This window comes from Arachis hypogaea, chromosome 10 (assembly GCF_003086295.3).
Source record: "Arachis hypogaea cultivar Tifrunner chromosome 10, arahy.Tifrunner.gnm2.J5K5, whole genome shotgun sequence".
Classification (NCBI taxonomy): domain Eukaryota; kingdom Viridiplantae; phylum Streptophyta; class Magnoliopsida; order Fabales; family Fabaceae; genus Arachis; species Arachis hypogaea.
The window spans coordinates 55,124,212-55,196,300 of NC_092045.1; the positions used below are offsets into that span (position 1 = coordinate 55,124,212).

A 72,089-nucleotide genomic window follows, 5' to 3' on the forward strand; every position below is an offset into this window, starting at 1 on the left:
ATCTCTCCCATGCATCATAAAGGGATTCATTATCTCCTTGTTTGAAGCCTTGGATGCTTAGCCTTAGCTGTGTCATCCGTTTGGGAGGGAAATAGTGATTCAGGAATTTTTCTGACAGCTGTTTCCATGTTTTTATGCTGTTCTTAGGCTGGTTATTTAACCACCTCTTAGCTTGATCTTTTACAGCAAATGGAAACAGTAGTAATCTGTAGACATCCTGATCCACTTCCTTATCATGTACTGTATCAGCAATTTGCAGAAATTGTGCCAGAAACTCTGTAGGTTCTTCATGTGGAAGACCAGAATACTGGCAGTTTTGCTGCACCATGATAATGAGCTGAGGATTCAGCTCAAAGCTACTAACTCCAATGGAGGGTATACAGATACTACTCCCATATGAAGCAGTAGTGGGGTCAGCATATGACCCCAGAGTCCTCTTGGACTGATCATTCCCTCTTAATTCCATAATGGAATAAAGGAGATGGTATGTATGTTGCTATTGTCTAAAAAAAAAATAATTTTTATAAAGTAGAAATAAAATTAAAAACGAAACAAATAAAAGAAAGTGGAAATATTTTGAAATTGAAAATTGAATTTTTATAAAAAGATTTTCGGAAAAAAAAATTGTTCAAAATTAGTTAGAAAAATAAAAATTTTTGAATTTTGAATTTTATGATGAAAGAGAAAAACACACAAAAGACACAAGACTTAAAATTTTTAGATCTAATGCTCCTTAATTTTCGAAAATTTTTGGAGGGAAAACACCAAGGAACACCAAACTTAAAAATTTTAAGATCAAGACACAAGAAAAACTCAAGAACACTTTGAAGATTCACAAGAACACCAAGAACACAAGGAAGAACACCAAACTTAAAATTTTTAGAAAACTTTAAGAAAATTTTCGAAAATTATAAAAAGATTAACAATAAAACACCAAACTTAAAGTTTGGCACAAGATTCAATCCAAGAAAGATTATTTTTTGAAGAAGGTTCCAAAGGGTATAACCAATTATCAAGAACAACTTAAAGATCAAGGAAGAACCAAGAACACTACATGAAATTTTCAAAGAACATATAAAACATGCAATCAACACCAAACTTAGAACACGATACTAAACTCACGAAAATTAACAATAAATTAAGAAAAATAATTTTTGAAAAGAAAATTTTTTTTTTGAAAAGAACTATCCTATCAAAATTTAATGACTCTATAAAAACAAATTATTCCTAATCTAAGAAATAAAATAAACCTTCAATTGTCCAAACTCAATAATCCCCGGCAACGGCGCCAAAAACTTGGTGGACGAAATTGTGATCTTTAATTAATGGCTCCTTGGCATGTGCCAAGGAGAACTAATTTAACTAACTGATTACTTGCTCAGAGCACAATTCCGTTCAACTAACCAGCAAGTGTAATGGGTCGTCCAAGTAATACCTTATGTGAGTAAGGGTCGAATCCACAGAGATTATTGGTTTGAAGCAATCAATATTTATTTTATTAGTCTTAGTTAGGATGTCAACAAGGATTATTTGGATTAAAAGTGAAATTACTGGATTTGATAAAAGAGGGAACAATGTTACTTTGATTTGCAGCACTGGGAAATATGTTGGAGTTTTGGAGATGCTTTGTCCTCTGACTTCAACTCTTCCTTGAGATCCTCTTCTCACACGCAGGTTCCTTCCATGGCAAGCTCTATGTAGGGTGTCACCGTTGTCAGTGGCTACTTCCCATCCTCGCAGTGAAAACTATGCTCACGCACTCTGTCACAGTACGGCTAATCACCGGTTGGTTCCCGCTCCTACTGGAATAGAATCACTCTTTTGCGTCTGTCACTAACGCCCAGCAGGTTAAAGTTTGAAGCACGTCACAGTCATTCAATCCCGGAATCCTACTCGGAATACCATAGACAAGGTTTAGACTTTCCGGATTCTCATGAATGCCGCCATCAATCCGGCTTATACCACGAAGATTCTGTTGGGGAATCTAAGAGATATTCATTCAATCTGATGTAGAACGGAGGTGGTTGTCAGGCACACGTTCATGGGTTGAGGAAGGTGATGAGTGTCACGAATCATCACCTTCTCCACAGTTAAGCGCGAATAAACATCTTAGATAAGAACAAGCGTGTTTGAATGGAAAACAAAGGAATTGTATTAAATCATCGAGACGCTGCAGAGCTCCTCACCCCCAACAATGGAGTTTAGAGACTCATGCCGTCACAAAGTATGTAATTCAGATCTGAAAATGTCATGAGGTACAAGAAATGTCTGTAAAGGTTGTTTAAATAGTAAACTAGTAACCTAGGGTTACAGAAAATGAATAAACTAAGATAATTGGTGCAGAAATCCACTTCTGGGGCCCACTTGGTGTGTGCTGGGGCTGAGACTAAAGCTTTCCACGTGCAGAGGCCTTTCTTGGCGTCAAACTTCAGGTTATGACGTGTTTTGGGCGTTCAACTCCGGATAATGACGTTTTTCTGGCGTTTAACTCCAGACAGCAGCATGAACTTGGCGTTTAACGCCAAGTTACGTCGTCTATCCTCGCGCAAAGTATGGACTATTATATATTGCTGGAAAGCCCTGGATGTCTACTTTCCAACGCCGTTGAGAGCGCGCCAATTGACCTCCTGTAGCTCCAGAAAATCCATTTCGAGTGCAGGGAGGTCAGGATCCAACAACATCAGCAGTCCTTTTTCAGCCTAAGTCAGATTTTTGCTCAGCTCCCTCAATTTCAGCCAGAAAATACCTGAAATCACAGAAAAACATACAAACTCATAGTAAAGTCCAGAAATATGATTTTTGCCTAAAAACTAATATTATTTTACTAAAAACTAACTGAAACATGCTAAAATCTACATGAAATTACCCCCAAAAAGCGTACAAAATATCCGCTCATCAGTTGGCTTGTGCGCAAGGCACGCTTCCAGCACCACTCCGGCCCAACTCTCAGGTCACTTCCTTGGTGGTGCAAACTCACACATGATGCGCACGCATTAGGGACGCTTGCGTGTCGAACACCCCTTTTTTTTAAGCAGAATGCAGAATGCAGAATGCAGATGAATATGCAAAAATTATGAATGAATACTGATAAAAACAAAATAAAATAAAGCTAAGAATGAAAGGGAACAATCATACCATGGTGGGTTGTCTCCCACCTAGCACTTTTAGTTATTGTCCTTAAGTTGGACATTTGGTGAGCTCCTTGTCATGGTGGCTTGTGCTTGAACTCCTCTAGAAATCTCCACCAATGTTTGCAATTCCAATAGCCTCCGGGATCCCAAACTAGGCGCATATAGCCTTCAAGCAAGTTAAAGCAAGTTACAAGGCCCCAAGAGTGTTAATTGCTAGAATGAATTTCGGGGTCCCAAACCTTACTTTTGCACCCGTCTTTGTGTTAATCACCATTGTTCCAACTGGGTGGCAAGCAATCTGAATTCTCACTAAAGCGGCCAAACAACTTCCTAGACCTATTCAATCGAGCTCTACACCAACCTTTGCATTTCAACTTAGAGCATACAACTATATTGAACCTTGCATGACAACTCCTACCACTAACCATCTCCTTCTTACTCTTGAGGCCACAAAGAGCTCTAAGTTGACCATCCGTCTCAAGAAAACCATATTCAGTGGGAAAGTAAAGGTGAAGGATAAGAATTTTACCCACTTGAATGTTGTATTGGATGGTAATGCCTTCGGGAGAGGTATCTCCAGTGGCAGCCGTGCCAATGTATGCTTCACTATCTTGGGCTCCTTTTTTATGGTCTCCACCTCTTGACAAGCTTCTGCAACAGTAACCTGTTCCTCCAGTTCAATGGGAGAGGGTTTAATTGTAGGTAGAAACTCATTAACTATTGAACTCATCTCATGATCAACCGCTTCTAAGTCTCCAACCATGATATGCCTCGGAGGTTGTACACCCTCTTCAACATCAAATTCAAACGTCTTGGAAGGAGGTTCTATGATTTGAACTTTTCATGGAGGTTTCGCATCTCCTAAGTCTTCAACCACTTCCTCTTCTTCTATAGTTTTTGCTTTCTCCACTTGCTCTAATACAAAATTAGATTATTCCTTGATGTCTTCCTTCACTAATTCTTCAACCACTCCTTCGCCTTCAAGGATCTCTACTACCTCCACCTTTAGGGCCTCTCTAGATTCTTATGAAGTATGAATTCACGAAGACGATCCCTTCTCTCTTGTTCAATGTCAATAGCATAATTGGGATCATCTTGCTTTTGGATTGATGGATATGGGTATTCTTGCATGGAGGGTGGTTGTGCACTAAAGCTTGAGGGTTGAATATTGGAGGTAGAGGGTTGGTTCCTGTGGGATATAAGATATTGGAGTTTAGAGGTGAGACCAATGAGATTAGAGATAAGTATGTTGTTATCCAACAGAGGTTGGGGTGGATAGGAGGGTTCATTTATTGGGAGAAAGGGCTCATAATACGGATGTGGTTCTTCTTGATAAGGATATAGAGATGGTGTATATTGAGGTGGTGGTTCTTGGGAGTAATTCTGTTGGGATTGGGGTGGTTCTAAGTATGGCTCATAAGGTTCTTGGTATGGTGGGCAAGGATTAGGATCATAGAAGGGTGTTTGGTAGTGGGTGGCTTGTGAGTATGGTGGTTCAAAGTTATGTTAAGGAGGGGGCTCATAGGTATAGTGTGGTGGGGGTTGATTGTCACGGAAAGGTCCACCATAGCCATTGCCTTGATATGCATCACAGAATGGTTGTTGCTTGTAACACATCGGAGGAGTTTGTTGCCAAGAGGGTTGATCAAAAGATTGAGGCTCCTCTCACCTTTGATTGTCCCATCCCTGATGCATGTTCTTATTGTAATCTCCTCTTCTTGCAACATAATTGTAACCAAACTCATAGCCAAAAGGGTGAGAATTCATGGTAGCTAAAGAAAATAAAAACAAAAACTAGTAAAAATAAGCAGCTAATTCCTAAACTAACAAAAACTAGCAAACAAGCAAAAAGCAAATATGGGAAGCAAATATTTACAATAACCAATAATAAGGCACACGTTTGTAATTCCCCGGAAACAGCGCCATTTTGACGAACGAATCCTTGCCTGGTCTAGAATTCACAAATAAGTTCTTTGAAAGTATAGCTTCTAAACCAACAAGAATCCTTTCATACAAAAGTTTGGTTGTCACAAGTAACAAACCCCTAATAAAATTGGTAACCGAAGTACTTAAACATCAGGTCGTCTCTCAAGAAATTGCAAGGAAGTGTGCTTTGGGGTTTTGGATAGGAAATGAGAATTATAAATTGCAAAAGGAATAAACTAATAACTAGAAAAGCTCTTGGCAAGGTATGAGAACTGGAGGTCCTATCCTAGCTATCCTTATCAATTGTGTGAGAATTGTTCACTGCTTCCACTTAGTTAACCCTCTAATTTTGAAGGAAAGTCAAGTGGACAAATCAATTTGGTTCCTTAAGTCCTAGTCAACTCCTAAGGAAAGAATAGCTTTAGTGGAATCCAAATCAATCAGCAACTTTCAATTATCAATCAACAAAGGAGTTTGATAACTCAAGTGTCAACAATTACTCAACCAAGGCCAAAACGATAAAAATCTACTCTAACATTCTTTCAAGCATTTTGTCAAACACTTGGTAGGCACAACACAAAAGTATAGAAAAGCAATGAGAAATAATAAAATTCAAACAACCAATTGAAAGCATCAATATCACAAATTGAAGAAAGCAATCATAAATATAAAATACCTCAAATTGCATTAAATAGAAAATAAAATCTAACATGAGAATTCATAAACTAAATTGGAAAAATAGAGAAATCAATAAGAAGAATATATTAACTAAAATACTAGAATAAATAAAAGTAAAAGAGAAACTAAATTAAAGGAACATTGAACTTAAAATTGGGAAGAAATAAACCTAAACCTAAGAGAAATCCTAAAACCTAGAGAGAGGAGCCTCTCTATCTAGAAAACTACATCTAAAACCTAAAATTATGTGAATGAAAAAGTGTCTCTGATTCCTCCACTCTGCAGCTTCTAATCTGTGTTTTCTGGGCCGAGAACTGGGTCAAAAATAACCCAGAAATCTCTGGGGGCGAATTCTAATACGCTGAATTTTCACAGATGCATACGTGCACGTCACTTATCTGCAATGAAACTATGGCAAATTATATATCATTTCGAAGTCCCGAATGTTAGCTTTCCAACGCAACTGAAACCGCCACATTTGGATCTCTATAGCTCAAGTTATGATCGATTGAGTGCGAAGAGGTCAGAGTTGACAGCTTTGCAATTCCTTCAGCTTCTTGTATTCCTTCCACTTTTGCATGCTTCCTTTCTATCCTTTAAGCCATTCCTGCCCTATAATCTCTGAAAACACTTAACACACATATCATGGCATTGAATGGTAATAAGAGAGGATTAAAATTAGCTAAATTAAGACCAAAGAAACATGTTTTCAATCATAGCACAAAATCAGGAAGGAAAATGTAAAACATGCAATTTACATGAATATAAGTGTGAGAATAGTGGATAAAATTCACTCAATTAAGCACAAGATGTTCTACAAAATAGAGGGTGCATCAAGACATAATCGTTACTTTTCATTTCGTATATTCGGGAAAAGGATAAGAATATTGTTCAGATTATTACAATTTGCAAAGCCTATTATTCACTCATTAACTTGAGTGTCAGAGTGTCTTTTACAGATACTTACCCCCTTGTTCTTTTACTGCCGAAGTATAACTCATCTCGACAAAAAGCTCCTAGTTATTGATGAGCGGATAATATATACGCTTTTTGGCATTGTTTTTAGTATGTTTTTAGTATGTTTTAGTTTGTTTTTAGTATATTTTTATTAGTTTTTAGTTAAAATTCACTTTTCTGGACTTTACTATGAGTTTGTGTGTTTTTCTGTGATTTCAGGTATTTTCTGGCTGAAATTGAGGGACCTGAGCAAAAATCTGATTCAGAAGCTGAAAAGGACTGCAGATGCTGTTGGATTCTGACCTCCCTGCACTCGAAGTGGATTTTCAGGAGCTACAGAAGCCCAATTGGCGCGCTCTCAACGGAGTTGGAAAGTAGACATCCTAGGCTCGAAACTGGCACAAAAGCCGGCGTTTAACTCCAAGAAAAGTCTCTACACATGAAAGCTTCAATTCTCAGCCCAAGAACACACCAAGTGGGCTCGAAAGTGGATTTTTATGTCATTTACTCATTTCTGTAAACCCTAAGCTACAAGTTCTCTACAAATAGGACCTTTTGCTATTGTATTTTCATCTTTGGACATTTAGTTCTTAGATCAGATCTTTAGATCTTTGAATCTTTTGATCATTTTAGATCTTTTGATCATGTTTTTATGATTGAACCCTCTTTGGGAGGCTGGCCATTCGACCATGCCTAGACCTTGTTCTTATGTATTCTCAACGGTGGAGTTTCTACACACCATAGATTAAGGTGTGGAGCTCTGCTGTACCTCGAGTATTAATGCAATTACTATTGTTCTTCTATTCAATTCAACTTGTTCTTATTCCAAGATATTCACTCGCACTCAAGAACTTGATGAATGTGATGATTATGTGACACTCATCAGTATTCTCACTTATGAATGCGTGCCTGACAACCACTCCCGTTCTACAAGCAAACAAGGCTTGAATGGATATCTCTTGGATTCCTTAATCGGAATCTTCGTGGTATAAGCTAGAATTGATGACGGCATTCAAGAGAATCTGGAAGGTCTAAACCTTGTCTGTGGTATTCTGAGTAGGATTCAATGATTGAATGACTGTGACGAGCTTCAAACTCCTGAAGGCTGGGCATTAGTGACAGACGCAAAAGAATCAATGGATTCTATTCAAACCTGATTGAGAACCGACAGATGATTAGCCGTGCCGTGACAGGGTGCGTTGAATATTTTCACTGAGAGGACAGGACTGTAGCCACTGACAACGGTGATGCCCAACATACAGTTTGCCATGGAAAGGAGTAAGAAGGATTGGATGAAGACAGTTGGAAAGCAGAGAGACAGAAGGGACAAAGCATCTCCATACGCTTATCTGAAGTTCTCACCAATGAATTACATAAGTATCTCTATCTTTATTTTATGCTTTATTCATATATCATCCATAACCATTTGAATTTGCCTGACTGAGATTTACAAGATGACCATAGCTTGCTTCATACCAGCAATCTCTGTGGGATCGACCCTTACTCGCGTAAGGTTTATTACTTGGATGACCCAGTGCACTTGCTGGTTAGTTGTGTGAAGTTGTGATAAAGAGTTGAGATTGCAATTGAGCGTACCATGTTGATGGCGCCATTGATGATCACAATTTCGTGCACCAAGTTTTTGGCGCCATTGCCGGGGAATTAAATGTCCTAACTATAGTTTCGCATTTGTTCCCTGCAATAACAGTGCCAAGTTTTGATCCGGCAACAACACCAAGTTTTTGGCACCGTTGCCGGGGATTGTTGAGTTTGGACAACTGACGGTTCATCTTGTTGCTTAGATTAGGTATTTATCTTCAGAGTTCTTAAGAATGAATTCTAGTGTTTCAAGGTGATGTTATTATCATCACCAAAGCTGATTGATTCTCATCAATTTAGCTCTTGAATGCAATGTCCTGCTGAAGCTTGGCTAGCCATGTCTAATTCCTTTAGACTAAAGCTTTAGACTAACATTGCATGATTTCTGGAATTCTCATTAAAAATTTTGATATCTTTATTTTCTCTTCCACTTAATTTTTGAAAAATCCAAAAAAAATTACAAAATCATAAAAACCAAAAATATTTTATGTTTCTTGTTGAGTCTAGTGTCTCATGTTAAGTTTGGTGTCAATTGCATGTTTCTGTTCTTCTTGCATTCATTCATGTGTCTTAAGTGATCTTCAAGATGTTCTTGATGATTTCATTGCTCTGATCTTTGAATTCTCTTAACTTGAGTGTTTTGTTGTTTCTCATATGCATTCTCATTTTGTTAGTGTCAGTAGTATACAAATTGCTAAGTTTGGTGTCTTGCATGCATTGTTATTTGATTTTAGTTGCATTTTGATTGTTCCTCATTATTAAAAATCAAAAAAACATTTTTAATTTGTGTCTTTTCAAGTCAATAATACAGAGAATTGAAGATTCAGAACATACAGCAGAGGAATTACACAGAAAAAGCTGGGCGTTCAAAACGCCCAGTGAAGAAGGGCAAACTGGCGTTTAAACGCCAGCCAGGGTTTTGGGCAGTGTTTTGGGCGTTAAACGCCAGAATGTGCACCATTCTAGGCGTTTAACGCCAGGATGGCACAAGAGGGAAGATTTTGTTTTTAATTCAAATTTTTTTTCAAGTTTTCAAAATTTTTCAAAATCAAATCTTTTTCAAATCATATCTTTTCAATCATATGTTTTCAAAATCAATTTCTTTCCATTTTCAAAGATACTTGCTAACAATTAATAATTTGATTCAACATTTCAAGTATGTTGCCTTTTCTGTTGAGAAAGGTTTAATGTTTGAATCATATCTTTTCTTGTTATCCAAGTCATTAATTTTCAAAATCAAAATCTTTTTAAATTGTTTTTCAAATCATATCTTCTCAATCACATCTTTTTAAAACCATAACTTTTCAATCATATCTTCTTAATCAAATCTTTTTCAAAATAGTTTTCAAATCATATCTTTTTAATTTCCAATTTCAAAATTTTTTTCAAAAATCACTTGATTTCTTTCCCACTTTTAGTTTTCGAAAATCAATTAAAGTTTTTTCAAAATGTTTTTAAAATCTTTTTAATTTATTTTCAAAAATTTCTTCCCCTCTTCTCACATCCTTCTATTTATGGACTAACACTCCTCCTTAATGCACAATTTGAACTCCATCTCTCTTGATAAGTTCGAATTCTTTCACTTCTTCCTTCTATTTTTCTTTTCCTTTGACACCTCAAGGAATCTCTATACTGTGACATAGAGGATTCCATATTTTCTTGTTCTCTTCTCTTTCATATGAGCAGGAGCAAAGACAAAAGCATTCTTGTTGAGGCTGACCCTGAACCTGAAAGGACCTTGAAGCGAAAGCTAAGAGAAGCTAAGGCATAAATCTCTATAGAGGATCTAACAGAAATCTTCAAAGAAGAAGACATGGCAGCCGAAAACAACAACAATGCCAACAATGCAAGGAAGGTGCTGGGTGACTTTACTGCACCTACTCCCGAATTCTATGGGAGAAGCATCTCTATCCCTGCCGTTGGAGCAAACAACTTTGAGCTTAAGCCTCAATTAGTTTCTCTAATGCAACAGAATTGCATGTTCCTTGGACTTCCATTGGAAGATCCTCATCAGTTTTTAGCTGAATTCTTGCAAATCTGTGACACTGTCAAGACTAATGGGGTTGACCCTGAGGTCTACAGACTTATGCTATTCCCTTTTGCTGTAAGAGACAGAGCTAGGATATGGTTGGACTCACAACCTAAAGAAAGCATGAACTCTTGGGAAAAGCTAGTCAATGCCTTCTTGGCAAAGTTCTTTCCACCTCAAAAATTGAGTAAGCTTAGAGTGGAAGTCCAAACCTTCAGACAGAAGGAAGGAGAATCCCTCTATGAAGCTTGGGAAAGATACAAACAATTGATCAGAAAGTGTCCCTCTGACATGCTTTCTGAATGGAGCATCATAGGTATCTTCTATGATGGTCCGTCTGAACTGTCCAAGATGTCATTGGATAGTTCTGCTGGAGGATCTCTTCATCTAAAGAAGACGCCTACAGAAGCTCAAGAGCTAATTGAAATGGTTGCAAATAACCAATTCATGTACACTTCTGAAAGGAATCCTGTGAGCAATGGGACGAATCAGAAGAAAGGAGTTCTTGAGATTGATACTCTGAATGCCATATTGGCTCAAAACAAAATATTGACTCAGCAAGTCAATTTGATTTCTCAAAGTCTGTCTGGAATGCAAGCTGCACCAGGCAGTACTAAGGACGCTTCATCTGAAGAAGAAGCTTATGATCCTGAGAACCCTTCAATGGAAGAGGTGAATTACATGGGAGAACCCTATGGAAACACCTATAATTCTTCATGGAGAAATCATCCAAATCTCTCATGGAAGGATCAACAGAGACCTCAACAAGGTTTCAACAACAATAATGGTGGAAGAAACAGGTTTAGCAATGGCAAGCCTTTTCCATCATCTTCTCAGCAACAGACAGAGAATTCTAAGCAGAACCACTCTGACTTAGCAACCATGGTCTCTGATCTAATCAAAACCACTCAAAGTTTCATGACTAAAACAAGGTCCTCCATTAGAAACTTGGAGGCACAAGTGGGACAGCTGAGCAAGAAAATTACTGAACTTCCTCCTAGTACTCTTCCAAGCAATACAGAATAGAATCCAAAGGGAGAGTGCAAGGCCATTAACATGATCAACATGGCCAAAGTAGGAGAGGAGGAAGAGGTAGTGAACGCCACTGAGGAAGACCTCAATGGGTGCCCACTGGCCTCCAATGAGTTCCCCAATGAGGAACCATGGGAATCTGAGGCTCACATTGAGACCATAGAGATTCCATTAGATTTACTTCTGCCATTCATGAGCTCTGATGAGTATTCTTCCTCTGAAGAGGATGAGTATGTCACTGAAGAGCAAGTTGCTAAATACCTTGGAGCAATCATGAAGCTAAATGACAAGTTATTTGGTAATGAGACTTGGGAAGATGAACCCCCTTTGCTCACCAAGGAACTGGATGACTTGTCTAGGCAGAAATTACCTCAAAAGAGACAAGACCCTGGGAAGTTTTCAATACCTTTTACCATAGGCACCATGACCTTTAAGAAGGCCCTATTTGACCTAGGGTCAAGTATAAACCTCATGCCTCTCTCTGTAATGGAGAAGCTAGGGATCTTTGAGGTGCAAGCTGCAAGAATCTCACTAGAGATGGCAGACAATTCAAGAAAACAAGCTTATAGACTTGTAGAGGATGTTCTGGTAAAGATTGAAGACCATTACATCCCTGCTGATTTCATAGTCCTAGAGACTGGGAAGTGCATGGATGAATCCAAATGAATTTAAGTTTGGTGTTGTCATGAGCGGATAATTTATACGCTTTTTGGCATTATTTTTAGTATGTTTTTAGTATGTTTTAGTTAGTTTTTAGTATATTTTTATTAGTTTTTAGTTAAAATTCACTTTTTTGGACTTTACTATGAGTTTGTGTGTTTTTCTGTGATTTCAGGTATTTTCTGGCTGAAATTGAGGGACCTGAGCAAAAATCTGATTCAGAGGCTGAAAAGGACTGCAGATGCTGTTGGATTCTGACCTCCCTGCACTCGAAGTGGATTTTCTGGAGCTACAGAAGCCCAATTGGCGCGCTCTTAAGGCCGTTGGAAAGTACACATCCTGGGCTTTCCAGAAATGTATAATAGTCCATACTTTGCCCGAGATTTGATGGCCCAAACTGGCGTTCCAAATCAGCTCAAGAATGCCCGGCGTTAAACGCCGGAACTGGCACAAGAATGGGAGTTAAATGCCCAAACTGGTACAAAAGCTGGCGTTTAAGTCCAAGAAAAGTCTCTACATATGAAAGCTTCAATGCTCAGTCCAAGCACACACCAAGTGGGCCCGGAAGTGGATTTTTATGTCATTTACTCATTTCTGTAAACCCTAAGCTACTAGTTCTCTACAAATAGGACCTTTTGCTATTGTATTTTCATCTTTGGACATTTAGTTCTTAGATCAGATCTTTAGATCTTTGAATCTTTTGATCATTTTAGATCTTTTGATCATGTTTTTATGATTGAACCCTCTTTGGGAGGCTGGCCATTCAGCCATGCCTAGACCTTGTTCTTATGTATTTTCAACGGTGGAGTTTCTACACACCATAGATTAAGGTGTGGAGCTCTGTTGTACCTCGAGTATTAATGCAATTACTATTGTTCTTCTATTCAATTCAGCTTGTTCTTATTCCAAGATATTCATTCGCACTCAAGAACTTGATGAATGTGATGATTATGTGACGCTCATCAGTATTCTCACTTATGAACGCGTGCCTGACAACCACTCCCGTTCTACAAGCAAACAAGGCTTGAGTGGATATCTCTTGGATTCCTTAATCGGAATCTTCTTGGTATAAGCTAGAATTGATGGCGGCATTCAAGAGAATCTGGAAGGTCTAAACCTTGTCTGTGGTATTCTGAGTAGGATTCAATGATTGAATGACTGTGACGAGCTTCAAACTCCTGAAGGCTGGGCGTTAGTGGACAGACGCAAAAGAATCAATGGATTCTATTCCAACCTGATTGAGAACCGACAGATGATTAGCCATGCCGTGACAGGGTGTGTTGAACATTTTCACTGAGAGGACGGGACTGTAGCCACTGACAACAGTGATGCCCAACATACAGCTTGTCATGGAAAGGAGTAAGAAGGATTGGATGAAGACAGTAGGAAAGCAGAGAGACGGAAGGGACAAAGCATCTCCATACGCTTATCTGAAGTTCTCACCAATGAATTACATAAGTATCTCTATCTTTATTTTATGCTTTATTCATATATCATCCATAACCATTTGAATTCGCCTGACTGAGATTTACAAGGTGACCATAGCTTGCTTCATACCAACAATCTCCGTGGGATCGACCCTTACTCGCGTAAGGTTTATTACTTGGATGACCCAGTGCACTTGCTGGTTAGTTGTGCGAAGTTGTGATAAAGAGTTGAGATTGCAATTGAGCGTACCATGATGATGGAGCCATTGATGATCACAATTTTGTGCACCAGTTATACACCGGCGAACGAGCTATACAGCGGTCAACTTTCACAAGAACACATAATTTTAGAGGTGCTTTTGGAGGAGATGAAAGTTTATTCAATATGAATTTTCACTATCAAGGTGAATAATCTTAAGACAAGGGCAACTGATCATCGATTTAAGTTTACATTCTATCTACGTATAGTGGTTGAAGTTGTCCTTGACCCTGACTTTCCAAAACCCACTTTTCATATTTTAAAAAATTAATAATTTCCTTGTTAAAAAATACTTTTAATATGATGGGTAAAGTATACTTTTTGTTCTTAGTATTTTTGAAATTCTTCAAGATTACCCCTACCGTTTAATTCGATTCAATTTTGTCCTTAATGCTTGAAATAAATTTTAATTTTATCCTTACTGTTAAATTTTAAATAGTCAACTAATTAGTCAACTTTTTTTCCAATTTTACCCCCTTTTTATGGTAATTATAGAACTTGAAAAGGGGGTTGAATCAAGTTAATTTCAAAACTAAAGATCTTTATCTCTATTTGCACAAAAGCAGATTATGCTGGAGATTTTTTGCTTTTTGTTTCTAAAACCAGAATACAATAGAGTAGGGAAGAAGAGAATCAGGCAAGCATGTACCCTAGTTCGGTTTTCTTGTGCCATGAAACCTACATCCAGTCTTTACCACGAATATGGTAGAATTTTTTCTATAATCAAACTAATTACATACACTAATACCAATGAATTATAACCTAATTCATCTAGTATCAACCACTAAGCTTCTAACCAAGCCTAGCCACCACCAAGTACTGTCCCAACTTGGCAAAGGAGAACCCACTGGTTCAACAGCCACCAAGTGCTATCCCAACTTGGCAAGGAGAACTAATCCTAGTTCAACAATAACCAAATACACAAAAAATTTCTTTTGACTTTTCAATGTATCTTTCCTGTCTCATTTCTCTCGGTTTTTTTCATTTTTTTACCTCACATGATTTGCCTTTTTTTCAATTACAGAAAGATTAACGTCAAATAGCCATAACAAAGAAAACCTAAAATGAAGCTCAAGAAGAAGGAAGATAATTCTGCATGTATGAGATGATGCTCTGAATTTTTCTTCACTCTATTTCCTTATTTTCAAAAGTTGTTAAGAGTCAACTATATAGTGAGAAGCTTGCTGCTTTAAATTTTTTCACTGCCTCTTTATTTTTCTTGCTGATTCTGCCCATTGTCCTTGTCTTCCTTAGCATGCATTCCTTTTTTATTTTGCTCCAGTACCTTTGTTGTCTGAGCTGTTGTCCTCCTTGGTATGCATTCTTTTTTTATTTTGCTTCACTACCCTCTGCTGTCTTTGAGGTTGCAATTGCAATCCATTTTGCTCCTTTACTGTCCTTATTGTGTTGTTGGTATCCCGGTGTCCTAGTTGTCACTTATTCATCATAAAATGTTGCCAAATGTTCATTTCTCTCTTAGCAAATGCAGAACCTTCTCTCTCTTTATATGCATTAAATTGATGCTTTGATTTAGTTAAAGCAACATAAACTAGGCTGAGATGAATCTATTGGGCCTGCATCACTAATACACACATTAACCACACTTTGGGCTTTCAACCCAATATAATGTTTGTCATCATTTTATCATACCAAAATTAATTCTAACTCAACACTTTTTTACTATCATCGCTCATCTTCTCCTCAATCTCTCAAACATAGAAACACTTTTTACTCTCCTCTGTAAATCTTCTCCATCATATCTCCGCCGCCCCTCTTCCTCTCCACTCCCATTTTCGAGCATCGTTGCTGATCCTCTTCCTCTCTCTTCTTCTCTGCCCCTCTGACCGGGTCTCCACCTTATGTCACCTCCTGGATCTGTCTCGCATTGCCACCTCTGGCAGTAGTTCTAACAAGTAGAGGCATGGTTGAGTAGGAATAAAACTCGCAGTGGAGGGTGATGAGCGGATAATTTATACGCTTTTTGGCATTGTTTTTAGGTAGTTTTTAGTAAGTTCAAGCTACTTTTAGGGATGTTTTCATTAGTTTTTATGTTAAATTCACATTTCTGGACTTTACTATGAGTTTGTGTGTTTTTTTGTGATTTCAGGTAAATTCTGGCTGAAATTGAGGGATTTGAGCAAAACTCTGAAAAAGGCTGACAAAAGGACTGCTGATGCTGTTGGAATCTGACCTCCCTGCACTCGAAATAAATTTTCTGGAGCTACAGAACTTCAATTGGCGCGCTCTCAACGGCATTGGAAAGTAGACATCCAGAGCTATCCAGCAATATATAATAGTTCATATTTTATTCGGAAATTGACGACGTAACTTGGCGTTGAACGCCAAGTACATGCTGCTGTCTGGAGTTAAACGCCAGAAAAACGTCATAATCCGGAGTTGAACGCCCAAAACACGTTATAACTTGGAGTTCAACTCCAAGAGAAGCCTCAGCTCGTGGATAGATCAGGCTCAGCCCAAGCATACACTAAGTGGGCCCCGGAAGTGGATTTATACATCAATTACTTACTCATGTAAACCCTAGTAGCTAGTCAAGTATAAATAGGATAAGTTACTATTGTATTTGACATCTTTTGACAGTTTAATCTTTTGACTATTCGGTCACTTGATCATTCAGGGGGCTGGCTATTCGGCCATGCCTGAACCTTTTACTTATGTGTTTTCAACAGTGGAGTTTCTGCACACCATAGATTAAGGGTGTGGAGCTCTGCTGTACCTCAAGTTTCAATACAATTGTTATTACTTTCTATTCAATTCTCTTCTATCCTTATTCCAAGATATACGTTACACTTAACTTTGATGAATGTGATGATCCGTGACACTCATCATCATTCTCACCTATGAATGTACGTGATTGACAACCACTTCCGTTCTACCTTAGGCCGGGCGCATATCTCTTAGATTCTCCAATAGAATCTTCATGGTATAAGCTAGATAGATGGCGGCATTCATGAGGATCCAGAAAGTCTAAACCTTGTCTGTGGTATTCTGAGTAGGATTCTGGGATTGAATGACTGTGACGAGCTTCATTGAGGTACAACCTGCCTTGTTCTCATTACAATTGGCAGACAAGTCATTGAGACAAGCTTATGGAATAGTGGAGGACATGCTAGTAAAGGTTGAAGGCCTCTACATCCCTGCTGATTTCATAATCTTAGACACTAGGAAGGAAGAAGATGAATGCATCATCCTTGGAAGACCTTTCCTAGCCACAGCAGGAGCTGTGATAGATGTCAACAGAGGTGAATTAGTCCTTCAATTGAATGGGGACTACCTTGTGTTTAAGGCACATGGCCATCCCTCTGTGACAAAAGAGAGTAAGCATGAAGAGCTTCTCTCAGTTCAGAGTCAAGAAGAGCCCCTACAGTCAAACTCTAAGTTTGGTGTTGTGAGGCCACAACCAAACTCTAAGTTTGGTGTTAAGATCCCATACCCAAACTCTAAGTTTGGTGTTGGGACTATACAACATTGACCTGATCACCTTGTGGCTCCATGAGAGCCACTATCAAGCTATTGACATTAAAGAAGCGCTTGTTGGGAGGCAACCCAATTTTATTTATCTAATTTTTATTTTATTGTTATTTTATGTTTTATTAGGTACATGATCATGAGGAGTCACGAAAAAATCATAAAAATTAAAAACAGAATCAAAAACAGCAGAAGAAAAAATTCACACCCTGGAGGACGCACAGGCTGGCGTTCAACGCCAGTAAGATGCATCTGGCCGGCGTTCAACGCCAGAACAGAGCATCATTCTGGCCCTGAACGCCAGAAACAAGCTACATTCTGGCGCTAAACGCCAGGAATGTGCCTAGAGAAGAAAAGCTGGCGCTGAACGCCAGTAACAAGCATGAAACTGGCATTCAACGCCAGAAACATGCTTTACATGGGCGTTGAACGCCCAGAACGTGCACCAATGGGCGTTTAAACGCCAGAATGGTGTGCAAAGGCATTTTACATGCCTATTTGGTGCAGGAATGGAATTCCTTGACACCTCAGGATCTGTGGACCCCACAGGATCACCTCATGATCTGTGGACCCCACAGGATCCCCACCTACCTTCCAAAATTCAAAACCATTTTCCCACTCATTCCCACCCTAAATGGCCGAACATACACTCCCCCCTCTCCCTATATATACCCTTCCATTCTACTTCATTTTCACACAACACAACCCCCTCTTCTTTACCTTGGCCGAACCCACATCTCTCCCTCTCTACCATATTCTCTTCTTCTTCTTCTTCTCTTCTTTCTTCTATTGCTCGAGGACGAGCAATATTTTAAGTTTGGTGTGGTCAAAGCACAATCTTTTTTGTTTTTCACTACCATCAATGGCACCTAAGGCCGAAAAAGGAAAAGGGAAGACAAAAGCTTCCACCTCCGAGTCATGGGAGATGGAAAGATTCATCTCCAAGAGCCATCAAGACCACTTATATGATGTCGTGGCAAAGAAGAAGGTGATCCCTGAGGTCCCTTTCAAGCTCAAGAAAAATGAGTATCCGGAGATCCGACATGAGATCCGAAGAAGAGGTTGGGAAGTCTTAACCAACCCCATGCAACAAGTCAGAATCTTAATGGTTCAAGAGTTCTATGCCAATGCATGGATCACTAGGAACCATGATCAAAGTATGAACCCAAATCCAAAGAATTATCTCACAATGGTTCGGGGGAAATACTTAGATTTTAGTCCGGAAAATGTGAGGTTGGCGTTTCACTTGCCCATGATGCAAGGAGATGAACGCCCCTACACTAGAAGGGTCAACTTTAATCAAAGGTTGGACCAAGTCCTAATGGACATATGTGTGGAAGGAGCTCAATGGAAGAGAGACTTCAAAGGCAAGCTAGTTCAACTAAGAAGACTGGACCTCATGCCTGTGGCTAGAGGATGGTTGAAGTTCATTCAACACTCCATCATTCCTACTAGCAACCGATCTGAAGTTACTGTGGATCGGGCCATCATGATTCATAGCATCATGATTGGAGAGGAAGTAGAAGTTCATGAGGTCATCTCCAATGAAATCTACAAAATAGCCGACAAGCCCTCCACCATGGCAAGGCTAGCTTTTCCTCACCTTATTTGCCATCTATGTTACTCAGCTGGAGTTATCATAGAAGGAGACATCTCCATTGAAGAGGATAAGCCCATCACCAAGAAGAGGATGGAGCAAGCAAGAGAGACCCTTCACGGTTCTCAAGAGATGCATGAGGAAGCTCATCATCAAGAAATCCCTGAGATGCCTCAAGGGATACACTTTCCTCCTAACAACTATTGGGAGCAACTCAACACCTCCTTAGAAGATTTGAGCCACAATGTGGAACAATTAAGGGTGGAACATCATGAGCACTCCATCATTCTCCATGAAATAAGGGACGATCAAAGAGCAATGAGGGAGGAGCAACAAAGGCAAGGAAGGGACATAGAAGAGCTTAAGGACATTGTTGGTCCTTCAAGAAGAAGACGCCACTAAGGTGGATTCATTCCTTGTTTTTATTTCTTTCTGTTTTCGGTTTTTAATGTTATGTTTATCTATGTTTTGTGTCTCTACTTCATGATCATTAATATGTAGTAACCATGTCTTAAAGCTATGAATAAATTCCATTAATCCTTCACCTCTCTTAAATGAAAAATGTTTTAAATCAAAAGAACAAGAAGTACATGAATTTCGAATTTATCCTTGAAATTAGTTTAATTATATTGATGTGGTGACAATACTTTTTGTTTTCTGAATGAATGCTTGAACAGTGCATATTTTTGATCTTGTTGTTTATAAGTGTTAAAATTTTTGGCTCTTGAAAGAATGATGAACAAAGAGAAATGTTATTGATGATCTAAAAAATCATGAAATTGATTATTGAAGCAAGAAAAAGCAGTGAAAAAAAATGGCGAAAAAAATAGAAAGAAAAAGAAAAAGCAAGCAGAAAAAGCCAATAGCCCTTAAAACCAAAAGGCAAGGGAAAAAAGGATCCAAGGCTTTGAGCATCAATGGATAGGAGGGCCCAAGGAAATCAAATCCAGGCCTAAGCGGCTAAATCAAGTTGTCCCTAACCATGTGCTTGTGTCATGAAGGTCCAAGTGAAAAGCTTGAGACTGAGTGGTTAAAGTCGTGATCCAAAGCAAAAAGAGTGTGCTTAAGAGCTCTGGACACCTCTAACTGGGGACTCTAGCAAAGCTGAGTCACAATCTGAAAAGGTTCACCCAGTCATGTGTCTGTGGCATTTATGTATCTGGTGGTAATACTGGAAAACAAAATGCTTAGGGCCACGGCCAAGACTCATAAGTAGCTGTGTTCAAGAATCAACATGCTTAACTAGGAAAGTCAATAACACTATCCAAAATTCTAAGTTCCTAGAGAAGCCAATCATTCTAAACTTCAAAGGAAAAAGTGAGATGCCAAAACTGTTCAGAAGCAAAAAGCTACAAGTCCCGCTCATCTAATTAGAATTAATATTCATTGATATTCTGAAATTTATAGTATATTCTCTTCTTTTTATCCTAATTGATTTTCAGTTGCTTGGGGACAAGCAACAATTTAAGTTTGGTGTTGTGATGAGCGGATAATTTATACGCTTTTTGGCATTGTTTTTAGGTAGTTTTTAGTAAGTTCAAGCTACTTTTAGGGATGTTTTCATTAGTTTTTATGTTAAATTCACATTTCTGGACTTTACTATGAGTTTGTGTGTTTTTCTGTGATTTCAGGTAATTTCTGGCTGAAATTGAGGGATTTGAGCACAACTCTGAAAAAGGCTGACAAAAGGACTGCTGATGCTGTTGGAATCTGACCTCCCTGCACTCGAAATGGAATTTCTGGAGCTACAGAACTTCGATTGACGCGCTCTCAATGGCTTTGGAAAGTAGACATCCAGAGCTTTCCAGCAATATATAATAGTCCATACTTTATTTGGAAATTGACGACGTAACTTGGCGTTGAACGCCAAGTACATGCTGCTGTCTGGAGTTAAACGCCAGAAAAACGTCATGATCCGGAGTTGAACGCCCAAAACACGTTATAACTTGGAGTTCAACTCCAAGAAAAGCCTCAGCTCGTGGATAGATCAAGCTCAGCCTAGACATACACCAAGTGGGCCCCGGAAGTGAATTTATGCATCAAATACTTACTCATGTAAACCCTAGTAGCTAGTCTGGTATAAATAGGATAAGTTACTATTGTATTAGACATCTTTGGTCTCAGTTTTGTTTTATTCTTCATCTTAGGAGGCTATTGATCACATTCAGGGGGCTGGCCATTCGGCCATGCCTGAACCATTCACTTATGTATTTTCAACGGTAGAGTTTCTACACACCATAGATTAAGGGTGTGGAGCTCTGCTGTACCTCAAGTTTCAATACAATTATTATTACTTTCTATTCAATTCTCTTCTATTCTTATTCCAAGATATACGTTATACTTAACTTTGATGAATGTGATGATCCGTGACACTCATCATCATTCTCAAGATTTTTGAAAAGAGAATTACCTAATCTGAGCAACAAGATGAACCGTCAGTTGTTCAAACTCAACGATCCCCGGCAACGGCGCCAAAAACTTGGTGGACGAAATTGTGATTCCTTTGTTATTGTATTTTGTAAAATTCATTGCTTTTTCAACTATGTGTGGACACAACTCCGTTCAACTTAACCAGCAAGTGTACTGGGTCATCCAAGTAATACCTTATGTGAGTAAGGGTCGATCCCACAGAGATTGTTGGTATGAAGCAAGCTATGGTCACCTTGTAAATCTCAGTTAGGCAGATTAAATGGTTATGGGGTTCGAAAATTAATAAGTAAATAGAAAATAAAATAAGATAGAAATACTTATGTAAAGCAATGGTAGGAATTTCAGATAGGTGTGTGGAGATGCTGTGCTCCTCTCGTATCTCTATTTTCTTATTACATTCATCCAATCCTTCCAACTCCCTTCCATGGCAAGCTGTATGTAGGGCATCACCGTTGTTAATGGCTACATCCCATCCTCTCAGTGAAAACGTTCCTATGCTCTGTCACAGCACGGCTAATCATCTGTCGGTTCTCAATCAGGTTAGAATAGAATCCCTTGATTCTTTTGCGTTTGTCATCACGCCCAGCCTTCAGGAGTTTGAAACTCGTCACAGTTATTCAATCCCAGAATCCTACTTGGAATACCATAGACAAGGTTTAGACTTTCCGGATCCTCATGAATGCCGCCATCTATCTAGCTTATACCACGAAGATTCTGTTGGGGAATCTAAGAGATATGCGCCCGGCCTAAGGTAGAACGGAAGTGGTTGTCAGTCACGCGCGTTCATAGGTGAGAATGATGATGAGTGTCACGGATCATCACATTCATCAAAGTTAAGTATAACGTATATCTTGGAATAAGAATAGAAGAGAATTGAATAGAAAGTAATAATAATTGTATTGAAACTTGAGGTACAGCAGAGCTCCACACCCTTAATCTATGGTGTGTAAAAACGCTACCGTTGAAAATACATAAGTGAATGGTTCAGGCATGGCCGAATGGCCAGCCCCCTGAATGTGATCAATAGCCTCCTAAGATGAAGAATAAAACAAAACTGAGACCAAAGATGTCTAATACAATAGTAACTTATCCTATTTATACTAGACTAGTTACTAGGGTTTACATGAGTAAGTAATTGATGCATAAATCCACTTCTGGGGCCCACTTGGTGTATGTTTGGGCTGAGCTTGATCTATCCACGAGCTGAGGCATTTATTGGAGTTGAACTCCAAGTTATAACGTGTTTTGGGTGTTCAACTCCGGATCATGACGTGTTTCTGGCGTTTAACTCCAGACAGCAGCATGTACTTGGCGTTCAACGCCAAGTTACGTCGTCAATTTCCGAATAAAGTATGGACTATTATATATTGCTGGAAAGCTCTGGATGTCTACTTTCCAACACTATTGAGAGCGTGCCATTTGGAGTTCTGTAGCTCCAGAAAATCTATTTCGAGTGCAGGGAGGTCAGATTCTAACAGCATCAGCAGTCCTTTTGTCAGCCTTTTTCAGAGTTTTGCTCAAGTCCCTCAATTTCAACCAGAAATTACCTGAAATCACAGAAAAACACACAAACTCATAGTAAAGTCCAGAAATGTGAATTTAACATAAAAACTAATGAAAACATCCCTAAAAGTAGCTTGAACTTACTAACAACTACCTAAAACAATGCCAAAAAGCGTATAAATTATCCGCTCATCACTACTCTTTGTGTGTGTTGCCGCTTCGTGTTTGGAGTCTCTGTACTTTGATCTCTCTTATTTTTGTAACTAATTTTGATTTTAATTTTGTTATTTTGTTGCTGTTAGTGGTGCTAATGTTGATGTTGTTGCAATTGTGTTTGTAGGATGAGTGATGGTAGTGGGGTTGGATAGGAAAGCGGCCGTGGACGTGAATGAAGGAGGTGTTGGTGAGGTGATTGTAGACAACCAATGAGAAAGAGAAAAGAAATAGAGGTTTGCGTGAGAAAGGATGGTGATGATAATGATGATGATGATGATGATGATGATGATAGGGGTGGTGAGGTGTTGGGATGGCAATATTGAAGGGTGCAACAATGGGGTTGGGGTGTCGGGTTTGGTGGAGTCGGGGATGGAAGATGAAACTATTGAGGTTGAAGGGTATTGTATTGGGAAAACTGGATTAGGAAATAGGAATAAATTTAAAAGGATAAAATTGGTAAAGAAAATATTAGATTAAAGTTAACTGTTAAAAAATTGACGGTAAGGCTAAAATTGAAGCTTTTTTAAACATTAAGGATAAAATTGAATTAAATTAAACGTTAGGGATATTTTTGAAGAATTTTCAAAATGTTAAAGAAAAAAAACATATTTTACTCTAGTTTTAATTTATATACCATTTTTTTAGAAAGTAAAAGTCTTTTTGAAAGCAAATCCAAAATTACTCCAAATATTATTTGATAGATAAGAGAATGGAAGGAAATAAAATAGAGAGGACAAATAGATTGATTAAAAAATATTCATTTATTTGTTTTGATAGAAAATATGAAATAAAGAAAAAACAAACGTAAACTAATTTAGAAATGAAAACTAAAATAGTGTTGTATGTGTATATGGGAAATAGGGATGTTGAACAATGAATATGGAAAAATTAGCTTCTCACACAGTGTGAGCTGCTGACACAACCCTCTCGCGCATCGTGAGATGCCTTAAAGTTGTTGCATGTCCTACTAACGGGATTGTTTGGACAAGGTTGTACCAACTAATTTGCATGTTCTGTAACAGGTTTTTTGCACGCTACAAAATGGCTTTGTGGTTGACACGTGTCTTACATGTAAAGCGTTGTTTAACTATTATAAAATATGGGTTGTTAAAGCGTTGAAGCTCAACAAGAGCCTCGTACCATTTTCAATGAGAGAGAAAGAGAAAGATAAGTTTCATCAAGAAGAATTGAAAAAATATTTAAATAAAAAGTAGTTATTATTGAAGTGCTAGAAGGGACTATTTTAAATTTATAGTTTATAATCGCTTGAGATGTTACCAAATCATAAGAACATATTTGTAGACATCTCAATAAATAGAATTTGTAAGTATTTAGTATGTATTATTTTTATATTTGATTGCTAAAATAACAAAAACTATTTGTGATAAATGACAAATTATTAGTATTGTTGTTATATTTGATGTTGTATTTAAATATTATTTTTAAATAAAAATAACAAAAAAATAAAAATATAAAAACTCATTTGATTCATACTGCTGATAATAAAGATAAAATTGAGAAATGAAACATTTTCTATCTTTTAAATAAAATAATGCATGTATTTTGTTATACTTTTTAAAAATGTGAAAATATAAGTCATGCAGTTTCAAGATTTAGGACATGGATGAAAGATGACACATCAAAAGAATTTATCGACCATATTTATTGTTTGAAACTGCACTATCCTACCAAAAACTAACATCAGATCTATATAAAATACTTATTACTCATGTTAAAATATGACTTTGTATGTTATGGTATAGCAAAGTTTGTAGTTTTGCAAATGACATATTGTAAAAAATAATAAAAGAAACATGATTTTTCCACAAAATTTTCACACCTTTATTTAGATATGTTATTATTTCATAATGTATTAATAAATTTACACAAACTTTTATTTTTTCTCTCAAAACTCATAAAATTTACTATCCAAATCAAAATTTCACACACGAAAATTGAAGAAGAAACATGTAGGATATAAATTTTTGAAAGAGAAATATATTGAAGAAGGTTGATCTACGAATGAGTCATTCACTCGTTGTTGTAATGAATTTATAGACAAAAACCTTAGTTTTTTTTTAATCTTTGTTAACCCCTTTAATAGTAAATTTAGTGTTATTTCGCCTGTTGCAAAAAATTGAAAAAGTCATGTCATGGTTTTCTCACAAACTGAGAGAAGACTGAAAAATATTTTTTCTTGTTCTTGCACCAGGTGAGTTACTATTTTTAAAATTAAAAAATATTACACATACATCTCTTTTTTTGCGAGAGCTTAAAAAAATAAAAAAGACAAATAAAATTTGAGACATTACACCTTTTAACATTCCATAATAATTTTTTTTAGTCGAAAACATAACAAATAAACAGAAATTAATTAATATATATAGGAAGGATCCTGTGATATGCATAAACATGGGAACAAGAAGTGTTTCGTGAACATACAATGTTAGTAAATCAGATCAACCAATTTGTTTTGTCACATTTAAAATAAAGAACAAATTGCACATTTAAATAAATTAGAAGTCAAATTATCCAAATACAATATTTTCAAAGTGATTACATTCTGGTCCTATAACCAATTTTTATAAACTGCTACAGTCGGAGAGTTTTCAAAATTTACACATAAACTACTGGAAGAGTGTCAAGATGATTTAAGGCGGTGAAACAGAGAGCTGATGTCCTTGGAAATCGAGTTAGTTTGTAATGCAAAGAGAGAGTGCAGAGAGAGTGAAATGAAACTTAATTAGCGTTATTGTTGTAACTTAAAACTTTTCTCTATATATTTGTGTTCTATTTATACTAGTTAAGACTACTAGCCTATGTTGTTACTTGTATTACTCATTTACTCTCCACACCCTCCAATACTCAACTCCTCTTGCTCCTCTTCTTCCTCCGTAGGGTCTTGAGAAAGATCTTGAATTTACAAGTTGAAACTGTGCCAAATTTACTTAGCCAATTGACATCAAAAACTGTTTTAATTTTTCTATTATATTCTCATGAGAAATTAGCAAATTTTCTACTTCACCAATAGTGAATAGCTCAGCTTTAGCTTGTACCAGTATTATACAACTAGAGAAATCTTTAGGTAAATCCTTACAAATAGCTTCTATATGATCTTCATTGGTAATTGAGTATCCAATTGCATCTAATTGATCCACAATCTTGATTTGAGACAAGTATTCTGTGATCTTGAGGTTCTTTTTCTTGATCATCTTTAATTGATTCCATATTTGTTTAATCTTGGTTTTGAAAATTTCAGCAAATTAAATTTGTAATTTCTGTTAGATTTCTAAGGCAGTAATATAGTGAGCAATCTGAATTTTAAATGTAGAATCAACAGAGACCATCAATCAAGAACAAATGCTGTAATCTTGTTGTATCCATTAAGTATATTTTATTGATATTTTTCAGTAGCTTGAGTTTCATATGAATCAAATTGAGAATGAACTTTGTCTTTTTGAAGATGATTTTCAAGATTGTAACCTATAATGGTAAAGAGTGTTTACTACTGCCACATGACATAATTGACTTCGTCGAGTTTATCCAAAATTAGGGAAAAGAAAGTTCTTCTGATTAATTTTAAATGCCATAGATCGACCATGCTCTTGATACCATGCATTCAAGATGAAATAGAAAGCTACTGCCTTTGAATTTGAGTTATTTTGTAATGCAAAGAAAGAGTAAATAGAAAATGAAATGAAGTTATATTAGCGTTATTGTTGTAACCTAAAACTTTTTTCTATATAACAGTATCTTATTTATATTAAAGGACAGAGATTTATATGAAAATTGATTTGCGGTCGGTTTATATAGATTGGTTATAAGAGAAAATGTAACTATTTTAAAATATTATATTTAGATAATTTTGACTTCTACTTTATTTAAATGTGTAGTTTATCCTAAAATAAATGTAGAATATTAATAATTAGACCATCTAATTTAGGTTTTTAATTAAAAAAGATAAAATAAAAAATTAAACTCTCCCATTTGTAACTTATAAATTTTTTAAAATCATATTTTTTGAAATTGGACCAACTGATTTTTTTCTTTTCAAAATTTTTAATCACAAAAAAATATAAAATTACACTATGCAATTTGTTTAATTATAATTAAAAAAACAAACCTCATATCAAAGAAAAAAAATTTAAAGCTGACAATATTATTGGATTACACACGTTTGCAATCCATAATAAAAAAAATTAACCATAAATAAAACATATGAATTTTTTTTATGCTAGCATAAAGCTATACCAAGAAAAAACCTTGCACCTAAAGTTGTTAAAATAAGTTAAATTTGTTGAATGAGCCTGTTTATTGGTTCAAATAGGTAAATTTTTATTTCTAAAATTAGACTTATTTAAATTTTGGATTAAATAAATTGAGTTCAATTAATTGAAAAAATAACTAGTTAAATTAGTTAAATTGTGAGCTAAACCAGCTCATTTAAAATTTTTATATTTCTATAAATATATTAGCATTTTTTTATTAATATTTTTTTTATTCGACTCGAAAATCCGAGTGAAAAAAATTATTTGTTTAAAATTTTTTACCAAAAATAATTTTGTTTAAATATATTTTTAAAGAAACAAAACAATCCATTTAACCCGTTGAATCAACTATAAAGATCCGAATTAAAAATTTATGGTTCATAAATAAAATAAATTTTAATGAACCAATAGTCCAATACCATATAACTCATAGGCATACGCAAACTAAATCTAAATAGCCACGTGTTTAATAAGCATGCTTGCATGAGTAAATCATGTTATCATATATTATTATAAAAGTTAAAAACTTTGATGTGATGAACTTTTTTTATTTTTTATTATGACAATTAGTTTTTTACTTTTTTTTCTTCTCTTTTTTTCATTTTCGTTTTTTTTAAAGGATAAATAGGTCTTGTCCTTTTAAGACGCGGACATTTCCATCCTTTAAAATTGAAAAATATATTTCGATCCCTCACTATATAAATTTTGTGACAATTAAATTCTTCCGTAAAATTAATGCTCGAAATGATAACGAAGATTGCTGAGATGGAGAGGTGGAGAGTGCTGAAGTGGAGGGGTAGAGAGTGATGTATACATTATGGTTGCTGAAGTAGATAGAGAACAAATTGTTGAAGAACAAATTGGTCCTTAATGACCAAAACAACGCCGTATGCATCCCACTTTTATGCCCATCATCTCAGATCTCTTTTTCTTCTTCTTCTTGCATGGCAGTTTCATCGCGCCCTTTCTTCCTCTCTCTTCTCACAGAAGAAGAGCCTTACAAGCAACGAATCCCTCAACCCATTGACTCAACTGAATCTTTCTAATTAAAATACTTCACTGAACTTTCCCATTTTTTCCGGAACGAGAAGAAGATTCTCATGCTACCTTTTTCATTAATTTAAAAGGTATAATTACTACTATTGTTATTAATTTATTGTTTTTCGTGCTAAATTTTTCTACTATTTAAAGCTTTTAATAGCAGCTAAGATAGTTTCTTTTGCTAGAAATATAATAGAGTTAAATTAAATATGTATGCAGTTAAAGTTGAAATCTTTATATGATGATTATAAAAATTTTTGTTGAATTTCTACTGAGTTCACTTGCTATGGCTTGTTAGTGCAGATTTAAATTTTTGGATATGAAATTTTTTTGTTATAGTTCCACACCATGCTGCCAAGTGGTGTAGACAAAGTGGAAATTGATTGAAAAGAACTTTAATTCACGCCAATCAAGATTTCCAAACTTTGTAAATCATGAAATTTCTTGTTCTAACACCATATTCAGAAGTGATTCCATGAGATTTCATCATAGGTCACTAAGTGTTCCAGAAGAGTCTAAAAGATTAGAGTTTCATAGTTTATATTGGAACTTCTGATGGCTATGTGATTGGTAGTGAAGATGAAATTGCAAGAATTGATGAACATGCTGCTTCTAAGATTCTAGTTCTAGGGTTACTAGATGGTTCAAATGGTAAATTTAGTGTTTCTATAAGTAGTTGTTTCTGGCAATGGAAATCTAAATTTAATGTACACTATGAGAAAGCTGGTTGTGAAAACATTGGTTTACCAAATATTTTTTTTCTTCCTGATTTTGGTGTTGGTTCTTTTCATTATGAGAAACAGCTTAAAGATTTGGAGCGTGATAATAAAGTTCCGCAATATCATTTGCTTCAATCATCGTTTGCTGCCATGGAAAAGAGGTCTGGGATGATGGGCATGAAAGTGGAGATGCATACAGTATCGTTTTGGTCATTAAAGACCAATTTATCCTCCAATAATTTGTTTTCCATCCACTTCACCAACCGTAACGGACACATCACTCTCCACCTCTCCACCTCAATAATTTTCGTTACCGTTTCGAGCACCAATTCTACGGAAAGATTTAATTGTCACGAAATTTACATAATGAAAAATCAAAATGTATTTTCAATCTTGATGAACGAAAATATCCGCATTTTAAAAAGTTTGGGACTTATTTATTCTTTACCCTTTTTTTTTATTTTTCTGTTCTTAACCAAATAAAGCGTGAGTGATTAAAGAAAACAAAAGTTTGCCGGCCTAATGCCTTGTAAACAGAAAAATAATAAAATAATAAAATTAATTTTAAACGTTGATGTGTTTACACGTTTAATAAACAAGAGGATAACATTCTTTAAAAATTATCAAATACTAAATAAAATAAAATATTATAAATTTTAATTTTTTTATTTAAAAAATATAGTACTCGTAGTCCCAGGCTCCCAGCTTCACAGCGAGTGTTTAAAGAGTAACCTATCTGAGAAGAGATTGATCAATTCCTCACGTTGTGTAATTTTGTTCTTTTCTGTTTATATTTTATTTATTTTATCTATACCTATCATTCAACGGTAGCGAGTCTAGTGCTGAGTTCTCACTCGTCACTCATTCCCAGGCAAGTAGTCGTAAAAAACAACACTCAAAAATTGTATATTCAGTATTTCATCTTTCGTTGTAGCCAAATCACAGCACCGAACAACGGTAATGGAGATCAAACCTGGCTTATCGGCGCTCGTCACCGGAGGTGCCTCTGGAATCGGTAACTCATGCGTCTTTTCCTCTCTTGTTTGACTTTCTTTTATTTGTGTTGTGCTCTTATTGCTGTGGAATTTGCGTGGTGGAATTGAAGATAAGCTTCAACCGAAGAACTGTGATTTTTAGCTGTGGAATTTTGATATTTGATAATTCCTTGTGTTAATCAATGAATCCTATGTTCTTCAATTGATGAATTGATCTTATTAGACTAGTGGAAGCATGGTAACTTTCTCTATTATTTGGATTAATTTAATTTAATTTAGTTAACCATTTTTGTTTAGGAGATAGCGGTGACTGTGTGCTTGATTCGAAATCTTTATTTATTTATTTATTTTTATAGCATCTATGATTTCCTTGTGATGTTGTAGTCTGATTGTATTGTATTTGTTTTATACAGGCAAAGGTCTAGTCCTAGCTCTTGCAGAGAAGGGTGTATTTATTACAATTGTCGATTACTCTGAAGAAAGGGGAAAAGAAGTTGCTTCCCTTGTTGAGAAAATCCACACCAAGTTTCACTCTAAGTTAGAGTTTCCATCAGTCATGTTCATGAAATGCGATGTCAGTAACTCAAGTAAGTGGACTTAGTGTCAATTATGAAGAAAATACAGCTGGACTTCGACAAGCTCCACAATTCTAGAAGTTCGAATTGTTTGCTTGTTTTCCTTCTTTTGTCTCTTAGTTTCAGAGTATATCTTGTTTGTTAATTGATCACCTGCAGATGTTCAATCTCTAAACCTCGCTATTCTGATGCCCAAATTCATAAGTCTGATGCCTTGTGATCTTGTCTCCGGTCTTCCATTTCTAATTTAACATGATATAGTTCATAGTTCTAGAGATTTGCATGGAAGAAAGTAAACAATTGAAGTTTCATAATATATAGAATGCATCTTGTCTTGTTCCAACTATCATGATTGAACTTGTAGATAAAGGGATGTGCTGTTTTAGTCTGTAGACCATTGTACTAATTCAGAACCATCAACAGGGGATCTAGCTGCAGCATTTGAGAAGCATTTTTTGACATATGGCGGACTAGACATTTGTATCACCTCCGCAGGGATTGGTAATCCTGTACCATTCAGTAAGGATCAAACAGATGGCACTCGTAGTTGGAGACACACTATTAATGTCAACCTGATTGCTGTTATTGACAGCACTCGTCTTGCGGTAAGCTAACAGTAGGATGTGGTTATCCTAATAAGAAATTAGCCTTCATTCTTAGCCTGGAGAAACTATTGAATTTGCTCATTTGAAATCACGGTATCTATTACATACATTTATTCACCCTTTTATGTTTAGACTAATGTAAAAACCATTGGTTGCCACTTGCCAGTGACATTTATTATCTATATTTTAATAGATTAAAACCATGGAAGCTGCAAAAAGGCCTGGTGTGATTATCAATTTGGGTTCTGCTTCTGGTCTTTATCCAATGTACGCCGATCCTATCTATTCTGGCTCCAAAGGTTTGTTAATTACCTACTTTAATTTGGGGAATACTGATTGAAAATTTTCTGCTGAGAAATAATAAGCATGGCGCAAACAAGTAAACGGTTTGCTAAAACTTAAAAAAGTGAAACTGTTATTTACAAGCATTCATTTGAATGGATTGGGCTTGAAGTGGGGGTAGGACAAATTCTCCAATTCTACTTTCTTTTGTTATTCACCACTGTTTTCTTACAGAGCACATTGTTTCCTATAACAATCATAGCTCCCCAATTCTACTCCCCCCCCCCCCCCCAAAAATTATTGACACAGTTTTTGCTTACAGAGCATATTGTTTGGCTATGACAATAATGCTAAGATAGATAGGTAAATAAACAAATAACAAATAAATAAAATAACAAATAAATGAATAACTAAATAAAAATGACTGACTAGCAATTGTGTAATGGACTTACTATAGCTTCCTAACTCATTAGATTATGCTTCTGCAGGTGGTGTTGTTATGTTTTCTAGATCACTTCGTCTATACAAACGTCAGGGAATTCGAATCAATGTTCTTTCTCCTGAGGTAGGAGTTGTATTTCAAGGATAGATATCTTTTGTTATATTATTAATCTTTAATATTATGTTGAAATTGATTACAATCATTTAGTTTTTCCCCAATGCTATGAAGTCAACTACTGTCTTTCTTTAGTTTATACTTTGTTTATATACTGATTTTCAAAGGAAGATTTTTGTAATAATCTATAACAATTTACTGAAAATTTTATGCAGTTTGTTGAAACTGAGATGGGTTTAAAGATTGATCCCGATTTTATCCGTCTTATGGGGGGATTTGTACCTATGCAAATGGTTGTAAAAGGTATGTATACATTTCCTTGCTGTATAAGGAGGCTTGGCCAAATGAGGTTGGGGTTCTGCTTGTACCATGTAGCTTGCCAAATCACAATGCTTTCTACTTTATATAGTGACTACTAAAGAAGCTTCATATTATGCGTATGTCCTAAATTAGTTTAAGATGCTAAGCTGAACCTTGCATCATCGCTTCATTGATTGAAAATGTAAACTGAGTTGTTGATTATGATTCTGTTAATCTTTAATACACATTGTGACAATGTTAATGATCACTGAGTATTTTAAACGTACGATAAAATTGACATGAAAGTATTTTGACCTTTGAAGGTGCTTTTGAGCTCATTACGGATGAGGATAAAGCTGGTCATTGCCTATGGATTACAAATCGTCGAGGTATGGAGTACTGGCCAACCCCAGCAGAAGAAGCAAAGTACTTGGCACGCTCCTCACGTTTGAGGAGAAGATCTGATTTCAAAGCACCAGCAATTACACTTCCTGAGAGTTTTGAAAAAATGTGTGCATCTGAACACTCTTTCTCTGTGTTCACTTTGTATTTATTGCTGTATATGGGTGTGATTTTTTTCTCCAAAATTTCTGATCTATTGACTGTTTGTTCTCATAACTTTTCAATTGAATTATGTTTTATTTATTGGCCTTTGATAGCTGCTTACCCTTTGCAGAGTTGTTCACACCTTAACTCACGACTTTCGGAAAGCTACCAGAATAGTGAGGACACCACTGAGATTACCAGTCAAACCAAATCATGTTCTTGTGAAGATAATTTCTGCTGGTGTAAATGCTAGTGATGTAAGTTGCTAAATTTTCTGAGAGGTTCGTGCGTGCATATTATCGAGTCTTTTGTTTCTTTTTTTTTTTTCTGTTCTTCATTAATACTAGAGATAGCCTCAATTGTGGGAAATAGATAAAACTTGTTTTGTTTGTTAACTAATTGACCAGAAGAATCAATCAGTTACTCAATAGATAAATGTTCAAGTCAGAAAACAGCATGACTTATACATCTCATCTTATATACTCATTACTCGAACATTCTGTATACAAGGAACATCATAGTTTTGTAAGAAAACCATCTTTTCTATTTACCCTTGAGAGAAAAATGCATTCTCAATTTGATTATTAAAAAGGTCAATTTCATCAGTTGAGTCAATATATATATATATATATATATATCAGATCCCTCCTTGAATGTGAGGTGTCGTTGAGCATTCATAAAGCTCATGTACAATGTAAAATGTGTAGAGTAGGATTATATTGTACATGAGCTTTATGAATGCTCGGCACCTCGCATTCAACGAGGGATTTGATTGAGATGGTTTAAAATTCATTGGATTCAGTTTACAGAGTTAAAACTTTTGGTGACCAAGATGAGTAAGCATGAATCATTTAGGGCCCATAAATGTGTCTTCCTCTTTAAACTTTGTAGAAAATATGCTAATTGTACATATGAAATATATAAGACAGTTTTTAAACTTCTACTATTTACTTGTATAAATTATTAGTTAAAGAGCAAGACTGTCTTCAGAATCTGTTATTATGACAAAGAAGACAATATATTAATAACTGAACCTGTCAGATGAATTTGGAGACTTCAACTTACAAATTGTTTGCTTAAAGGGACCCAATGGTCAATATAGCATCATCTCTCATGCTTTTAATATTTGATTATAACTCAGGCATGACAGGACTGCTCAAGATAAACAAGTGTTATTTGTCTCTAGAATGAAAACAATTAGGATGTAATATTAATTTCAGATGGATGTGGTCATGTATAAAACTAATGAAGTCTCGCGAGATCAGTTCCTCTCTTTTTATTATTTATTAATACACAGTTGCGACCCACATTATCTCTGAATCTTTCACTTGTGATATCCTTATTAATTTAGAACGTGTTTATGTCAAGAATTCTAACAAGAATCAGTAATGATAGGTAAATTTTAGCTCAGGCAGGTATTTCGGTGGCAAAACCAGTGATGTTGCTTCTCGTCTTCCATTTGATGCTGGATTTGAGGTATAGATATACCCCCAGGAGTAAACTTCTTGATATTAAATCTACCACGGGATGCAGTATACCACTACTCTCATCTGTACTTACTGTTTGTGATATATCTAGGCTGTAGGAATAATTGCAGCAGTTGGGGATTCTGTCAGTGACTTGAAAGTTGGAATGCCTTGTGGGTTCATGACTTTTGGAGGTTATGCTGAATTCATAATGGTGAGAACCAGTTAACATATTCTCAGAGTCTTACTTTCATATTTATGGTGTAGTTGTTGGAGTTCTATCTACCACTTATTTAATAAATAATATGTTGTGATTTTTGAATATGAACCTGATGTGGCTAAGTGTTGATTTGTCCTGTTGCTTTTGATAGATTCCTGCAAAGCATGCGCTTCCGGTGGTAAGACCAGATCCAGAAGTTGTTGCAATGCTTACATCAGGATTAACAGCTTCAATTGCTCTAGAAAAGGTTGACTAATATAAGATTATCTCCTTGCTTCAGAACTATCTGAATTTGCTATATGTGAAACTCTATCTCATGTATCGATGTAACAGAAGAATTTTTTTTTTGTTTTGCAACCATTTTCCTTACACGAGTGGTTATTATTTTTTTTAAAATATCTTTGTACATACTGCATAGGCAGGGCAAATGGAATCTGGAAAAGTGGTGCTTGTTACTGCTGCAGCAGGTGGAACAGGGCAATTTGCTGTTCAGGTGCATAAATCCCATGCTCTTTCTCAACCTTATGCATGCGTATATGTTTCTAGGAAATACTTGTTTAAACCAATTCCATACTGCTGCTTATTCTGTAGTGTGGTAAGTAGAAGCTGGACAGACTAACATAATGCTTCTAGATAAATTCAACATACTATTATCATCTTTGTTTATCTTATCCATATACCATGTAAAATATTTACTGGTTATACTATTTTTGTCCATACAAATCCCTTTGCTTGACCAAGTAATGATTTGGTTTATTTCTGCAGCTTGCTAAATTAGCTGGAAACACAGTGGTTGCAACTTGTGGAGGTGCAGCAAAGGCTAAGCTTCTGAAAGAATTGGGCGTTGATAGAGTCATCGACTATCATAGTGAAGATATAAAATCTGTATATTTCATAACCCCCTAATTCTTGTTAGGGTATGATAAGTGAATGATCCTATTTACAGAAACGAACCACTTGCAACACTATTAGCTATTCAGTTGTTTGATGGCTTCTTATAAGTGAATAAGTCCTCCTTGTGTCATGGATAGTAATTCTAATTTTACTGTGTGGAGATTTTAACATTTTTGGCATATTAAAAGAATTCAAAGTTCAAACATGCGTAAATCTAGACACTAGACCAGCACAAACTGAAATTGACATATGCACATCATGACATTATCTTGCAAATTGCTTCCTGTTAACCGGTTGATTTGTGCTTACTTTTTCAGGTCCTAATGAAAGAGTTCCCGAAAGGTATTGACATCATCTATGAGTCCGTTGGTGGTGACATGTTAAACTTGTGTTTGCAAGCTTTGGCAGTCCATGGGAGACTCATTATTATTGGCATGATTTCTCAGGTAAACCCCTCCCCCCCCTTTCTTTTCTGTTCTCTTCTTCTCCCTTCCTCCCCCTTTTCATTTCATGATTTATTAAACAGAAGGACTAACAAAAGTTTCTTTGTATCTATGAACACTTGGAAACTCTACAAAGAAACTTTTGTTACTCACTTAGTCCTACTCTCAAGTTCTTGGATTTGAAAACTTTATACTAAATCATGCAGTGCTTCGAAATTGACTTGTACCATATATTTTATCTTTTATCTTTTATCCTCTATTCTAATGTAAACTGAACTATAGTCGTTGTGTGATTCACCTTGTATGGAACATGGAATTCTATTCACCTTGTACCATATATTTTATCTTTTATCTTTTTTACCTATCTGAATGAATAAGAATGATTTAATAATACTGTGTTTCCATTTCACTCAGTATCAAGGAGAAAAAGGTTGGACGCCATCAAACTACCCTGGACTGTGTGACAGGCTCTTGGCAAAGAGCCAAACAGTGGTATGTAGCAATAGAAGAGTGCCGCACTTGTTGGCTGCTATTAATTATTGTTGTTTATTATTTTTAATTTTCTTATCTCACTTTATTTGTGAAACACACGAGATTTAATGAAGTTCATAGATTGACCTCCTATAAGATTTATACAATAATACACCGAATACCCTTATTTTGTAAAATATCAAATATAACTCTATACATCCCTGTAAATATAACACTCCTCCGATACGAAGTTTGATGTATTTATATGTTTCCTAAGTTGTTCATCTTATGGTTATACATAATTCCCATTTTTAGGCTGGCTTTTTCCTGGTGCAATATAGTCACTTGTGGCAGGAACATCTTGATAAGCTATTTAATTTCTACTCTAAGGGAAATTTGAAGGTAATTTTTGTTATACCTTTTTATATATGAATTTAATTTTGATGCATTGTTAGTGTAAAACAGTTTTATACGTGCATCCAATTATGTAATGTTACGTCACAAAGAAATAATTACCTTTTACATTGACCGCGTGAACAGTCATCCAAAAAAACGGATGTGATTGGACAATTGTGTAAAATATTTTACATTGTTAGTGCATTAAACTCTTCACATATATAACATTATTTCATCTTGGATTTTCTAGTTACCCTTCCAGCAAGAGATGCTTAACTTTTCTGATTTTTTTCACATAGGTTTCTATTGATCCAAAGAGATTTCTAGGCGTGCATTCTGTTGTAGATGCTGTGGAGTATCTCCACTCAGGCAAAAGTGTTGGGAAGGTATTTATTTACTTTATTAAGAAACTTTTTTTTTCCTATTCTATAACATTCTAACGATACAAGTTATCTAGGTGGTTGTGTGTGTGGACCCAACCTTCCAGAAGCAAGTGGCCAAATTATGAGTACACATTTTAAGTGACGTCTCTCATAGTAGGGATATTCAGCAGTTTTCAATGCATAAAGGAGAGCTCGAGTTTGCAGCTCCTGTTAACATTATAGTGGAATGTTATTGAAATAGTTCAAATAAAAAAGATTTTGGTGATTACAGTTTTCACTGTTTACTATTTTTCGAGTCAATTACAATGTTAAAGATGGAATGTTACTAATGATGTGACATATATGACAAGTTTAAAGTGCTCTAAATGAATTGATGTATAAGAACTTTAGAAGACTAAATGGGTCTTAAAGTAATTTTTTTTTGAATGACTGTTTTTTGGAAGGTCGATTGATCAAATTTGCCTGTTAAATACAAGTCGTTTTAATACCAAATATATATATAAAAGTTGCTTGTCAATTATATATATATATTTTTTAATTTTTATCATATTTTTAAATTATTCGTAAACTTATTTGTCATTTGTATTTTTTTATGCATCACTTTGTATCATAGCAAAATTATTAAGAGCATTATAAAAAATATTTTATTAAAGATTATTGAAAAAATAATTTTTTTCACATATTTTATATATTGAAAGCATAAAATTTTTTATAAATTTTTTTATTAAAATGTTATTTTATCATACCGGTGGTGCTTATAGTGCTATCTAAATATCTCATATGAATATTAAAATGACGAGATGTAATGGGGGAAGATCAAGATTAAATAAGCCCCTATAGCTCAGTGGTAGAGCGTCAGTCTTGTAAACTGAAGGTCTGTAGTTCGATCCTGCATGGGGGCATACTTTTAACAATGGTTGTCTCATTTAAACATATTGTATTTCCACTCTTTTCAAAAGTAACAATTATACTTTTTTTTTTAAGTTTTAGGCATCGAATAGATGAACTTAAAGATCTTATTTTATTAAAAACATAAAAAAATTAAAATTTTTAATATATTTATTTTATATTTATTAAATAAAAATTTTTAAAATTCACTATTAATAATAAACTTATCATATAAACAGATGTTAGATTATTTTATCGTTGTCTCATTTAAACATAAATTTAGCTCAAATTATTTTTTTAAATATAAAAAATTTAAATTTGTAATATATTTATTTTATATTTATTAAATAAAAATATTTAAAACTTTTTATTAATAGTAAAATTATAAAAAAATTATTGTATTTCCACTCTTTTCAAAAGTAATAATTATACTTTTTTTTGAGATCTTAGACATAGAATAGATAAATTTAAAGATCTTATTTTATTAAAAACATAAAAAATTTAAATTTTTAATATATTTATTTTATATTTATTAGATAAAAATTTTTAAAATTCACTATTAATAATAAACTTATCATAAACAGATGTTAGTTAAATTTTTTAAATAATTATTATATTTTCTCTCCTAAAAAATAACAATTATACTTTCCCTTTGAGATTCTAGACATCATATCTTTGACGGATAATGATGACTCTGATGAATGCGTAGCAGAATTGAAGGAGTTTTTTACAGTGGGGAAAATATTTTCTGGACCTTGAAGGAGCAGGTAATAAAAATAATTAATACAACATATAGGAGTCGGTTTACAAATAATAAAAGGTTCATAAATAAACTTTCATTAACATGTGGGGCAAATTTGATTATAGGATTAAATTGGGTTGGGGTCGAGAATGGAGAATTTTAACCCAGGCAGAGCTTCAATTGCCCTCCCAAAAATTGTCGACCAAGAAGATCTCCGGCAACAAACGGGCATTTCCGGTGAATTCCATCACCAAGATTTGAAACGATCAAATTCAGAGATTGAAACTTGATGAAGTCCTGCTCACAGATTCTACAGAAGATCATGAAGAAAGGATTCCTATCTTCTGATCTCCATGTTCCCATCAACCCTAATCCTAATCAAGAAAGGATTCATCTGATTCCCATTAATCACCTCAATCCCATGATCCCACTCTCAATACTCCTCTTTCTTCATCAAAAACCCTAATATTCGCATCATCAACTCCTCTCCCTTCATGAACTCCGTCCTTGTCCTTCAGAACCTTCGCGTATTCAGTCTTGGCTTGAATCCTTTTAATTCCTATTGCGTCGCTCATCACTCTGCTAATTTTCCCCCTTATACGTCTATTACTGCTCTGATTTCTGGTAGTTTTTCCATTTTTCGTTCGTTTAATATGTAAACACGTAAAAAAAACAAGGTTTTGTTGTCTGTTCCCTGCTGTTTCCTGCGGAAACAAAGAATAGTCGTTTTGGGGATTTGTATTCTAGGGTTTTTTTATTGGATCGTCGTTTTTATTTTGGGGTGTCGTTTTTGGGTGTTGTATTGAGAAGAGATGCTGGAGGCGCAGCCAGTGTTGTTCAGGAGAAGCCCGTCGAGGAGGCGCATGCTGAGGCCTGGCGTTGGTACCGACGATAGAGGTGGGACTTCTCTTCATGTTAAAGGTGATTTCAAACTGGTGAGTTTCTTCAGTTTCATCAATCCCTCTTTTATGTTGTTGTTGTTGTTGTTGCAGAATCCTTCTTTTAAGCGGCAGGCACTACTTGGCAACTTGAACTACAACAATGCCGCATCCTATAAATCTAATGGGGGTAAAACTCCTTTCATTTTTTGTGCATTTATCAGTTGAATGGGTTAGGCTTATTTTATATAGCATTGTAATCATTTTCTTACCATATATACTAATTTGTTACTGTGATCAAATGGACAGGAATTGGCTCCAGCAGTTCAAGTAGTGATTCCTTGTCGTTCAGTGGTACTAAATTTGCTCCTAGCTGTTATTTGGTTTGTTCTTGAGACAATCTGTTAGCAGGGAAACTTAAAATTTACTCTTATTTTAATCTTTGCAGATTCAGATTCAGCGAGTTCCTCAAGGAGTCATTCTGAAGCATGGCCAATGTGCGGTGCACTGCAGAAGAAAATGATTTGCTTCAAGGCTTCTTTTGAGTGTGCGGCTTCAATTCATGGACTAGGTGTGTGCTTTTGATTCTCTTTTTATCTCCTTTTCGCTGCAATGCTTTAATTTTCTGCAGATGAAATGTTGGCTAAATTTGTGATTGCATTGTTATTTCAGATAGTGTTGCTGTGAACATGGTTTGCTGTTTCATATTGGATGAATTTTTTGTGGCAGGACAACTGCTAGAAGAGGTTTGTGGTGTGCATTATTAATCACAGACTTTCTTCCATTGCAGCAGGTATTTCTAGTTCTTTCAATTGTAAATTGATCTTTATAGAAGCTGCTACTACCATCTTTAAATTTTTATTACTCTTTACAGGCCTTACCAAATGTTCCACCAGCAATGCTGATGCCGTTAATTGCGGAAGTGAGATTTTGTCAAATCTTACGGTAGGAACACCATGGAAGACAGTTGCCAAAGTAAGGAACACTTTTGGCATCGATTCACAATTTTGTTATTTCATTAAGTGCACTAAAAAATTGGAAAACACAAAATCCGATTGTATGGTGTGTGATTAATAGTAAAGGTGAAGCTTTTGCGATTGAGAAATTCTAAGAAAAGTGTGATTTGAATGGCTACCGGAAGATTTGAAGTGGGTTCGACTCAGCAGTGTTAGTGGCGGCAGTGACGGAGGCGATGAGATATTGAATAGGAAAATTTTTTTATATTGTTTGCGAACCATGGAAACAATGGAAGAATGCCTAACAATGGAAGAAAGCCTTGATGATGTCCTCAATTCAACGGGATCTAGGTTCGTGATGGGCATAATCGCCGGATCCCCTCTCACTCCTTCTAGTCCCGTTACATCTCTCAAACCCATATCGCTACTGCTTACCACGCTGTCCGCCTCAATGCACCTCTCGTCGGGGCAAGGTTGCCACCTGGTGTGTCCTCTACAGTGCTTTCCACGACGCTTATATTCTGTGTTTTATTTCTAAATATTATAAATAATTAATTATTATTGTTATTATCATTATATGAAATTATTTTAATATTTACTTCTAGTAGGAGTTAGAAAGACAGTATCCTATGGTTGGTGTAATGTTGGATGATTATTTGGAGAGTTTTTAGTCATAGTCTGAATGCTCCACAATTCTCATGGATTTTTTTCTTTGACAAATTTTTTTATTATTTTTGTGAAAACAAAGAAAATACTTTCTTCATTTCATCAATAGTTTTTATATTTTATTTACTTTACAATTATAAGATATTTTGATAAGAAATATAGTGTGTGTTTATTTTGTTGGACACCAAATTGATATATATGTTTTTACTAACCACATATCGGTTAATAAAAATATGTTTTGTTACCTAAATATACAAAATATTAATAATATCTTCTGTTGAAAATAAAAATAAAGGCCAAATATAAATTTATATCCAATAAGTCCAAACACAAATAAATTATTTTTTTATTGTTAAAATTTTTTATGGCCCAACATTCACTTAACCCACTAAAACATTTTTTTCAAAAAAAAAAAATTCAAATCAGTCATTATATTATTGGTTCAACCAGACTACAATATACTAGTTTACAATTAGTGTAAGTATTGGACACATATAATATTATAGAAAACTTATATCTAGAATGAATCTGAATTACACATTTAGAATATTTTTACTTGGTCCATCAAGATCTAGAAGATACTTTCCCCACCAAAGACGGGGGCGGATTCGGTGTGCCGAACCGCTTTAGCACACCAGTGCACATGATGTTTATGTTTGGCTGATTGGTGCGCCATTTGAGGATGGCCGTCGGATCTCTCTGTTTTTTTAATCCAATGGTACAGATTACTCTTTCTCTCTCCTCCTATGATTGGTTAGTAGTGTAGGTGTGTCAGAGGGATTAGTTTGCAAATTTAACTTTGTAGGTGGTTATTTTTGTTACAATTAAAAATTAGTTGGGTTTATGTAGAATTAGTTTACATGTTTTAAGAACTAAATTAATGACTGTTTAGTGAGTCTGTTTATTATTAAAACCCGGACTTTGCCCGGAACAAATATTATTACGTTGAAATAAAATATTGGTGATTATCAATTAATATTAAATTAGTTTTAATTTCTAAAATTTTTTGTGTATAAAACTTATATTTACCGTCCATAAGACTATAATATCAAATACTTTTAAAGGAAAAAAAAATCTTATTATGTTTTTTTAGTTTTTACATACTAAAATAATTTTATTATATTTTTCTATATTAGTAGATTATAGGGTCGGAATCGAACCCGTCCCCGATGTATATTTTGATTTAAAATCGTCCTTAACGTGTTTTTTTCGTATTAAAATCGTCCTTTTTAATTTTTATTCCTAAATTACCCTTCCTTTTTAATAATAATAAAAAAAAAAACACACACACAGAGTCCCCACCGCACCGCACCCCTCCCCTCCCCCATCCCCACCCTCACCCTCACCCTCACCCTCACCCTCACCCTCCCCTTCCCTTCCCTTCCCTTCCCTTCCCTTCCCTTCCCGTCTCCCCCTTCCCACCACCATCCACCCCCCACCCCACCTCACCCCCGGTAACACACACACACACAGTCCCCACCCCACCCCTCCCCTCCCCTCGGTCTCCCTTTCCCCCCTCCCCCACCCCCCCGTCTCCCCTTCCCACCCCCACCCCCGTCTCTCCTTCCCGCCACCCCCACCCCACCCCCGGTCTCCTCCTCCCCGTCTCCCCTTTCTGCCACCCCCACCCCTACCCCACCCTCGGTCTCCCCTTCCCCCCTCCCCCACCCCCGGTCTCCCCTTTCCACCACCATCCACCCCCACCCTCACAACCACAACCACAACCACCACAAACCACCAACCACCACCACCAAGACCACCACCAAGAAAGCAGGAAACAACACCACAACCACAACCACAACCACCACCAACCACCACCACCACCAAACAGAAACAGAAACAACACCAAACAGAAACAAAAAACAAAAAAGCAGAAACAAGGCGTGAGGCAGCAGAAGCGACGCGGAGGCGGCGATGTGAGGCGGCGATGTGAGGCGGCGAGGCGGAGGCGGCGAGGCGTGAGGTGGCAGAAGGGGAGACGGGGAGGGGGAGACCGGGGGTGGGGGTGGGGGTGGGGGAGACCGGGGAGTGGGCTGGGGGTGGCGGGAATGGGAGACAGGGAGGGGGAGACCGGGGGTGAGGTGGGGTGGGGGTGGATGGTGGTGGGAAGGGGGAGACGGGAAGGGGAGGGTGAGGGTGGGGGTGGGGGTGGGGGGAAAAAATTAAGTGATCACCTCAAAACATAAACAAAGAAATATAATAGAAAGCAAAAATAGATTATAAAGAATAGAGAGCAAAAAAAAAATAAAAAATAACCCTACTTTATATGAATTTGCAAAAAGAACCCAGAAAAAACATTAAATTTTATTTTGGCGCTTCCTGGCTCACCGATGCGCCAAACACCAAAATGGCGTTTTGGTGCGCTAACTGGGGCAGCGTACCGAATCCGTCCCCACCAAAGACATTCCCAGAATGAAAACATGAAAGGACTAACAAGAGTGAGTGGCACACAATACAAGTCACACCATATTGTAGAATATTTGGCTGTCTATTGGGCCCCACGTCAATGACTATGTCCAAACAAGAATAATTCTTCCTCTTCTGTTTTCAAATTGTGGCTTTTTACTTTTTGTATTGTAGTATAACTGTATAAGTAGTGTTTTTTGATAATACAAAAATTTAATGTATTTTTATTTTATATAAATCTTATAAATCTGAGAATTAGATTTATAATTTTTATTATTATTTTAAAAAGAATTTACAAATTTAAAAGTCAAATTTATATTTTAATATTAAAAAATTTTTTGAACAAACAAATAAAACCTTTCAATTTGAATTATTTGAATTATTTATTTATTTTTTATCCAAAACGGACCTTTAATTTTTTATCTCCACCCAAAATTGACACTCAGTTTTTTACCTTTATCCAAAATTTAACCTTCAGTTTTCTACTCCCATCCAAATCTGAACCTCCAATTTGTAGTTTTTAATAAAAACAAACCAATTTTTCATAACTATCCATAACACACTCTTCCAATCCATTACCAAAAAATTAGTCGCAAATTGCAACACTTTTTTATACATTTTCCGAATGTTCGTTTGGCATTGTATTTATATAATTTTAATATTTAAAAAAGTGTTATTAAATTAAAATAATATTTTTTTATTATTTAAAAATATTTTATTATTTTAAAAAAATAATAGTCAAAACCTCTTCTTTCAAGGTTACACACCCTTCTGTTTCTAAGGGTAACCAGGAAGGAATTAATAGTCAAAGCCATTTCAACCATTAAATTTCCATTGTCCCTTAAAAGGGATAAGTATGATTTTGATCCCAAATGTAGAGGCTGAAAATTTATTTCATCTTCGATCGTTTTTTCACTCCAAAATGATCTCTAAGGTTTCAGTTTGTTTTAAAATCATCCTTTTTACTAATTTTATATTTTTATTACTAAAATACCCTTCATTAAAAAATTATAAAATAAAATAAATATAAAATAAATATAAAATAAAAAAAGAAAGAAAGGGAACAGATAAGGGGGAGTGGGGAGAGAGAAGGGGGGAATGCAGAAAGGGGTGGGAGGCGCAGAAAGGGGGGAGGGAAGGAGGGGGACCACCGCACCACCGGCCCGCCGCTTTGCCGCACCACCGCACTGCACCCGCCGCACCACACCACCACGACCTTCTTCTTCTTCTTCTTCTTCTTCTTCCGCCGCACGACTGCCCCGCCGCCCCGCCCTCTGCCGCACCACAGCAGCTCACCCCCACCGCACCACCGCACCGCACCACCACCTCCTTCTTTTTCTTCTTCTTCTTCCCCTGCACCGCACCACCAACTCTTCTTCTTCTTTCTTCTTCTTCTTCTTCTGTGAACTAGATTTGTTTGTGAAATTTCTGATTTTTTGTGAAATTTGTTGTGGAATATTGTTGTTACTGAAATTTGTTGTGAAATTTTGTTGTGAATTTCTGATGATGATGATGATGATGATGACCATGATGATTTTAAAATTGGTGGTGGTGGTGGTGGGTTCTGGTGGTGGTGGTTTTATTCTGGTGGTGGTGGTTTTGTGGTGATGATGATGATGATGATGATGGTGGTGGTGGTGGTGGTGGTGGTGGTGGTGATGTGGTGGTGGTGGTGGTTCTGTTCTGGTGGTGGTGGTTTTGTGATGATGATGATGATGATGATGATGGTGGTGGTGGTGGTGGTGGTGGTGGTGATGTGGTGGTAGTGGTGGTGGTTCTGTTCTGGTGGTGGTGGTGGTGGTTGATTTTGGTTGATTTTGGGTGAATGGAGAAGGGTATTTTCGTCCGAAGGATGATTTTAAAATAAACTGAAACCTTGGGGGACCATTTTGGAGCGAAAAAAAGGTCAGGGACGAAATAAATTTTCAGCCTCTACGTTGGGGACCAAAATCATACTTATCCCTCCTTAAAATGAATGATCCATTTGTCGTAGCAAAAATCCATACTATCTTCTAGTTATGTCTAGGAAAATTGGTGATGGTTCAGTCAAGCTTATATAACAGTATTTCCTTAATCGGACGCAAGAAACAGCTTCATAACCTTGAGCGACGGATGCGTTTAATACCACTTAAAGGTGAATGCCTAGGAGCTGAAGAACACAACCTTTCGTTTGGAGTTCCAGAAAATTTAACATCCCAACCTTCGACATTCTTCCGAACGCAAACGTCGAAAAGAAATTGACCAAGGACACTATGAGCACTGATGCTTGGAGAGCTGGGCAGAAAAAGAGGTTTTTCTTTCTGTTCGTCTTGCACAGTCCCAGAGTCCCTATCATTGTAATGTCCGGCAGCACTAGGCATAAAGAAATGGTCCCTTGGCCCAACTGCAACTCTTCTAAGGCTCTTATTTGAATTGATAGCCACCTTCCGAAGGTCACAGATTAACTCGGATATCTCATCTTGTGCACCTTCCATATGAGTTCTTTCTCGTTTGAGGATCAGTTTTTGCGAATATATTGAAGCAGCCTTCTCAAATAATTTGCTCACAGCAGCCCTATATTGGATCGAATGCTGCTTGTAGTGTCCTGAAACAAGTAACAGCATTTGTGTTATACATGTCCAAATCAGAAACGGCATAGGGGAAATTGGGCCTCAGACAAACCTACGTGAGACGAGCCACTCAAATTTAAAAGGTTGATATCTCCACCAAGATTGCACAGCCGTTGGGCAAAGTCGTAGATGCTTTGGTACCGCACATGGTCATCATTCTCAGAACATACAACAAGAAACGAGGCACCAAAATTCTAAAAACAAAAATGAAAATTAAAGCCAATTTATTTTAAAATAGAAATATCTAAAAATTCTGGCTGCTCGACTTAGTTAGGGGTTCTAACAACGCTTACCACAGAAGAATATAAAGCTTGCCAATGTTCAGAAGCTAGGACTTCCAACCTAGTTATATATAGAGCATCTAAACCAGAAACAACAGATTTTGCTACCCAGGTAGCAAGCTTTGATGGTTCGACCCAATTTCTAGCACGTCATGATCATACTATAAACTGAGGGCAACCAACTTGTCTACTTAATTATTATCTATTATTTATTATATGAGGCTGATTTATTGTTAAAAGCGTAGTTATTTCACGAGGTATTTTTTTTAAAACATCTGGGTTAATAAACTGAATCATTCACAATCAATTCGCAAATAATAACAAATACCACAGTTATAAACAACCTCACATAAATACAAATCAAACAGTTGACAACATTCGTGATCTAGCCTTTATTAGAGTATAGACTTTTAGTTAGAACACCCCTAGATATAGCTAAATATATATATATATATATATATATATATATATATATATATATATATATATATATATGCACACAACATCCCAGGCCCTGACCTAGAAGTCCCTAAGCTGGCACCCAGGCTAGCCTAGACTCTATACTCACCTAGTCCCTCTAAACTACTAAAGCGAGGAAAATTACATTCTAAGTCTTTAAAACTCAAGTCAGGTGGAACGTTATCAGAAGGTGGAACATCATCTACTATTCCTCTGCACGATCAGACATTGCCATATGACGTCTCCCTGGTACCTCATCAAGTAGCCACATAACAAGAGTCTCGTGCACAAAACGTAGGTTAAGGTTCACGTACTAACGGGGTGCAGACGTTGGCTGGTCTTATAGTATATACATATAAATAGAGATACGAGATTCACCCTAGACTCAAAAGACTGCCTAGAGCGGAATCCTCTTAACGAACGGTTGTTAGTGAATTACGGAAGGGTACTCATGCTTCCATCTGAAGGGGAAAGGGAGAGAGAAGGGGTAAGAACTGGGGAGTTCTTAGTAGGGTCGGGGTTATTAGTTAAGTTCGTTAATTCCATGTTGTTTAGCAGATAAATAGCATAATACCGAGAAGCAGTGATGCACCACTACTTCGTGGTACATCTTGTGCTTAATTAAGTAGATTTTATCCACTATTCTCACACTTATTCATGTAAATTGCATGTTTTACATTTTCCTTCCTGATTTTGTGCTATCATTGAAAACATGCTTCTTTGGTCTTAATTTTGCTATGTTTAATCCTCCCTTATTATCATTCGATGCCTTGATATGTGTGTTAAGTGTTTTCAGAGATCACAGGGCAGGAATGGCTTAGAGAATAGAAAGGAAGCATGCAAAAGTGGAAGGAATACAAGAAACTAAAGGAACTGCTAAAGCTGTCCAGCCAGACCTCTTGGTACTAAATCGACCATAACATGAGCTACAAATGTCCAAATGACGCGGTTCCAGTTGCGTTAGAAAGCTAACATCCGGGGCTTCGTAACGATATATAATTTGCCATAGCTGCTTTGAAGATAGGTGACGCACACGCGTGGATCACGCACATGTGTGACTTGGAGAAAACTCAATCAATGCGTACACGTGGACGACATAAAGTGGGGGCTATAAAGTGGGGGAATGCATCCATTCATTGAGACAACATTCATATTCACATAATTTTAGGTTTAGATGTAGTTTTCTAGAGAGAGAGGCTCTCTCCTCTCTCTTACGTTGTAGGATTTAGGATTTCTCTTAGTTTTAGGATTGTTTCTCTTCATTCCAGGTTCAATGTTCCTTTAATTTAATTTCTCTTCTACTTTTATTTATTTTCCCAATATTGGCTTATGAACTCTATGTTAGAATTTATTTTCTCATTTAATGCAATTTTAGGTATTTCAGATTTATGATTGTTTTTCTCTATTTATGATATAAATAATTTGGATTTTTCTCTTTTTGGCTTGGGTAGAGTAATTGGTGACACTTGAGTTATCAAACTCCTTGTTGATTGAGAATTGGAATTTGCTGATTAGTTTGGATCCCTCTAAAGCTCATCTTTCCACAGGAGTTGACTAGGACTTGAGGAATCAAATTGATTAGTCCACTTGACTTTCCTTTATTTAGTAAGGGTTTACTAAGTGGGAGCAATAAACAATTCTCATCACAATTGATAAGGATAACTAAGATGGGATTTCCAGTTCTCATACCTTGCTAAGAGTTTTTATAGTTAGTTGTTTCCATTGCCATTCACTATTCTTGCTTTTTATGTTAAAAAACCTCAAAAATATACCTGTTTTCAATAATAAATACACCTCCCTGCAATTCCTTGAGAGACGACCCGAGGTTTGAATACTTCGGTTATAAATTTTATTGGGTTTGCTTTAGTGACAAACAAGTTTTTTGTACGAAAGGATTTTTGTTGGTTTAGAAGCTATACTTTCAACTAGAGCTTATTTGTAAAATTCTAGACCACGCAAGAATCCGTTTGTCAAACAGTAAACAGAAGAAACAGATAAATAGAAAAATAGAGAAAATAGAAAGCAAAACACAAACAAAAGAATACAAGAAAATAAAACACAGACACAAAGAATAGAATGAAAACAAATAAGGCATGCATTCAAACAACAATCATAACAGAGAAAATGCGCAACCAAGTATGATGCATGTCTAGCCCTAATGCAGGTAATGAGCTCATTTGTCGGTTACATACCCGCTCTCGACGTTACCCGGAGTCCTTTGACCAGGTAAGGCTTCCCTGTTGGCAATGCTCCTTGCAAGAGTCATTTGACTTGCGAGGCAAACCACTGCAAGAGTCCTTTGACTTGCAGGGCGGCACTAGCAACTCACTGCAAGAGTCCTTTGACTTGCATGGCAGAGCTAGTTAACTTATATCTGCCCAACACACTCACTGTAAGAGTCCTCTGACTTACACGAGCATACACACACTTACTGTAAGAGTCCTTTGACTTACAGGAGTATATGCTAGTCGTGTTTTCTCGATACCTCTGTAAGAGTCCTCTAACTTACAGAATAGCATTATAGCTAAGTATCCTAGGGAAGCGCTCTCAGTGGTCGTACCACCATCTATCTGACTGCCTTTACGCAGCAGATCATCACATAATCATTCTCATTATCATCATTCATTATCATTCTCATTATTCATCACCACTTTCACATTTTTATGCAGTACCTCTTTCTTTCTCTATTCAATCATACTATACAAACTTTACAGCTTTGACTGTTACAACATCTCAACTCAAACCATTTCTCTTTATCATATTACTCTTTTCTCTTTGTCTTTCTCCTTTGGTTATTCTGTTCTCTAAATCTCTTGACTCTGCTTTGATTACTCTTTTCTATGCTTAACATATATCTTTAAAGCTTATGTAAATTTCTGTATGAATAGTAGCCTGTCCCAAGTATAGGTTCATTAAGTCTATACTGAAACAGTTTAACTTTTCATATAATACCTAACCCTAGTCGCAACTCAAGGACTAACTATGTTGCCCTAGTTCGTTCACTAATCTCTGTCTGTTTTTCTGTCATTAAAACTTTACAGACTTTTTCTTCGATTTTTATCTCTTCTTTAACTTTTTATCTTTCCTTTATCTTTGGCTCACTAATATGTTATTACCACTCCCTAAGTGTTTTATGAAGGTAATTATGAGATTTTGCACTTAAAGTTGTCTTTCTAAGACTTTTATAGAAAACTACTTTATCCGTATTATTTTATTGTTTTTATTAAAATATTATTTTTAATTAAATATTATAATTTAATATTTTATTATTATTTATTATTTTCTCATTAAATTTTTGAAAATTACCCCACTTTAACTTTTAACCTTTAAAATTTATTTTTTACCACCCATAACTTTTAATATTTCTACTTTTACCATCCTAACTTTCAGAAATTACCAAATAACCCCTCAAACACCAAAATAATTACAACCTTGACCTTTTTAAGATCTAAGGCATGTTCTTCCATGTTCTTCATCACACTCAAAGTGTCCTTCGTGTTCTTCGTAAAATCTTCAAATTCTTTCTCTATTTTTACACGTTTTTCAATCTTTTTAGCAACCGATTTTTACCATAATTCATAATAAATTCCCAGCCACTAAAACCTCATATTTTCTACATGATTTTAACACAAATTGAACCCCAATTTAAACTCTAGGGTTTTGTTTTCCAGCAGCCATAAGAACACAAGTTCATAGCTTGAATTTCATCAAATTTCATCAAAATTTTACCAAAATTTCAACAAGAATCACTCATATAAACAATCAATTTCACGTATAACCAAACCATATCATAATCACACAACTCAAACACAGTCAAACAAGATTAATTTTACCAAACCCTACCTGTTTTTGCTGCTCCAAATTTGGTTATGTCCTTAGGTGGTCCTTAAGCACTTTTTCCTCCTAAATCACATCAGGAACAACTTTAAATACAAAAACCCTCAACTGACCAAATCTCTCTCAGCACATTAGAATGGAATATCTCACCTTAAAATTGCTGGAAATTAACGTTTCTTGGCCCTCAAGTCAAGTTAAGCATGATTCCTAAGGAAGAACATCAAGAAAATACCTGTTTTGCATGGTTTTCCTTGAAAACCGAATTGAAGTGGGATGGAGACAGCCATCTCACCTTATTTCCAGCCTTGATATGTTGTATGGTTATGTAGAGGAAGAAGATAGGATCATTTTGGTGAAATTGGAGTTTTGATTTGAGTTTTAGTTCAGTAAAAATCAAGCTTTGAAGATTTATAAACCAAGAAGTTTCTCTCTTTTTTCTCTTGATGATTTTTGGCCACAATGAGAAAATGAGGCAGTCTTGGGGGTTTTGGAGGGTGTAGGGTGAGTTGTGTTTGGTTGGCTTGGAGGTGGATTAAAATAATATTAAAATATCTCAGGTGTATAACTACTAAAACTAGATGTATCGGAACACTTGTAAAAACATCTCTAAAAATTATTTTCTGAGCTACTAGCATAAATGACACTAGTAACATATGTATTATGAGAATAGAGCATGTATTATGAGGCCTTAGCATTGCTAAAGTCATCAAAGAGTGCAGGTGTTAAGCTACACCAGTAAACTGTGAACCCGGTTAAATTGATTTCTTATTTTTAACTAAAACAGACCAGCTAACCTTATAATATCATTCAAGTATCTTCTAATACTACTATAATGATCATATTATACTATTATCTCTCTTCTCTCATGAATTGTGTCCGGTTCGTCAAACAGAGACTATTTACGAAAACTAGAACCAAAACTCCTAACCGATACGGTTCAAAAGCTAGGTTCTTTGTGATTGCGTTATCGAGCTTGCCTCAGAAGAGGTTCTAGCTTAAGGATGACATTATAACAATAAGGATTGAGATGCTTAATGATACAGTAGAGGTGTTCCCTTTATTGATCTTTCGGAAAAATCCGTGCCTTCAGAAAAGATCTCGCGTACTCGAAAAACGGGGTTGTTACATTCTACCCTCCTAAAAGAAAATTTTGCCCTCAAAATTTCAACCATGTGCAGAATCCATCTTCAAGTGTTCTATTTCCTTCAATCCATCCTGACGAAGAGATCGGTCCATTCCTTACAGCACCCAAATCTCACATAGTCATAGCCATGGACATCATAATAGTTATGAAGATAGCTGTGGCTCACATCGACTCATCGTTTGGAGCTCGATTAAAATATGCCTATTCACAGTCATTAAGGTCATATTCACACCAAACAATCAACATTAAGGTGATCAGTCTTAATATCTCAAGTTAAGTACAAACATTCCCAAAATGAGCACTCATAGACATTCATGCCAAATGTATCTTAAAGATACCCTAACAGCATGAGACACACAAGCAGAGTATGCAATGAAGCATAGTCAGTCCACTCTCCAGGCTCTACTAGGAAAGAACTGCTCTGATATCAAATTGTAACGACCCAATTTCTGGTACGTCATGATCATACTAGAAACTGAGCGCTACCGACCTGCCTACCTAATTATTATCTATTATTTATTATATGAGCTTGATTCGTTGTTAAAAGCGTAGTTATTTCACGAGGTATTTTTTTAAAATATCTGGGTTAATAAAGTGAATCATTCACAATCAATTCGCAAATAATAACAAATACCACAGTTATAAACAACCTCACATAAATACAAATCAAGCAGTTGACAACATTTCGTGATCCAGCCTTTATTAGAGTATAGACTTTTAGTTAGAACACCCCTAGATATAGCTAAATAATATATATATATATATATATATATATATATATATATATATATATATATATATATATATATATATATATACACACAACATCTCAGGCCCTGACTTGTTTAAGAAGTCCCTAAGCTGGCACCCAGGCTAGCCTAGACTCTATACTCACCTAGTCCATCTAAACTACTAAAGCGAGGGAAAGTACGTTCTAAGTCTTCAAAACTCAAGTCAGGTAGAACGTTATCAGAAGGTGGAACATCATCTACTATTCCTCTGCACAATCAGACATTACCATATGACGTCTCCCTGGTACCTCATCAAGTAGCCACATAACAAGAGTCTCGTACACAGGACTTAGGTTAAGATTCACATACAAACGGGGTGCAGACGTTGGCTGGTCTCATAGTATATATATATAAACAGAGATACAAGATTCACCCTAGACTCAGAAGACTACCTAGAGCAGAATCCTCTTTGCGAACGGTCGTCAGTGAATTACGGAAGGGTACTCATGCTTCCATCTGAAGGGGGAAGGGAGAGAGAAGGGGTAAGAACTGGAAAGTTCTTAGTAGGGCCGGGGTTATTAGTTAAGTTTGTTAATTACATGTTGTTTAGCAGATAAATAGCAGAATACCGAGAAGCAGTAAAAAGAAAAAACAGATAAATAGAGAAAACAGAAAGCAAAACACAAACAAAAGAATACAAGAAAACAAAACACAGACACAAAGAATAGAATGAAATCAAAGAAGGCATAGATTCAAACAACAATCATAACAGAGGAAATGCGCAACAAAGTATGATGCATGTCTAGCCCTAGTGCAGGTAATGAACTCATTTGTCGGTTACATACCCGCTCTCGACGTTACCCGGAGTCCTTTGACCAGGTAAGGCTTCCCTGTTGGCAATGATCCTCGCAAGAGTCCTTTGACTTGCGAGGCAAACCACTACAAGAGTCCTTTGACTTGCAGGGCGGCACTAGCAACCCACTGCAAGAGTCCTTTGACTTGCATGGCGGAGCTAGTTAACTTATATCTGCCCAACACACTCACTGTAAAAGTCCTCTGAATTACAGGAGCATACACACACTTACTGTAAGAGTCTTTTGACTTACAGGAGTATATGCTAGTCGTGTTTTTTCGATACCTCTGTAAGAGTCCTCTGACTTACAAAATAGCATTATAGCTAAGTATCCCAGGGAAGCGCTCTCAGTGGTCGTACCACCATCTATCTGACTGCCTTCACACAGCAGATCATCACAGAATCATTCTCATTATCATCATTCATTATCATTCTAATTATTCATCATCACTTTCACATTTTTATGCAGTACCTCTTTCTTTCTCTATTCAATCATACTATACAAACTTTACAACTTTTACTTTTACAACATCTTAACTCAAACCATTTCTCTTTATCAGATTACTCTTTTCTCTTTATCTTTCTACTCTGGTTATTCTGTTCTCTGTATCTCTTTACTCTGCTTTGATTACTCTTTTCTCTGCTTAACGTATATCTTTAAAGCTTATGTAAATTTTGGTACGAATAGTTAGTCTATCCCAAGTATAGCTTCATTAAGTCTATACTGAAATAGTTTAACTTTTCATATAATACCTAACCCTAGTTGCAACTCAAGGACTAACTATGTTGCCCTAGTTCGTTCACTAATCTCTGTCTGTTTTTCTGTCATTAAAACTTTACAGACTTTTTCTTCAATTTTTATCTCTTCTTTAACTTTTTATCTTTCCTTTATCTTTGGCTCACTAACATGTTATTACCACTCCCTAAGTGTTTTATGAAGGTAATTATGAGATTCTGCACTTAAAGTTGTCTTTCTAAGGCTTTTACAGAAAACTACTTTTTTGTATTATTTTATTGTTTTTATTAAAATATTATTTTTATTTAAATATTATTATTTAATATTTTATTATTATTTATTATTTTATCATTAAATTTTTGAAAATTAACCCACTTTAACTTTTAACCTTTAAAATTTATTTTTTACCACCCATAACTTTTAATATTTCTACTTTTACCACCTTAACTTTCAGAAATTACCTAATAATCCCTCAAACACCAAAATAATTACAACCTTGCCATTTTTAAGATCTAAGGCCTGTTCTTCCATGTTCTTCATCACACTCAAAGTGTCCTTCATGTTCTTCGTAAATTCTTCAGATTCTTTCTCTGTTTTTACCCATTTTTAAATCTATTCAGCAACCGATTTTTACTATAATTCATAATAAATTCTCAGCCACTAAAACCCCATATTTTCTACATGATTTTAACACAAATTAAACCCCAATTTAAGCTCTAGGGTTTCATTTTCCAGCAGCCACAAGGACACAAGTTCATAGCTTGAATTTTATCAAATTTCATCAAAATTTCACCAAAATTTCAACAAGAATCACTCATATAAACAATCAATTACAAGCATAACCAAAGCATATCATAATCACACAACTTAAACATAATCAATCAAGATTAATTTTACCAAACCCTACCTGGTTTTGCTGCTCCAAATTTGGTTATGTCCTTAGGTGGTCTTTAAGCACTTTTTCCTCCTAAATCACATCAGGAACAACTTTAAATACAAAAACCCTCAACTGACCAAATCTCTCTCAGCACGTTAGAATGGAATATCTCACCTTAAAATTGCTGGAAATTGACGTTTCTTGGCCCTCAAGTCAAGTTAAGCTTGATTCCTAAGGAAGAACATCAAGAAAATACATGTTTTGTATGGTTTTCCTTGAAAACCGAATTGAAGTGGGAGGGAGACAGCCATCTCACCTTATTTCCAGCCTTGATATGTTTTATGGTTATGTGGAGGAAGAAGATAGGATCATTTTGGAGAAATTGGAGTTTTGATTTGAGTTTTAGTTCAGTAGAAATCAAGCTTTGAAGATATTTAAACCAAGAAGTTTCTCTCTTTTTTCTCTTGATGATTTTTGGCCACAATGAGAAAATGAGGCAGTCTTGGGGGTTTTGGAGGGTGTAGGGTGAGTTGTGTTTGGTTGGCTTGGAGGTGGATTAAAATAATATTAAAATATCTCAGGTGTATAACTACTAAAACTAGATGTATCGGAACACTTGTAAAAACATCTCTAAAAATTATTTTCTGAGCTACTAGCATAAATGACACTAGTAACATATGTATTATGAGAATAGAGCATGTATTATGAGGCCTTAGCATTGCTAAAGTCATCAAAGAGTGCAGGTGTTAAGCTACACCAGTAAACTGTGAACCCGGTTAAATTGATTTCTTATTTTTAACTAAAACAGACCAGCTAACCTTATAATATCATTCAAGTATCTTCTAATACTACTATAATGATCGTATTATACTATTATCTCTCTTCTCTCATGAATTGTGTCCGGTTTGTCAAACAGAGACTATTTACAAAAACTAGAACCAAAACTCCTAACCGATACGGTTCAAAAGCTAGGTTCTTCGTGATTGCGTTATCGAGCTTGCCTCAGAAGATGTTCTAGCTTAAGGATGACATAATAACATTAAGGATTGAGATGCTTGATGATACAACAGAAGTGTTCCCTTTATTGATCTTCCAGAGAAATCCGTGCCTTCAGAAAAGATCCCGCGTACTCAAAAAATGGGGTTGTTACAGTTCGGGCACTTTTGCAATGGAAGGGTGTAGAGAGAAGCGGAAGCCGAAATCACTCGTAACATCTAGCGGGCCAGAATCGTAGATGTGTCCGGAATCACATCTCTTAAGCAACTGATAGTTATGCTTCACAAAATAAACTAATAATTAGTAAGTTTCAAAAAAATCGGCATTAAAAGATTTCATCAATCAAAGATGAAAGCATGGAGTGAACAAAGGCAAAATTTAGTTAGCCTAAAATAAAAATAAAACAAAAGGTGAATTACCATGTGTATTCGAACTTCACATCCTCCTTCAATAAGCTGCATTTATATGAAAACCGTTACAATGGGAATCTCTATTTTAATAGGGCATACATTAATTCTCTATATGCCAAAGATAGATCAGATGAATAAAACTTACCTGAAATACCTTGTTCAGACAGGCTTTTGACCCAGCAGAAAATGTAGCAAATACAACAGGACATGGCCTAATCCGCAGTTCCTGCAAAATGCAAAATTGTTTCTAGCATAATCCAAGAATGTAGAACATAGACAAGATATACAGATAATGAAGATGGTGCCTAGTGACCACGGCTTCTTAAAAGGATATATATAGATATTTGCATGTTTTCAAATTTCCAACACAGACCTCAATAAGCTCCTTAAGAACACTAAATGCCAGTGACATGACATTTTCATCATGGAATCTGCATGAGAGAAGAAATTTGTAATATAAACATTTCTGTCAATATCAAACACCAAACCAATAAACCCAAATAAGGCAATGATCGGAGACAAAATGCGAATATGAAATAGTATGCTTTCAACGGTAATATAGTTGGCTATCACTTAGCATGTCTCAAAGTGCTTTGCTAGAAGTAATTTAGGATCATACAACATCTAACAACTCAAGCCTACTTAATATGTAGTAGAATACTAGATATTATTAATATTTTATGCTCTAATCTCCTTTCAACATATTCTTTTTACAGTTACAGATTCACAACAACATTTCCATTCTAAATCACATCTGTATAGGTGGAAGTGGAGCTGGGTTCCATATCTTTTCCGCGTCTGAAGTCAAACAATTTGTACTTCATTGTACAAAAAAGCTTCCCAAATCATGTAAGATATAGAGACATGTACATGTGGGCAGGTCTCAAATATTTGCATATGCAACAAAGCAAAGCACAAACCTCTGTAAAGAGTTACAGCAAAAACTATTGCTGTCTTATAATACATAACTAAAATTATGGAAAAAATTTAATGACTCAAGAATAATTACACCTCTACAACCCACCCATATTCCTGATTTTATGTGTAAACTCTGTAACATGTATCTGATGCAACAATAAGAGTAACTTTTCTAGTTTATCACCGATAAATTTTCATCTATTTTAATTCTACTTGATAAAACAGGTCCACATCTACTTCCCATCAACTATCTACGAAGTTAATGTTTTTCATCAATATCATGGTGAAAACCTAATTCTATGAAAGGCGCTTATACAAGCCAAACTTTTCTGTTCCATTTTGTTTCAACATGGTTTGGCCAACATGATAATGCAAGTTCCAACTCACTAAAGCTGCTATCCCATGATAAAGTTCACTAAACGAGCCAGAAAAAGACCCACAAGTAGGTCGTTGCTTGTTTGCTTGAACACTGAAAATTAGGAATATAAAAAATCACACAAAAGAAGAGAAGCAAAAACCGGAATATTAGCTAGAAGGCTAGAACAGAGTGATGCCAAGATTCTAAAGCCAAAAAACTTTAGCTAGAATTGAGATTGCCACTTTAGCTAGAATTAATAACCAACTAACTTCCAAGAAGCAAAGATTCCATTTGACAATTGACAATTTTGCTCTCCAAGACAAGGATATACCATGCAACAGCCTAATTTTTTTAAGTTCAAACTAATTTGGGTATAGGACCTATTCCTCTCATCTAACACACTAGACCCACAAATTTCATCATCTTCTTATTCAATGAACTCCATCTGATAATCAAATCAGTTATTAAACAACAAACAAATACATGCTAATGCAGAAAAAATTGACCTAAAAGAAATACAAATTAACCCAAACAAATCTAAAAATTAGAAAGAAAAACTTACGCAGAAAGATAATGAGCATAACAAACAAGGGAATTCCATCCCAAAGAAGAGTCAACAAATTTTCGAAGCAAGTTGTGTGGAATAGAAACCCAAGCAAAGATCACAACGATTCCTCTGAAATCAGTGCCCCCTTTCCTTCCCCAGTAGATGTTGCCACCTTTGATAGCAACACCACCACCACCACTGTCGTCGCCGCCATCTCCGGGCATATCTCAAAGACGGCCCAACAAGCGGAATGACAAAACCCCAGTTTCAAAGCTCAAAAGTTTGAAACTTTTCCAGTGGATTATGAGGGATCTTGAGAGAAATAGTGGCGGGTTGGAATCAAAATTAGAGAAGTGAAGGTTAATAGTGGGAGCGTTGTTGAGTTTCAAGTTTCAATTCATAATTATTATTCATGGAAGGTTTGGGTAATGGGTATAGATGATGATGGGTGATGCTCAATTCATACGAGATATCCCTCTAATTATTCTCATTTTTTATTTTAATTTATAATAATATAATATGATAATATGGTCATTAGCTATAGTTTAAATATATAGTTTTCTCTTAAATAGCATTTGGTAGAGAGACAGAGATAAAAAGATTGGGATTGAGAGACAGAGACTAAGAGACAGAGATAATCTCAGTATTCTGTTCGGTACAAAATGGGAGACAAAAATTAAAACAAAAATGAAACTCTAATTTAATTTTCACAAAGGGTAAAATTGGAAATAATGAATTGAAATGAGGGTATTTTAGGTATAAAATGTTATTAAAGTTTCATTCTTCATCTCTAAAAATTTTAGTCTTATGTGTCTCTACATTTGGAGGTACTGAAATACTGAAATTTTAGAGACAGAGACAAAAATTTTAGTACCAATCTCTGAACCAACAAACATGATACTGAATCTCAGTCTCTCAGTCTCTGTCTCAGTACCTCAAAACAAATGCTACCTTACTTACCTAAAAATTGGGATTGAGTAGATTTTGGAGTGCTGTGTAGTTGAATACCCTTTATATTTTTATTTACACATTTTACACATATCTAAGTATTCAAGATCTACTCATTTTTAACAATTTGAGATGTGATATATTGTGTATTTATGTAAATATTGTTAATTTTATGTATTTTTATAAATTTTATATTTATTTAATTTAAATAAAAAAATTCCCATATTACATTTATTATTTTTAGTACTTAATAAGTAGCCCATTGATTTTGTAGGCATGTGGGTAAAATCTAAAAAAAGTTGTTTTCAATTTTGAGTTGATGGTCACGTACCCAAAATATGTAGGGGACCATGATCACACTCCATTTTCATGATAGAACCTAAAAATTTCTTTAATTCATTCCTATTAATTGAGTTTTAGATTACATATAATATAAAACTTGCTCATATTTAAAATAAAAATAGACAAAAACGTTCCTGACCTTTTTCTCGTGGACATTTTTGTTTTTGACCATTGAAAAATACTTTTAAGTTTTTGACGTCTTTAAAAGTTGGTCGGATCAGTCCATCCGTCCAAATGCCTTTGTCAGACCCAACGGAAAAGTCTGACGTGGCTCCTGTAATGCTTGTCACACGTACGTGTTGCCTGGCAGACTTTCCTCTCATGCGTATATGTGTCGTATGCGTTGCCATGAATTTAGGAAATCCTAATTTCTTCATGAATTCTCCACTTTGCATTCTTTTTTTTTTCCGTTTTTTTCAAGTCATTCTTGCCTTCAAAACTTTAAATCACTCAAACAAACATATCAAGGCATTGAATGGGAGAAAAGTAAATTAAATTTAGCAATTTAATAGCCTAGGAAGCATATTTTCAATCATTAAGCACACTTAAGAGAAATTCACAAAACCATACTATTTTAGTGAATAAATATGAAAAAAGTTGATAAAATCTACCAAATTCAATACAACATAAACTATAAAATTGTGGTTCATCAACTTTCCCACACTCAAACATTAGCATGTTCTCATGTTAAACTCTTGTGGTTCATCAAATATGCAAAATGTGTCTACCTACTTGGTTAAAAATTTATTAATCTCCAAGAACATATATGAACAAGTAAGGCTAAGATAGTATGATGATTTATGAATTCCATTAATTCAAATCTCAGAATGAAGTATAAATATACTTGCAAGAAGAAAGTTCGTGAAAGCAAGGAACAGGGTAATGAGCATGGAACCCTCACTGGAAGTGTTTGCACTATAATCTCTCTAGTGTTTGAGGGTCGATTCTCTCAATTTTCTACTAATATTGCTTTCTAAGGCTTGCTCTTCTTCTACCAATCAACATATATTTAATGCATGGATACACATATTAAGAGGTCTTTTCAAGGGTTGTAATGGGGTTATGGCTAAATTTAATTTATTTTTCTCCTATTCGATGCCTTGATATGTTTCTTTGAGTGATTTAAAATTTTGAAAAGGCAAGAATGGCTTGAAAGAAATGGAAAAAAAGCATGCAAAGTGGAATTCATGAAGAAATGAGGATTTGCTGAATTCATGGCGACGCGTACGCGTGTGTCATGCATATGTGTGAGAGGAAAGTCTGCCAAGCGACGCGTATGCGTGACAAGCATTACGGGAGCCACGTCAGACTTTTTCATTGGATCTAACGGAGGCATTTGGACGGAGGGACTGCTCCGTCCAACTTTTAAGGATGTCAGGGACTTAAAATTATTTTTCAATGGTCAGGGACAAAAATGTTCGCGAAAAAAAAGGTCAGGGACCTATTTGTCTTTTTCTCTAAAAATAATATAACTTTGAGGATTTTGCTTGTTTAGGTTCATAAAATGGATTTGATCCGTTAGTTATAACTCGGCCTAAAATTTATTTATAAATTAAAATTTGAATAAAATAAATAAAACGTGCCTATTTCAGTTAGAAAGAATCTCGGCTATAACGAAACCATATGAACATGTGCAGTGGTTACCAAAATACTAGAACCACGGGATAACTATCTATAGCATAACAAGTGTACAAATACAAAACTCTAAGCATGTAAAAGGTACGCTATTCATTCTCAATAACATATACCTCATCTTATACTTGTTCTTACTTGAGCATTGGAGTCTCTTTGTAGGTCCTAACCTTCTTTGGTGTTCCTCAACGACTGAAGTTTAGCTCGGCGTCTATGCTCTTAGGACAGAAAACTCCATATAAACGGAGAAGGAGTCATATCTCGGTACTAGAAAGAGTTATATCTCAGATTAGATTAATATGTAAGAATATTTGGCGTCCATCGTGGGGTAGGAGTTTAAATCTAACCCCACTATCATCTTCTTTGTTCAATTTCTGCCCTCTTTTGTAGGCTATAATCAATGGCGGAAGAATAAAACAATCCACCACCTCCTCCTCCCACTAAGGCCGAACTATTGGCTATAAATGAGTCGTTGAGAGCAGAAGTCTAGCGGATGACCGAGTTATTAAACCAAAAACAGAAAAATCTTGGTAATCACGATGATGATGACGACCATACCTCGGAAGTCAAGGTCATAATGCTAGTCACTCCAAACATCCATGTCACAAAATTCTATTCGATGATGTTCATGAACGGTGCATCTGATCCAATACTTTGTCGTATATTTTACACTTTTTAGATGGTGTTGCTTTGATCTGATTTTCTGGTTTACATGTACATTGTATATCAAGTTTTGATGAGTTGGCCAGCCTATTTGTTAACAACTTTCCAACTTCGAAGATCTATGTGCATGACTTGGACTATCTTAGTACCATACAACAAGGACAACATGAGAGTCTCAAGGACTATATGACAAGATTAGCTAAAGTGGCTATGGAGATTCCAAACCTCAATCTAGAGGTCCACCTGCATGCACTGAAAAGTGGACTTCGCCTTGGAAAATTTCAAGAGACTATAGCAGTGATGAAGCCAAAAATGCTAACCGAGTTTCAAGAGAAAGAAGCAGGCCAGGTTGAAATAGAAGTGCTACGACAACTTCAAAGGACAGAAAGACCTACTTCTGTCTGAGAAGAAGATAAACGCATCAAATATCAGAACAATAGGGAGGACCATTCTGAGTAGCTAAGATCATTGGATAAGGCACAACCCTTGCACCTTCAACTCTAACAGTTTCACATTCATAGCACAACATTTTATTCCTTTTTCATCTCCTTATTGTTGTTATTGTTGTTGTTGTTGTTGTAGATGTTGGCCACTGTATAGCTCATTTGCCGATGTGTATCTGCAAGTTTTCCGTCGGGATGAGTTATATGTTGACAATGAGAAAATAAGGGGGGTGGGTACCTGCAAAAGAAACTCCGACACTCATGTCAGTAAGTGAATAACAGACTTTGCAAATTACAAAAATCTGAACAATCTTCTTCCCCTTTCCTTTATATCTGAAATGAAGAGTAACGGTTATGTCTCCAAGTAATGATGCTTTAAACGGAGAGTAATATCATATCTGAGTATTTTGGTACTTATTTGAATGACTGTTATTGATAGTCGATCTATAACATTCATAGCCGAGTTATAACGTATAATTGATGTATAATGGTCATATGCAGCCCCCAAACTTGGACTAGGTATTTTGATAAAATAGGTTGAGCTTTTATTGAGTTATAACTCGGTGTTTTGATAAGGGTGTGTATTTTGTCTCCACAGTTTAACATATTTTATCAAAATAAATATGAATTTGAAATAATTAAATGTAGCAGTTATAATTTTCTTAGAAAAAGAAAAAAGTAAAAAGAAAAATAAAAGGTCTTGACATTAAATGAAAAGTGGGTGAAGTTTTAGTTTCCAATGAGATTGATGGCCATTGGTTTCTAAGAGAAACAACAGTTGTGATGGATTTGGAACTGAAACATTTTATTGAATGTTGGCATACTGATGACGTGAAATTGTTGTGATGGTATATAATTTCTCAAATAATGAATTCTCGTTGCAAGTATAGTTCTACACCAACAAAGAATCCACCTAATCAAAAATTTGGTTGTCATAAGTAACAAATCCCAAACAAGAATTAACCAAAGTATTGATAGCAAGCACAAGTACCGGTTAGGAATTTCACACAAAATGATTATGTTGGTAGTATAGTTCCCAACCGATGACCAATCCTCGAATCAAATGTTAAAAGATTTGATTGTCACAAGTTCAACCCCAATACAAGTTAACCGAAGTATACAAACCTCGGGTCGTCTCACAAAGAATGGGCAAACATGTGCATTAACATCGGTTAGAAATTCGGGGTTGTAAATCATGATCACAAAATTAAACTACTAAACTTATCATGCAAGGAAACTTAAAATGCAAGAAACTAAATCAAGTAACCAAACCAAGAGAACATATAATCTACTTCTACTTTAGAATTAAGCAATGAACTAAGGCTAGAGCTAAACAAGTGAGATTTTGGGTTTTCAAATATGAATAATAAAAAGAACTCTTGGCTAAGCATGGGAATTGAGGTCTCCATTCTTGTCTACAACCATAATTTGCTAATTGTGGGGAACCAAACTCACTAAGTCTACCTTCAAGGACCTTAAGTATGTAACATCTACTCCTAGGTTTGAGGTACGTCAAGTGGCTTGACCAATTTCAACCCATAAGTCCCAACCAATCTACTAATTAGATTAGTAGTGGGTTGGTGTCAATGAGTGTCAACTTGACCACTAAGGGTTCTCCAATAAACAATCCAATGAGACCCAATGACTCAAGGTCACCCAATTCTCATAGCTTAGACCAATAGTAAAGAGAACTACTCCATAATCAAAGGAAACATTTCATCAAACACATGGAACACACTAACAAAATACATGTTCAAATTGTAATTAAATTGGAAATTATAAGGACCCACTAACAATTATCTATAAAGAACAACTCAAATAACACTAATGATCATAGAAAACATCAATGTACTCATAGAATTCAAGATCCATAATATTCATAAAATGGGTAGAAAATTGGAAAATAACAAGATAACATAATTCATCACAAGATCTAAGCAAAATTATACTAGGAAATTCAAATTAAGTAATCATAACTAGAAATTAACAAAATCCAATCTAGAAATTCAACAATGGGAGATCAAAAATCAAACTAGGTCTAGAGAGGAATAAGGGTTTCTCTCTCTAGAAGAACAAGAACAAAAAACTAGCAAAAATTGTGTCTAAGTGTGTAATGAGTGATCCTTCCTTCCCCCTACAATCCTTGGGTCTTTTCCCTTCAAGGCCAGCTTGGAATCGGGCCTAGAGAGCCTCAGAAATTGCCAACCATGATTTCTTTAATGAGGTCACGTGTTGGGAGCCACGCGTACGCGCCAAGCACGCGTGCGTGACAATGAGCATCTCAATCCACGCATACGCGCAAGGTGCGCGTGTGCGTCGGTGTGATTTTTTTCTATGCACGCGAAAGCGTCAATTGTGCACGCCGACTTCCCTATAGCACGCATCCACGCGTCCGTGCAAGGTACGCGTGCGCGTCGATGCTTATGCTCCAAAGCTCCAATGCTCCATGTTTCCTCATTTGTGCATGCTTTGTTTCCCTCTTCTAGACCAATCTTGTCCTGTAAACTCTGAAATCACTTAACAAACGTATCACGACATGTTTTCAATCATGAGGCAAAATAATGAAGGAAACACAAAACCATGCATTTTATGTGGATAAGTGAGGAAAGTATTGATAAAATCTCTTCAAATTAACACAAGATAAACCAAAAAATTGGGGTTTATCAAACCTCCCCACACTTAAACCAAGCATGTCCTCATGCTAAAAACAGAAAGACCAAAAGACATAGGAAAAAGAGGTTTATGAAATGCAACTAATGCAAATGCATCTATCTACTTGGTCAAGGTGAATCTATCCTCCAAGAATATATGTGAATGTATAGGGCTAAGGTGACATGATAGTCCATGAATCCTACCATTTCAAACATCAAAATGAGGTGCATATAACTTACGGGACGAGTGCTTGTGAAAGCTGGGAACAAGAATTTGAGCATCGAACCCTCACCGGAAGTGTATCCTCTCTATTCGCTCAAGTGTTTAGGGTTCGTCACTCAATTCCCCCCTAATCATGCTTTCCAAGATTTGTCTTTCATCTAACAATCAACAATCATTTAATGCATGCATACAATTATCATGAGGTCTTATTTTTGGTTGTAATGGGACTACGGTATAGGTAAGGATGCATGTATGGCCAAGTGAGCTTACAATTTATATCCTTGATTAGCTTAGATTCTCACCTAACACCTACAACAACCTATGCAATTCTAACACATAACCTAGTTACCCATTTTTTTCATATGCTCATGTATTTCTCTTTAGTTCACAACCCACATGCATTGGTGATCATTGGCTTCGCCTTGGGGCAATTTGTCCCCTTTTTATTGTTTCTTTTTCTATGTTTTTGTTTCTTTTATTTTTCTATTTCTTTTTCTTTACATTCTTCTTTTTCTTTTTTTTTGTTTTCCTTTGCTTGTCCCCTTCTTTTTGGGGATTTTATGTACAAGGGTGCCAATGCATGTGGTCCAATCATTCAATACATGAGTATGTTCTCACTCCCCAAAAATATTTATTTATTTTTTTCATTACAATTACGAAAACCTACCTTTACATCTAGCCAAGTTCCCAAGTATTCCTTCCCATTTGAATGACATACACCCTCACTCACCTAAGCTAATTAAGGATCCAAATCCAGGGACATTCATTGTTTTTCACTTAGGGGTATTGATGTACTAAAATTAAGAACAAAAGGGTTTGTCATGGGCTCAAAATTGGTTAGCAATGGTAGATAAAAGGGTTAGGCCATTTTGGGAAAGTGACTATTGAAATGATGGCCTCAATCATGTAAATACATTTATACACAAAATAAAGGATATATAAAATCAGACAAAGCAAGGATTGCAATCATAGGAAGAGAATCTTTGCACACAAGAAGGAAAATAAGTGGTTATAAGATATAACCACACCATTAGGCTCAAATCTTACAAGCTTGTGTTCTTAACTCAACAATCATGTTCCAAAATACATTCCTCAAGCAAGTTATGTCACAAAAAATTTTTCAAAAATTGGTGGAATGCCCTAAAAACACATTTTCTCGGAAAAGGAAGTTATTATCCTAACCAAGTAGCTCTACTAGAAATAACTATCATGCAAGAGATATTCACAAGCAAAAATCAACTAACATGCAATGTTTTAACTAATCAAACAAAAGAAAATTTAAGTCCATGGGTGTTGAAAGGAAGAGATTATTACCCCACAAAGATCAGTCGAACGACCTCCCCACACTTAAAATTTAGCACGGTCTTCCGTGCTACTAGCAATACACAAAGGGCGATCGGGACCGGAATCTCCACTATCCTCCTCATGATTGCTACTATCAGATGGAGTTGAAGTGATTGTGAATATATCGGGCTCCTCCATGGATGAGGTAACAAAACTCAAAAGCTTTTTTATGTAAGCAAATCGGCGTTGATTCTGTCGTTCATATCTATTTATCTTCTTGTGTAGATCCTCAATTCGTTGGTGGGTGGGTCTTTGTGGTGGTGCAGATGAGGTGGAAGGAATAGTAGGCTGGGGGGATATGTCAAGGCTTGGGGTGCCTATGGGAAGCTGTAAGTATTTTCTGCTTGGGATGACATCGCCCTTAGCTGGAATTGTAGCCTTCATGTCCGTGGACTTCCAAGGAACACCCACATCAACAACTAAATCAGATACCAATGCTGGGAATGATAGGTTACCTTGGCCGTGGACTTGACCTATCGCTTGTTGGATGAGAAGCAGGATGTTCATCGGCTTCTCCGTGAGAATACACCAAACAAGGAGAGCGAGATCCGCCATGAAGGACGACTTGTGGGTGCTAGGTAGCACATAGTGAGATAGGATCTGGGCCCAAGCTCTAGCCTCCACAGTGAGGTAGCGTACATCAATGCACTTGGGCCACATCTGGAGTCGTCCATGGGTCCAACGTGCCTCTGACTCGGTAATGATTCGAAGAATCGAATTCCAATCAAACCCAAACTCACTTCGCCGATGCAAGACCTCTTGATAACCATCTATATCCGCTGGTACTGATAAAACATTAAGCACTTGCTGAATAGCCTCTTCAGAAACTGGGACTTGCTTTCGGCACACGTATACTGATTGAAGGGAAGGGATGTGGTAATTGGTGTAGAACTCTACCACCCACGAGAGGTTAGCCTCTTATGGTTTTCTCAGTAGAAACTCCCATCCTTGCCGCTCAATGAGGGGCAGAATACAATGAGCAATGTGGTCCAGAGGGGCGAGTAGATGCTCGGCATGATAGTTCCTCCCAACCATGGCGGGGAACACGAGTTCACAAAAGCGGTTGGGGAACCTTGAGGAGTCCCTTGCCTGATTGTTCTTCTCTTTTTCATCAATAGGAGTGGATGTTTTTGCCTTCTTAGAAAGGGGTTTGACTCCTAGTATAGGGTGCGCCTTGGAGGTTGACTTTTGGGATGCTCTCTTTGTGGCCGGTTTCTTGGGCACCTTCTCTTTGCCTTTCTTGGTGGCCATGCTGAAAAAAGAAGGAAAAGAGAAATATTAAACCCAAAAAATCAACTCATGGAAAACAACATGCAAGTGGGAAGTAGTGCCCAAAAGAAATTGTGTGTCTTGAGGACATAACAGCTGCACATGTGATCAAAACAACTTTAGAAGCATGGGTCACAACACTTAGCATGGGATGCAAGAGTGAGTAAGGCATGCAATAAGGCATGAGAGGAATGAACTCAAGCATCCACAATAAAGAGCAAGTCATGGTAAATGAGCATCAAGTTGGCAAGCATAAAGTAAAGTGGGCTCAATGCACTTAAAAGAGGGCAAGTGAATGACGAGGAAGCGCCAAATTGGGAGTATAAGATCAAAATGAACCAAAATGGCATACGTGCATTTCCTCGAACACTTGGTGTGCAATTATCAAGCAATGAGCAAATATGAAACACTCAATCACTTAGATCCCCAAAATGAAATGCCCAACAACAACACATCACTGCATGATTGCAAAGACATCAAAAGATAACAAAAGGATCAATCAAAGCAAGGTAAAACTCAAGTTTAATATCCATGAAAAAATAAGAAGGGGAAAAGTGAGCAAGCAACAATTAAGCAATAGAATCATGCAACCAAAAAGAAAATAAGGGAGCAACAAAAAGAAACATGTACCTATATGAAGAAAACTTCAAAATAGAAAGTGAGAGATGAGAAGTAAAAGAAATAGAACCTTGGAAAGGGGAAGCGAGAAAGGTGGAGTGTTGGTAGCAAAAGAGAGAGAGAATAAGAAGATGAAGTGCCACCGGAGGTGGTGGTGGTCGCCAGTAAGTGGCCGTAGACAAGAGTAGAAGTGGTGGAGGAAGGGAGAAGAAGAAGAAAGGTGGTGGAAGAAAGAAGGGAGAAGAGTGAAAAGAAGTGAAGAAAGAATGAAGGGCCGCCCATCTTTAAAATTGCGCCGAACGACTGACGCGCGCGCACAGCGCGCTTGCGCATCGATGTGCAGAGGATGAAGGGACGCGTACGCGTGGGGTGAAAGTTGTGCCTTGGGCGCAGAGTGGGCACAACGTTGGCGTAGCTCTTGGGTTTCTGTACCGCGAATGGCGTGGATCACATGCGACGCTGACAATGGCCAAATTGCATAGGTTAGGAATTTTATCTCAAAATAGAATTGGTGTTGTAAGTATAGTCCTAACCCGACAATTTGACCATCAATCAAATATTAAATTCAATACAAAATAACCAGGAGTTTTAAGTCCCGGGTCGTTCTCCCTAGGAATTGCAATTAAGTGTCATATTATTGGCTATGAGGGATTGGGGGTTGTGATTGCAATTGGCAAGAAATTAAAAGGCAAGAAGGTAACTTAACATGCAAGATATTAAATGAAGACAAGTAAAAGCAATTAAAATAGAATTTAAATACTAAAAGAGCTCTTGGTGAGGATTGGGTAATTAGGGCTTGCTATCCTAGTAGTGGACCACAAACATGGTAATTGTGTGTGAATTAATCCCAATTAGTCAACCCTACATCGAGGATAAGTCAAAAGGGCATTGAAAGAACTGAAGATTGATGGTTTAGAAGTTATAGTAGACTCTCATTGTATGTATAGTTACTAAACCAAGCAATCAACCTTTCTTACAAACGTTTGGTTGTCACAAGTAACAAACCCTTTTGAAATTGATAACCGAGTATTCAAACCTCGGGTCGTCTTCTCAAGGAATTGCAGGGAGGTGTATTCTTATTATTGTTAGGATTTTTGTAAATTGGGGGTTTTGAGAATGATGAACGAGTATGATAAATGACAAGTAAAATAAATAAAGGACTGTAAAATAAACTCTTGGCAAGGTATGAGAAATTAGAAGTCCTATCTCAGTTATCCTTATCAATTGTGATGAGAATTGAATTTTTCTCCCACTATGTTAACCTCTAACTATGAAGGTAAGTTAAGTGGATGAATTAATTCGAATCCTCAAATTCCAGTCTTTCCTTGGGAAAAGTTAGAATTATTGGATCTCGAATTAATCCTTGAAGATTTCCAATTTTTAGTCAACAATGAGTTTGACAACTCAAGAGTTACCAATTAATCAACCAAAGCGAAAAGGGAATAAAATCTACTTGAATGAAAATAATTTGGATAGAGCCCAAGCATCGATAACATAAATCAGAGAAAACAATCATATGTCTGAAATACCTCAAATTATATTAAATAGAAAGTCAGATTGAACATAGAAATCCATAAGCCAAATTGGCAACATCAAATAATCAACTAAAGTAATAAATAAAAGTAGAAAATAAATTGAAGGAACATTGAACCTGTGATGAAGAAGTTGAAATCCTAATCCTAATCCTAATCCTAAATCCTAAGAGAGAGGAGAGAGCCTCTCTCTCTGAAAACTACATCTAAAACCTAAAATTGTGAATTATGAATAGCCTAATTATGAATGGATGCATTCCCCCACCTTATAGCCTCTAATCTGTGTTCTCCGAGCAGAAAACTGGGTCAGAAACAGCCCAGAAATCGTTGATTGTGAAATCTGGTCCGTACAGGTCGCGACAAAGTGACGCGGAGGCGTCATCTACGCGTCCGCGCGGAATGAGATTCGCAGATGCGATGCGTCCACGTGGAGCGCGCATTCGCGTCGCCTATCTGTACGTTCACTATGCCGAATTATATATCAAATCGAAGCCCTGAACATTAGCTTTCCAATGCAGGTGGAACCACATCATTTGGACCTCTGTAGCTCAAGTTATGATCGTTTTAGTGCGAGAGGGTCAGATTGACAGCTTTTCAGTTCCTTCAACTTCTTGTATTCCTTCCACTTTTGCATGCTTCATTTCCATCCTCTAAGCCATTCCTGTCCTGTAATTCCTGAAATCACTTAACTCACATATCAAGGCATCTAATGGTAATAAGAGAGGATTAAATAAAAGGAAATAAAAGCCAAAGAAGTATGTTTTCAATCATAGCACAGAATCGGGAAGGAAAATATAAAACATGCAAATCATATGAATAAGTGGGTAAAGAGTTGATAAAATCCACTCAATTAAGCACAAGATAAACCATAAAATAGTAGTTTATCAACCTCCCTACACTTAAACAATAGCATGTCCTCATGCTAAGCTCAAGAGAAGCTATAAAGGGGTGAAGAGGGATGGTAGAATATATGCAATGCAACCTATGAATGCAACTACATGCTAAATGCTTTTACTTACTTGGTTAAGAGTAAATAAGTTCTTCAAGACAAATATAAATCAAATTTCACTAATTCAAATCATACAATAAAAAGCAAGTAAACTTGTAAGAAGATAGCTCATGAAAGCAGGGAGCATAGAATCAAGCATTGAACCCTTACTGGTAGTGTATATCGCTCTAGTCTTTCAAGTGTCTAGGGTTAATCACTCTATTCTTCCCTATTCATGCTTTCTAAGCTTTGTTCTTTACCTAACCAATCAACAATATTTAATGTACCAATGCAAACATCATGAGGTCTTTTCCAAGGTTGTAATGGGGCTAAGGTGAAGGTAAGGGTATATATATAAGGCTAAGTTAGCTAGTAAAGTGAATCCTTGAGTAGTCTAAGATCTCACCTAACAAATACATACTCTATACAAATTTTAAAATTATACTTAGCCTCCCATAATTCCAACTTTTGTATGATTCTCATACTCATGTACCAAATTTTTGATATTTTTTTACTTTTATCACATGTGCATTGATCTTTCAACTTGACATTGGGGTAATTCTGTCCCCTTATTTTTTTACTTATTTATTGAATATTTTTTTTTGAATCATAAAAGAAAACATAACTTATCAATGCACATGGATTTTCCATTATTTTTCTATTTCGGTTTTTCATGAGTAGGTTTCCGAATTCCCAATATTCAAATAAATTAGAAACATGATACATTCCCTTATTAACCCATGTTCCCACAGTTTCCCCACACTTAGTTGATGCATAATTTCTATCTTAAGCTAACCAAATATTCACTTGGGATTTTTAATTTATTTTTCTACTTAAGGCTAGTAATGTGGTTATAGAACAAGAGGGGATTTAAAAAGCTCAAGGGGGCTAACAAGGGTGATGTAAAAGGTAGGCCAATTTGGAATAAGTGAGGAATTTAAATAATGGCCTCAATCATATGTAGGCATATAAATACACTAAATAACGGACATATAGAATGGAACAAAGCAAAGATTGCAATTATAGAGAAGAAAACACACAAGAATAAAATATC

The 72,089-nt window shown here is 36.0% G+C and overlaps 3 protein-coding genes, 1 non-coding gene and 1 pseudogene across 10 annotated transcripts; 4 read left to right on the top strand and 1 right to left on the bottom strand.

Annotated features, from left to right (window-relative positions):
* Window positions 1–23,179: 23,179 nt before the first annotated feature.
* On the top strand, window positions 23,180–29,552 carry LOC112717564 (uncharacterized; annotated as a pseudogene).
* A 74-nt stretch (window positions 29,553–29,626) lies between these two features.
* On the top strand, window positions 29,627–37,489 carry LOC112715617 (uncharacterized). Its single transcript, XM_025767387.3, has 18 exons — window positions 29,627–29,973; window positions 30,367–30,540; window positions 30,952–31,133; window positions 31,327–31,432; window positions 31,904–31,980; window positions 32,187–32,274; window positions 32,595–32,781; window positions 32,948–33,074; window positions 34,213–34,293; window positions 34,396–34,497; window positions 34,655–34,750; window positions 34,922–34,996; window positions 35,269–35,388; window positions 35,715–35,843; window positions 36,255–36,332; window positions 36,627–36,713; window positions 37,007–37,093; window positions 37,165–37,489. Exons 1-18 carry the CDS (start codon window positions 29,919–29,921, stop codon window positions 37,213–37,215), a joined length of 1,902 nt encoding a protein of 633 aa, XP_025623172.1. The 5' UTR covers window positions 29,627–29,918; the 3' UTR covers window positions 37,216–37,489.
* A 431-nt stretch (window positions 37,490–37,920) lies between these two features.
* On the top strand, window positions 37,921–37,992 carry TRNAT-UGU (transfer RNA threonine (anticodon UGU)). Its single transcript has one exon. It is a non-coding gene; the product is annotated as a tRNA-Thr (tRNA).
* A 638-nt stretch (window positions 37,993–38,630) lies between these two features.
* LOC112715618 (uncharacterized) lies at window positions 38,631–41,247 on the top strand. 7 transcript variants are annotated; one of them, XR_011866633.1, is made up of 7 exons: window positions 38,634–38,745; window positions 38,846–39,617; window positions 39,713–39,788; window positions 39,908–39,952; window positions 40,047–40,169; window positions 40,271–40,391; window positions 40,473–41,247. XR_011866633.1 is itself a non-coding variant. In XM_072204861.1 (7 exons), the coding sequence occupies exons 2-6, from the start codon at window positions 39,633–39,635 to the stop codon at window positions 40,363–40,365; spliced, it is 348 nt and encodes a 115-aa protein (XP_072060962.1). In that variant the 5' UTR covers window positions 38,635–38,745; window positions 38,846–39,632; the 3' UTR covers window positions 40,366–40,391; window positions 40,473–41,247. The 7 variants fall into 7 exon arrangements, 5 of the variants coding, with proteins under 5 accessions (XP_025623174.1, XP_072060962.1, XP_025623173.1 ...); XM_072204861.1 differs by having other exon boundaries at window positions 38,635–38,745; window positions 38,846–39,641; XM_025767389.3 differs by having other exon boundaries at window positions 38,631–38,745; window positions 38,846–39,788.
* A 15,052-nt stretch (window positions 41,248–56,299) lies between these two features.
* On the bottom strand, window positions 56,300–58,606 carry LOC112717565 (uncharacterized). The gene is made up of 5 exons (XM_025769560.3): window positions 58,398–58,606; window positions 56,933–56,990; window positions 56,705–56,785; window positions 56,569–56,604; window positions 56,300–56,428 (listed from the first exon to the last, which is right to left on the bottom strand). Exons 1-5 carry the CDS (start codon window positions 58,604–58,606, stop codon window positions 56,300–56,302), a joined length of 513 nt encoding a protein of 170 aa, XP_025625345.2.
* Between the last annotated feature and the right edge of the window lie 13,483 nt (window positions 58,607–72,089).

What these genes read in the sequence shown, in the direction of transcription:
- LOC112715617 (XM_025767387.3), top strand. Translation starts at nt 29,919, where the DNA reads ATGGAGATCAAACCTGGCTTATCGGCGCTCGTCACCGGAGGTGCCTCT. An exon ending in CAGGGCAATTTGCTGTTCAG is followed by an intron (nt 34,997 to 35,268) that starts GTGCATAAATCC and finishes TTATTTCTGCAG; the next exon opens with CTTGCTAAATTAGCTGGAAA. An exon ending in ACTCTAAGGGAAATTTGAAG is followed by an intron (nt 36,714 to 37,006) that starts GTAATTTTTGTT and finishes TTTTTCACATAG; the next exon opens with GTTTCTATTGATCCAAAGAG.
- LOC112715618 (XM_025767389.3), top strand. Translation starts at nt 39,533, where the DNA reads ATGCTGGAGGCGCAGCCAGTGTTGTTCAGGAGAAGCCCGTCGAGGAGG. An exon ending in ATCCTATAAATCTAATGGGG is followed by an intron (nt 39,789 to 39,907) that starts GTAAAACTCCTT and finishes TCAAATGGACAG; the next exon opens with GAATTGGCTCCAGCAGTTCA. An exon ending in TGATTCCTTGTCGTTCAGTG is followed by an intron (nt 39,953 to 40,046) that starts GTACTAAATTTG and finishes TAATCTTTGCAG; the next exon opens with ATTCAGATTCAGCGAGTTCC.
- LOC112717565 (XM_025769560.3), bottom strand. Translation starts at nt 58,606, where the DNA reads ATGCCCGGAGATGGCGGCGACGACAGTGGTGGTGGTGGTGTTGCTATC. An exon ending in TATGCTCATTATCTTTCTGC is followed by an intron (nt 56,991 to 58,397) that starts GTAAGTTTTTCT and finishes TCTCTCATGCAG; the next exon opens with ATTCCATGATGAAAATGTCA. An exon ending in GTCTGAACAAGGTATTTCAG is followed by an intron (nt 56,605 to 56,704) that starts GTAAGTTTTATT and finishes ATATAAATGCAG; the next exon opens with CTTATTGAAGGAGGATGTGA.